This window comes from Abramis brama (genome assembly GCF_963993115.1).
Source record: "Abramis brama genome assembly, chromosome: 16".
In the NCBI taxonomy this organism is placed as follows: domain Eukaryota; kingdom Metazoa; phylum Chordata; class Actinopteri; order Cypriniformes; family Leuciscidae; genus Abramis; species Abramis brama.
The window spans coordinates 22538185-22600944 of NC_139978.1; the positions used below are offsets into that span (position 1 = coordinate 22538185).

The 62760-nt window shown below is 39.4% G+C and overlaps 1 protein-coding gene across 1 annotated transcript; it reads left to right on the plus strand.

The window, feature by feature from the left end:
* Positions 1–17872: 17872 nt before the first annotated feature.
* On the plus strand, positions 17873–60691 carry sema3b (sema domain, immunoglobulin domain (Ig), short basic domain, secreted, (semaphorin) 3B). Its single transcript, XM_084087331.1, has 18 exons — positions 17873–18384; positions 37871–38163; positions 38255–38412; positions 39668–39730; positions 44042–44161; positions 44287–44380; positions 44472–44591; positions 45027–45169; positions 45264–45378; positions 45480–45549; positions 45859–46003; positions 46614–46833; positions 46935–47023; positions 56117–56158; positions 56277–56434; positions 56604–56659; positions 57521–57660; positions 57884–60691. The coding sequence occupies exons 2-18, from the start codon at positions 38043–38045 to the stop codon at positions 58361–58363; spliced, it is 2334 nt and encodes a 777-aa protein (XP_083943457.1). The 5' UTR covers positions 17873–18384; positions 37871–38042; the 3' UTR covers positions 58364–60691.
* Positions 60692–62760: the final 2069 nt, after the last annotated feature.

Below are 62760 nucleotides of genomic sequence, written 5' to 3' on the forward strand. Positions count from 1 at the left end.
GTGCCAGACACTGGCCTCCAGCTGGGAGAGGAGGTCCTTCCTGGGGGGAAGCTTCTATGGATTTCCTGTCAGAAGTCTCAGCAACAAAGGAAACCATGGTCTGGCTGGCCACCGTGGTGCCACAAGTAACACTCTGTGCTTGCGCAGGGAGATCCTGTGCAACGTCTCCCATAACAGAGGGATAGGTGGAAACGCATATAGCAGGCAGTTCGGCCATTCGTGAGACAACGCATCCTGGCCCAGGGGGCTGGACACTTCTGTCCTTGCGAACCATAATCGGCAGTGGGTGGTCATCTCTGAAGCAAAAAGATCCACCTCTGCTCTTCCAAATCGTAGCCAGATCTCCTGCGCTACATCTGGATGAAGCCTCCATTCCCCTGGATGTACCTGATCCCTGGAAAGAGCATCCGCTGTCTGGTTGCACGGTCCTGGAATATGAGCTGCCCTCAGTGAAGCGAGTTGTGGCTGACACCATGTCAGGATCTCGTGAGTCAGCCGTAGAGACCTGCGGGATCTCGTGCCGCCCTGGTGGTTCAGATGGAACACTGTTGAGGTATTGTCGGACCGAACAAGAACATGGCGGCCTGCCAGAACCGGCATGAAGTACTTTAGAGCCAAGAACACTGCTCTTAGTTCCAGCAGGTTGATATGTTCTGTGGCCTGGATCGGTGTCCAGCGCCCGTAAATACCCCTCCGATTCCACGTTGCCCCCCATCCTGTGAGGGAAGCGTCTGTTGTGACCAACTCCCGACGAGAGGGAACAACACCCAGAGGCACTCCTGCCTTCAGAAACCCTAACTGTCTCCACCGCCTCAACGCACATATGCAACGGTGAGAAATTATAACCAGTCGATGGCGATGCCTGGTGGGATCTAGCCGCAAACTGTTGTTCCATAACTGGAGTGGTCTGAGGTGGAGTAAACCCAGGGGGATCACCACTGTAGCCGCTGTTAACATCCCTATCAGTCGTAGGACCACCTCGTACTGCAAAGACACCCCCGGGCGAAAGCGAGCCAAAAGTTGCAGAATGTTCGTCACACGTTCCTGAGACAGGGAGGCAGACATTAAACAGGAATTCAGGGTCATTCCTATGAACGTAGTGGTCTGTGATGGAATCAGACGGCTCTTTTTCTCGTTCACAGAAAACCCCAGCTTCTGCACATATCTCAAAAGCAGTCTGGAGTCTTGTACAGCCTGCTGCTCTGTTGGGGCACAGAGAAGCCAGTCGTCCAAATAAGGAAGAATACGCATACCTCTCATCCAAAGAGGAGACAGAGCTGCGCTCACACACCTTGTGAAGACGCGAGGAGCAAGGGAAAGGCCGAAGGGTAGCACTTTGAACTGGAAAGCTTGATTCAGGAAACTGAAATGCAGAAACTTTCTGTGATGTACAGCAATTGGGACGTGAAAGTATGCATCTTTCAGGTCGACACTTACAAACCAATTGTCTGCAGTCACAGACCGAAGAACATCGGCTGTGCGCAGCATTCGAAAAGGAAGGACCTTCAGGAACAAATTCAGAAGCCTCAAATCGAGAATTGGGCGGAAACCACCGTCCTTCTTCGGAACAAGAAAATATGTTGAATAGAACCCGTCTCCCTGAACGAGGGGATGAACTTTTTCTATGGCTCCCTTCTCCTAACAGTGAACAAATTTCCAGAGAGAGAGCCACTGTGCGAACCGTGTCTCTGACAATCGTAGGAACAATTCTTGAAAATCTGGGAGGCCGGCGTCGAAACTGTAGAGTATATCCCCTGCTCAGAGTCGCCAACACCCAGGGGTCCGCTGTGTTGGATCTCCAGTACTCCAGCTGTTCTATTGAAAAACGATCGACCGCCGGCCTGACTATCTCAGGCTTTATGTGTGCGATTTTTAGTGTTCGCGGGGGGATGCTGACGGGGTCCTCCTGGAAACTGTCGATGAGGTTGGCGAAAAACTCTCGCATCTTCAGGAACACGAGGTCTTTGAGGGGGCTGTGACTGAGGTGTAGCGTGCCGGCGGAAACGTTGCTCCGATGTAGCATAGTGATGTCGGGCCTGAACCGCTGGCATCCTAAAGGTAGGGTTGCGCTGCACCTGTGTCAGTTGACGAGTGGCTTCAGACAGCTTTACCCTCTTTTCCAATAGTTCTGGAACATTTGGACCAAAAAGATGCCCGGGAACAAATGGAAGATCTCTCAAGGTTTTCTTACAGTTCTCCGGTAGTCGTACATAGTTACATAGTGTTCTCCTCTCATCCACCTCACGCGAACACTGATCTGTAGTGCACGCGAGTCCGTTGGAAAACAGCGTCTAGTTTAAATGTAACCCAAGAACAACGCGCGTATCTGAGGAACAGCCAGTCACAGGATTTTTGACTGTTTGTGAGGTAAAATGTTTTCAGTTTTGTTTGAATTCGTTTATATCACATCTGTGACCCCCACTGGAGCTACCGCTGGGCTGCGGATCTGACATATCACGATACTGTTTGAATAGACTTTGCTGCACGCCGGAGTGTTTTTGTGTGTAACACAATGTAGCGTCAGGTTAGAAAGCAAATGCGAATGGTCATTTACTGTGTCTGTCAGATGCTTTACTTCTGAGTGGCTTGTCTTACGGTGCTGGGTGGAGCAGAGCGAACTGTGTATTCAGTTAATTCACGCTCGCTCTGTTCGCATCAGTGGAAAAAAGCACTAATGCACAGTCACAAACGGTTTTGAAATATATCGGCCAAACGGAAAGATTTATCGGCCGATGCCGATATCTAAAAAATTCCAAATATCGGCCGATATATCGGCCTCGGCGATATATCGGTCGACCACTAGTGCTGAGCTACTGTAGCCTATAAACCTCCAGGGCTCAGCATACGTCACGCCATGTGACTTTGTTGGTATATTCTCTCGACCTATCTAGCTGGCGCTGTGATAATCCATAGTGTTTACACTGCCTCTGGCGGTCAGTAAGAATGAAACAGAACCACTGATACGATTTTGGAAACATTATTTTAAGGTAAAAAATGTTCCTTAGTGTTGCTTTAACAGTGGTTTGTGAACGTAGATGTTTTAATAACAAACAGTTTATCAGGAGCGTTTATGCTGGGATGTGTAGGTTGTGCAGTGACACGTAACTTGCAACAATTTCAAGGAAATCTATTTAAATGTGTTTTTAAAGGTGAGGCGCATACCCTTGAGTTGGTTCACCCTCCGCCTATGTATGTTACCCAAAGAATTAACCATAATCTCCTCTCTAAAATCAGCGGAAAAGGGTCCCGAGCGCATTCAAAACAGTCTGGAACGCGAGCTTCCAGTCGCAAAATGACGCATGTGCTAGAGCTCAAATATTAGATATTATATTATATTATTTTATATTATATTCAGTGTGACATCCTGTCACCATGCCATCCAGTCAAGCGTTTTTAAGCTTTCTTGGTTTCAGAATCAGAACAGAGTTAATTGTGAATCAAATGAATCTGATTCATAGTCATTCAGTTCAAAGGCAGGTTAAATGGACAATCCATCATTGTGAACTACCCCAGAGTCTCTCAACACTCCCTTTCTTCTTCTCCTTTTCTTTCAGTGGCTCTTTCTCTCCAGTGACTCAGTCTGTCCCTTTGTGTTAACTCCTGGAGACACAACATGAGTGTGTGTGGCCAAGGACAGTTCAGATGGAGCTCTTTGTTTTCGTCTGTGTGGCCACTTGGTCCTTGCACACCTCATTAGCTGTAACCACTGCTGGTTGCCACAGAAAATGTGTGTCAGTGTGTAAGCGTTGTTCCATTCCCTGATCCTCTGAAATGAGCAGTTTTTGAGGGACCAAGAAAGGGAGGTTAAAAAATAGAGGCCAAGAAACTCTTCAAGAGCTCTATGCCATTCACTTCAAGTTCAAACCACAAAATAAAATTGTCATGCACACACAAGCACACTGTAGATATTTGGCAGTGTGTGTGTGTGTGTGTGTGTGTGTGTGTGTGTGTGTGTGTAAGAGCAGTTCCTTGAGGCCTTACCAATTCTTTAGCCACATGGCATTCAGGGAAATTTAATATCCTGATGGTGCCTGATGCTGATGTGTCCTGAATTCTGCAATGTGCAGTTGCTTAAGCTTTCATTAAAATATGAACTTGAGTGTGTGTAACTTTGTAATCATACACTATGAATGACATATCTTGTAAAATATGTATTTACAATATGAATTACATAGTGTGAATGCAGATAAAAATACATTTATTTAGAAATGTCTTTAAAAATTCATTAAATACACTCTATATTTAACAAGAATAAAACGCAATAGTAAATATTCATATTTTTATAATGTAAGCTTATAATTTAAGTAGACACTGATGTGATATCGAAAACATTTTGTCTTTTTGCTGTGGACTTTTTATGGCATCTGAATAAAGACTTTTGAAGATTTTTTTTTTCTCTAAGGGCATTGTGTGTGTGCTTTTTATGTAGGTTTGCAATAATGCTGTAATGTGGGATATATCAGTCAGTCCATGATTTTGATCCTGTGGGGTCTTTTCTGACCTTTTTGCAACCAAAGACCTCTTGGTGGATCAAGAGATGATGCTCCGTTAAATATTACATACAAGTTTTGTATGTATGGCCTCTAAAAACATGTACCATATTAAAGTATTATATACTTTGTTACTTATTAAATTTTTATACTATTTATTATATTTTTGTTTAATGCATAGTTTTTTCCATAAACAAATTGCCTGTAGCACCGCTGTAGAACACCCCTAATCTAACCGATCTCATACCCAATTATTTTTACACAGACCTGTTAATATTCAACCTTCCTTCACCTGCAGTCTGTATTTTTGGCACCATTCCATTACCCAGAGTTCATTGCTGTCCCACATGTTTAATATTAAATGCTAAGTCATTTTAGTTTCCTCATTCTCTCTCTCACACACACACACACACACACACACACACACACACACACACACACACACACACACACACACACACACACACACACACACACACACACGCAGCAGCTCATACTAATGGAAGAGCCAGACAAACATCTGCTTTAACAATGAGCAGGATGAAAGATAGGGAAAGAAAGAAAAGCGAGAGAAAAAGAATAAGGTAATAAAGTGAATTCGGTGTCAGTGGGCAAACGGTTCGGAAAAGAAACACGTTTCACCATTTAACACACAGTGAGGGATTTGTATCTGTAAAAGGAAAAAATGTAACTAACTTACCTTCAATTGAGGGAGTGTGTGCGTGTAGGACTACACCGAAGAGCGGTTGGTATCTGTCTAATGGGCAGCTTTTGATATCTTTGTGTGTGTGTGTGTGTCTTTAATAATTATTGTGTGCTTACACTTCATTTTTATAAATGATATGGCACAGCACATCAAAGGGTTTGGGAACAGATCAAACAAAAGCGAAAGAGTTGTTTCTGAGCGAGTTGAAAAATGAGATGAATGATGAAAGAGAACTTTCTTTTCTCGGTCACTTAATTTCTACATAGTTTTAGAGGCTTTTTAAAACAAGGTTTTGGTCATTTTTGATCACTGTTCACCAAACCAATGGCATAATTTCCTAAACAGTGTTTTTTTTTGTATTCTGATGGTTTCATGCTCTCAGCATGCTGATAATTCACTGCACAAAACAAATGATGGTCGGCAAGTGTATTTATCCACATTGCAAATGGAACCTTGGTCATATTTTCTTTTTTCATTGTTTTGAGAATATTGTGCTTCCAAAATAAAAAATAAAAAATTATCAGATACATGACCAATGATGTCATAACCTAAATAAACTTGTTTATGTTTGCTGTCCTTGTTAACCGGTTGATTGGTCACTGACCTCATACTGTTCCTCATTTTTGAACGTATCACCGCTGACGCTTACTGTGAGCTCCAGCTTTACTGGTTGCCAGTGTTTCATGAAGCTTTTTGATAGTGACAACATAACTATTCACAACTTTTAAAATTATTTTTTGTATTTCACAAAAATGTAAATTGTCTGAAATTTTGTATTTTGTTATATTTTTTTTATGCAGCTCATTAACTTAAAATCTGGCAAGTGACACTTTAAAAAATAAATAACTTGATCAGTATTGGTAAATGCAGTTAAATTAGGCCTATTGGTGACCTGTAAAGGCCTCAACATTCTTGTGCACCAATGATTTTATTATTTACCCACCAGTCAAGATCTACCTCTTTAGAAGATATGGCAAGAGAAAAGAGAGAAAGAGAAGGCACTTTGAGCTATAAAAAGCAGAAATGGTAAATTTGCAGATGGCAGGATGAAAGGGAAAAAACTGATTGAGAACAGATTGGGCTGATTGAATGGAATTCTTTTCAGAGCTTTGAATGAACTGTGTTTGTTCATTGCATTAATGTAACTGATGTGATATATATGCATGTGTGGTAATAGAACAATTACCAATTCATTCGATGACAATGTATGATGATGTCACGGTGATGTAAAAGGTCAGACAGTGGTAGTCGCACACACATACAGTGATGTCCGTGAAATATCACACTCAGATTCCCACTCCTCCACTGTGTCCTCATTTGATAAAGTGAATTCCCCTTTCTTTCTCGTTCTTCCTTTTTTCAGCTCATTTCTTATAAACATTAATATTCCCTTGCTTTTAGCAGATATACAAATTACAAATTTAAAGTCTTTCATAGAGTTTAGCAATTACCAAGTTCCTCACACGTGGCTCAAGCATCTGTGTATGAGTCAGTGTGTGTGTGTGTCAGGGAAAAGCCCGAATGCTTTAAAGTCTCTCAATTACAGTGTCTGAAAAGCAGAGGGAAGTCCCGATCTTTGTGCAAACTTCTGTAAAACAGCTAATGTGTGTGTGCGTCTTTATAACTGGCATAAAGTCGGAGTACAAATCCGGACAGACTGTCAGACTGTAGATCGCCAGACTACAGATGGACTGTATCTGTACAATTATGTTGCATGAATATGAAACAATTTCCTGAAAATTAGTTTCTCGTTCTGTTTCATCCTTACTTGACTAGCATCTCTGTCCTCATTTCACATCTCGCATCTCACCATTTTCTCTTCAACTAGCCTTTTTGCTAGCATGGATTGTGTGTTTTATATGGTTTCCCAGTTTTTCTGTCTCCCTTTTAAGGACTAACACACATCTGTTACAGGAAATAGCTCTGTGGCTTAAAACAGACAATTAAGGGCATAAACCACTGGGTAGTGTTAATGTGATTAGTAAATTAAGAAATAGGCTTCAAACCCACTGAAAACACATACATTTGCAAACTTGGAACTGAATAACGTAACTCAATTTGATTAAATGTATTTTAATTGGCACTTCACATTAATTAACTAAAACACTCCACTTTTACCCAATAAATAATTTAGTTTTCATGTTTTTGTGCAAATGGCACAATTAATGTTTAAAATTTGCATTTTTGCATTACAGCATTTGTGTTGTATTAATCTCACACTGATGGCAAGCCTTTCTAAAAAAAAAATTCTCAAAAAAATGAAAATTTCATTTCTCAGCATTTTTTTAAATGAACAGTAGGCTCATATAGGCCAATTTGTGAAGCAAATCCAAATGGGTTCTGTGCTACACTGATGCTATTACTGTATAACCTGTCCAGGTATGGCACACAAACAAATCAAAAAGTGTAAATTATGTATATATTATAATTTTTTGTTTTTAAATACACTACTGTTAAATTTTTTTGTTGTTTGTAAGATTTTTTTGTAAGAAAGAAATCTATTATACTCACCAAGGCTTCATTTATTTGATCAAACATAGAACAAAAACAGTAATATTGTGAAATATTACAATTTAAATATCTGTTTTCTATTTTATTATATTTTAAAATGCAATTTATTCCTGTAATGCCTGGAGCCATTACTCCAGTCTTCAGTGTCACATGATCCTTCAGATTAGGGGTGTGCGATATGGCAAAAATATCATATCTCGATATCATGTCCGATGTCCGTGCTAGTGTGTCCGTGCCGGTGTGTCCGTGCCAGTGTCCGGGCCGGTGTCCATACCGGTGTGTCCGTGCCAGTGTGTCCGTGCCGGTGTGTCCGTGCCAGTGTCCGTGCCGCTGTCCATATCGGTGTGTCCGTGCCGGTGTGTCCGTGCCGATGTCCATGCCGGTGTGTCCGTGATGGTGTCCGTGCCGGTGTCCATTCCGGTGTGCGTGTGGGTGCCGATATCCATGCTGGTGTCCGTGCCAATGTCCATGCCGGTGTGTCCGTGCTGGTGTCCGTGCCGGTGTGTCCGTGCCAGTGTCCATACCGGTGTGTCCGTGCCAGTGTGTCCGTGCCGGTGTGCCCATGCCGTTGTCCGTGCCGGTGTGTCCGTGATGGTGTCCGTGCCAATGTCCATGCCGGTGTGTCCGTGCCGGTGTGTCCGTGCCAGTGTCCATACCGGTGTGTCCGTGCCGGTGTGTCCGTGCCGGTGCATGCCGGTGTTCGTTCAAGTGTGTCCGTGATGGTGTCCGTGCCGGTGTCTGTTCCGGTGTGCGTGCGGGTGCTGATGTCCGTGCCGGTGTCCGCGCCGATGTGTGTCTGTGCCGAATGTCCGTGCTGGTCTGTCTGTTCTCGTGCCCGTTCCGGTGTCCGTGCCGTTGCCGATGTCTTTACCGATGTCCGTGGTGGTGTCCGGCTTAGTCGAAGGATAACTTAGCCCAGTAACCAGGCACTGTTTGACAGGCTTTTAAGTGCATGTGCGCTTCGGCAGTATGCACTTAGCATGTTAGGACAGCGCATCAGCACGCAAATGAAATGTTTAAACGCCAAGGCTTTAAAGCACATGCAAATAATGAACTTTTGTGAATTGCAGTATCCCGTGAGTGTAACTTGACCTCTGCGTTAACATGTGTATGTCGCATTGTACAGTATGTTGAGATGGAGGCACCAGAACTGCAACTGATAGAATACACTGTAGCACGATACTGCAATATTTCTTCAAAAGCAGATTATGGAGACATTTTAATCGTCCACGATCAAAAATCGTGATATCGCACTTCAGATATCATTCTTGGGGCTCAAATTAATTTTCTTATTATCAGTAATGAAAATATTTGTGCTGCTTATTATTTTTTGTGGAAACTATGATACTTTTCAGGATTCTTTGATGAAAGTTCAAAGGAACAGCTTTTATTTGAAGTAGAAATAGTAACATTATAAATTAGTTTACTGTCACTTTTGATCGATTTAATGCCTCCTTGTAGAATAAAAGTATTGTGTTCTTTAAAAAAAAGAAGAAAAGAAAATCTTGCTGACCCCAAACTTTTCAACATTAGTGTACCTGACTATTCAATTGCTTGAACATTACAGTTTAATAGTTAACACATGTTTTTTGGAGTCTAATTCTTCTGTTCTTTCAAACTATTTGTTGTGGTGACAGTGGTTGTGGATGGTGACTTTAAGGCCTGAGCTCATGGCATGATAAATAACAACAGACTTGTACGCTAGAGCTGAGTGATGCATACACACGCTCATAGATACTCTGTATCCAAAACACACGCACATAGTCAAGCATGCTACAGCGGAACCCTCTTTTGCCAGAAACCGCTATGTCCCTCTTCAACTGTTTCTTCACATTCTGATCCCATCCTCTTTTCTTCCATCACAATCTTCTGTCTCTCTCTCTCGTCCTAACTGAGCCAGTAGTGATTGATAAACTGTTTTCAAGGTCTTGGCCACTCTGATAGCAAATGTGCCACAATGCTTGCAAAGACCTTGAGTCGTGTATGTGTGTATATAGCTGGTGAACACATTCATCAACCTGCCATCATGTCACGAGTATTGTACGTTGTTGGCAGGTGACAAGTCATTGTTGTCTGACATCAACACACACCTAACTTTGCAAGTGCCCCGAGACTGTAGGGTCAGAACAGGCGGAGATACATGTCAAAGGTCATCCCGGCAGGAACAATACTGACCAGACAGTCGGCAGTAAAATAATACACACACAATATAATAATGCATTCAGTATCTGAGGGGAGAGGGGGCTCAGCTCTGCATTTTGAAACAACATCAGAATTCCAGTGCGCTTTGTGTGTGTGCGAAAGACTTTGGCCGGATTGCCTGAATTCCACTCAGTCCATCAGGAATGCTGGCTGAAGCGAATAACAGGAGGAAGACAGAGGGATCAAGCAGGGAACATTTTGATTTGAATCAGCTCTCTGACCAGAGAACGGGTATTAAGTGTTGTTAATCATCATCAACATCATGTGTTCGGCAGAATTCCAGTTATATACAGTATCTCTGGTGGGCTATACTATGGCTCCCTTTTCCCCACTTCAGCTATAGTTGAGTTGTTGTTGTTTACGTTTTAAATCATACTATTGGATAAGACAAGGAAATAGTTGTTCTCTGATTTCTTATGATTTAGATTCAACAGTAAAATCTATTACAACTCTAAGCTATTTAATACTTAATCATTAGAGTCTTGAAGTGAATTACGATGCCATTGGATGGACTGTGATTTGTGCTAGAACATGGCATTTTTCCACATTAGTTTTTCTTCAAATAACATTCACAGCTGAATAAATTACAGTAGCAAGACTGTATAAACTTATGTTGTATAAGAGATCGGTGACATAAAGGACAGACTTTGAAGCCATCCATTATGAGCAAACTTACCCTATACCCTACCAAATATCTGAGCAGAAAAGCCTTCACATGACACTGAAAAGTCTTATTTAAAAAAAAAAATAATTAAATACATGTTATCTATTTTTTCCCCTTAATGCATCAATGCAGATTGTTGTGGAAACAATACTATAATGAGATGTCACAAATTACAGCAGCATTTGTTTTGAATGTGACGTATATTATTTATGGATGTAGGAAACATTTTAATTTAATGAAATCAATTACCAACATGGTTTAGTTGAGAAAGAAGGAACATCATAAATTAATATTATTATTGCATGTGGTTACAGTAGGAAATGTATACCACATGGTTGTATTGTGTAAATGTAATTAAAATGTGTAAATGAAAAAGGAAATTATTCATGGTATTATTCATTTATAAAAATCAAAGCTAGCATTAACATGGAAAGTGTTCAAATTAAAAATGGAAGTGGCTGAGGGTGAGGGCAAACAAAGTCCCTTTAAAGAAAGTCAGTTCTTTTTGCAACCATCTTTGTAACACATCCATCTTTTTTTCCGTTTCTTTTTTACGTAGACTACTTGAAAAGGAAAAGACGGAAATCCCCAAAACTATTTGTCAAGATCACAATGCGATCATAAATGTTGCTTTTTTCCCCCTCAAACTGTGCTATAGTCTTTTCAGGCTAGTCAAGCTAATGTGCAGATGCATTCAAGAATAGGTGATGAAAAGCAATACCTCTATTGGCTCTTAACTAAAAGATAGGACTGCTATACATTACTTCAGCTGACATTTTGAGCATTATGATTCCTCGCATTCATTTTTCGTCTCCTCCTTATACTGTCTCTGAGGTTAGAATAAGATGAGGAGTAATGGCTGTGCGGAGTTACAGCGCTGATGTGGTAACAGAGGTCACAGGTTTAATCTCCGGTTGGGGCAGCCCGTGAAATGAACGGTTACCAAGTTGCCCATCATGTTCTGTCACCGCCGTGCCCTTGAGCGAGCCTCTTAACTCATGGTTGTACAGGAATACTCCTGTAATTACAGGAACCTGTCCTTATTTTAGGCCTTCTGTAAGATAAAAGGAAGCAATCTTGACTTGGGAATTTAATGCAAGGTTGTATGTCTCAGATATGAGCCAGGTTAAATGAATACATATTTTGTGATTTGTGTAATTTCATGTGTTAGTTCATTTAGGGTGGTCTTGGCCTTAATGGCTCTCACAGCACCAGTCCCATTTCTTGATTTGTTTCTCCACCTGGACCATTCACTATTATCTGTGCATGTGTATATCAAGCACTAATTTTAATGATTTTGTGTTTGCAGGCAGATTGCTCCTGCTGCTTTGCCTTGCCTAAATAAAGTGTATTGATAGTTTTGTCTTTCTTTATATTTTCTTTTCTTTTTTTTATTTGGTTATTATGCCGTGGCCTCCTTCTAGTGCCCCCGTCCGACGGATGTAGTATTGGCTGTTCCAGTAGCTTACATAGTCCTGCTAAGATTTTGCCCAGCTGTATACTCTATCCATTCTGCTAGTGATAATGACCTTCTCATCCTTGTCCTCGTTCTCCAGAGTACTAGAGCAGCTGTCCACAGGAGAGGTTCCTGGGTCCGTCTTCGCGCACTGTATCGCGTATTGTAGTGCTAAACTGCACCTCACAATATTGATTGAATCACTTGCTTGTAGTGGTTGTGCCTATGTGTGTGCGTGGTGTGTGTGTGGATGCACTGTAGGCACCAGAGTTCAGAGCACGGTTGGTGAACTTCACGCTTATCCCGGACAGGTAACCTACCTTGACAGTGAATCAGTATTGTCCTGTTACATTGCTAATTATATTGTCCCTGGTAGCAGCCAATACCAGTCCTGGTCTCTCCCTTTAGGCCAATCCTTTTCGTTTGCACCTACGGTGCCTCTATCATGACGGTGTGGCTCTTTTAATTATACTATTGACTAATAAAGTATTGTTATTTTTCTACTGACAGCACGTCTCTGTCTAGTTCATCTTTGGTGTATTTCTATGAACCTGCTTGCCTTAGATTAGGTATTCAACAGTTAATGTGCAAAGTATATCTTGGTTTGAGAGGCACCAGGTGGTGTAGTCAAGAACCTTTAAGCCTAGATCTGGTCAAAGTTTCACAAGGTCACATATATATTTGGTTATAGATTTACATCAAAAAAACATTCTAATTTAGAAGTAATAAGCCCTCTGTTTCGAACATGTCTCAGTTTTTTCTGTTTCTTCATGTAATACCAGATGGACTCGATGATGGTAAGATCAGATCTCCGTGTGTATCATACTGGCTATTGTCAGACTCCATGTGCATACAAAAATCTCACTGGATTATTACAATTAATGGCAAAAGGAATGTTTGGAAATGTAAACAGATATTTCCAACTTACACTACAGCAAAATAAATAAAAACTGGCTAAAAAACTTTTTTTTTTCTGGTGAAGATACTAACGTGCTTAATACTTTTGCACAGTACTGTATATTATTTGTTCATAATATATTTTTTTGTTATTAATGTTCAGCTTTTCTTTTTAATAGTCAACTTATTTTTAGCAGTCAACAAGCTTGTAAACACTGGTCACAGACACAAAGATGTATCTTTAATTTCCCCAAGCTGATTGTTCAACAAAAACCCAAGCATGCCGCACAAGCCCTGAAAAGTGAAGCCAAAATGTCTCGATCGCCCCCCGGTGACTGGTCCTAGTATAGGTCATAAGCCCTGCCTCCCCGTGTTATTCAACGGGATGTGAGACCAACTAAACAATTAAAAACACTTCAAATATCTTTTTTTCCAAAGGTGGTTTCTTTCATTTGCTGTCGTTTTTATCACGCTGATGTAAGTTCAAGTGTCTGTTTCAAAAATAAGTTGGTTTTTAGTTCGTTACGTGATGCGGTGGTGTAACGTCATGATTGACAGCTGTGATTGACAGGTTCTCTGAGCGAAGTAGTCACTGAAGCACCAACGGACATTTTTTTCGGGATCTTCGGAGGACTGAGGAGATTGTATTTACTTTATTTTGACAAGCCTCTTGTCGTACTGCAATAAAAAAATTAAAAAGTGTGCAGAATGCACTCTCCCTGAGTGCATTCTGCGAGAGTGAGGGCGGAGCGTTGATTTCGCAGCTTTACTTCCTGCTCACTACTGCGCAGGTCTGGTCCCGAGATCGCTACTGCGCAGACTCAAGTTCCAATATGTCAGCGCCATATCGGGACACTGGCGGCTTCAGTTCTCATCAATGGAAGAGAGCGGAGGGGCGTCGTCCATCTTTTTTTACAGTCTATGTAAAAACCCAGTCATCATGTTTTCAGGCCATTTCAAGTTTGATTTTGACGTGACGTAAAGATGTGGTGATATTAGATTCCGTATTAATTATAAGGTATTGCTACTGACTTATAAAGCCCTAAACGGCTTAGCTCCAGTCTATTTAACGGATCTTCTATCGCCCTATAATCCATCGCGCTCTTTAAGATCAATAAATTCGAGGCTTTTGGTCATACCTAGGATATCCAGATCAACCAAAGGAGGGAGAGCATTTTCACATTTGGCTCCGAAACTCTGGAATAGTCTTCCTGATACTGTTCGTTGCTCGGACTCGCTCTCCCAGTTTAAAACTAGATTAAAGACGCATCTTTTCGGCCAGGCATTCATATAATATTTTTAATCTTACAGTTCAAACTACAATCCGGCCTCTAGTTCATAAATGCCAGAGGAGAACTGGCCCCGACTGAGCCTGGGTTCTCCCAAGGTTTTTTTTTCTCCATTAGGTCACCTGATGGAGTTTTAGGACACCATTAGGTCACTTGATGGAGTTTTAGGACACCATTAGGTCACTTGATGGAGTTTTTTCGGTTCCTTGCCACTGTTGCCTTTGGCTTGCTCAGTTGGGGATATTTTGGGGATATTTAATTTTATTTTATCAATAAATAAATTCCACTAGAAACAAACCTTGTTGTATTATTTTAATTTAATACTGTGAAGCTGCTTTGATACAATCTGTATTGTGAAAAGCGCTATACAAATATACTTGATTTTATTTGATTAGTCTTCCCAATAACGCCATCATTGTCTTCATTCAGGCCAATCCGTGAATGCGCACGAAAACAAGAGGCAGGATTTATCGCACAAACCAATCAACCTATCATATCCAATCATAGCGCGATGGAGACATTGCCTCCTCTCACGTGACTTTCCCCCATTTATTTTCAGTTACCCCCCACTAAACTCTCTGCATGCTTTAGGTGGTCTGTTTTAAATCAATGGGGACAGAGGAGGCACATCTCCCGAGTTACTTTATAAAAACAAGTGACTTTTACACAAAAAACCTCATCCAGTTTTTTTGAGGAGGCACTGCCTCCCTTGCCTCCTCGGAGGAAACGCACCCAACAACAATGTGAAACATTTATGCGTATTACATATGCTTTATATTTCTTGGTTGTGACAAATAAAGTTTAAGTAGGCTACTGAGTTACCACAGTTATAGTTGTCATGATAACTTTGTTTTGTGTAAATGGAATTATGAATGAATGCACCATCATTTGTCGCACTGTCCTTCTTTTAGCCTATCCTTTTCATTAGAGTGATAAATTGTAATTTGCAGTGTAGTGTTTTAAATGAAACTGAAGCTTTTATTCAGGATTATAGCGAATGGCGCTATAAAACAACATTATCTACGTGCTTTCTTCCGGATCCGGAAATCCCCGTGTTAAACCCTTAAATGTCGAAGCAAAGGAAAGAACAGAAAATCTCAGCTATTCACAGTCTGACTGCGGCGCTACAGTATAAATACTCAAAAAATAAATAATGAAAACTCAAAAAATAGATAAACATATCAAACAATCTGTAACAGACAAAGCAATAGTGACACATGGTAAAAACATTGTTACTCACACTTGTGTGTTGCGACATTGCTGTTGAATCCAATATAGTTGGCACTGCATCATCTTTTATTTTCAGTCTCTTGGAAATGCCTGCACTGAACATTATCTTGTTTAAAAACGAATTTGCGGGAAAATTAAGCCAACAAACGAATCCGTGTCTCACTGACGTGATCTGGAACTTCATTTAAAATAAGGTTCGCTTCTTCGCAAAACATATTGTAATCCTCAGAGGCATCTTTATTGTTTTGTTGCTGAAGTAATCCTGTGTTTGCGTCTCGTATTTACTACTATATGACATGCGCGAATCGATGGGCGGGGTTAAAGAGGCAATGATGTCTTTCGCCACACTATTACATCATAATGTGACAAAATCCAAAATATTTGGGCAGCTTGGTGTCAATGAAAGCTGTTTTTGGACTAATGAGGAAGTTTTGTGTTCTGAAACTTACATGATATTTTTATAATAACCTACGACTTACTGTATATGTCAAAAGATCAAGGAAAATTTGATTTCTCAATTCATGGCCCTTTTAATAGTGTATGTAGGGACGTAGTATCCATTGTCATCCCACTATTCTACATGAAATCAGAATTGACACTAGTTACTTTCTTGATGTCTTATCCTGTACCTCTTATTGTGAACGAAATGCGAACCATATGAAAAAAAAAATGGTAATATTTCATCAATATGTATACAAAGTGCACTTTCGACTTTCAGATGACTTTCTTTCTTTCCTTTTTTTCCCTATGTCGCTTTTTACCGTATGGGCTAATGAACAAAGTAAGCCAAGCCAAGTGGCTGTTTAAACATTGTTTCAGCAAACTCGCATCCAGTCCCGTCTGGCTTTATCTCCTCATTTTTTATCTCATAAACAATATCCTGTTTCAATCTGAAATATGTCATGTTCTGGAAGTTTAATAGGTTGCAAATGGGGATTCACTTTGAATTTCTGTGCTACTTTTCTTAATTGCTTGTCATTGTTTTCTTGCTTAAAATATCTAATGATATTTTAAATCACTCTTACACCTGTGCATGTGTGTTATTGTCTGTTTCTATGTGTGTGTGAAGCTAATGGAAAACAAAGGTTTACATTATATGCTGCTGACGACATCAGGTCTCCATGACAGCTTATGGTAAGTATCATATAACATGGGCCAGCTCTCCCTCTTTCTATCTCACTTCCTCTTTCTCTCTTCCTCTCACACTGCAACTTGCTACAGTCGTGTATCTCTGATTATTGTGATTTCAGGTGGCAAAGACCTAGAAATTAAGGTGTGTGTTTGGGGGAGGAAAATAGAATAAAAATAAGGAGATCGAGGGAAAATGTAAATGTGTTTGAGAGCTTGATGGAATCATATTTGCTGACTGTTGCCCTCTAGAGGGTCTCATTGGTGCCATAATGACGCCACTCAGTCGAAAGTGTGTAGTGCAGCTCACACTGACCTGTGTTTGTAATGATTGCAGATCTCAACTGTTAGACGGATATATGTTCATGAGAAACTGTTTTAGATATAGAGTTAAAGGGATAGTTCACCCCAAAAATGTTGTGATCATTTAATCACTTGATTATTGTTCCAAACCCATATAAATGTATTCCTTTTTCTTTCTGGAACAAAAAAAGTAGAGACTGTGGGGGGGAAAGTGTCTTTTTCCTGCAGTTAATAAATGGTGACTGGACTTTCAAGCTTCAAAAAAGGATGAAAAAGCAACATAAAACATCATAAAAGTGATTCATACGACGCATGCACTGTATTTCATGTCATCTGAAGTCCTACAATATCTTTTTGTGACCAACCACGATTTGAATTTTTATTCACTGACTTCCCACCAGTGAGCTGTTAACCACTGCGACCGGATCATTGAATCTGAGAACCGTATCAGTCCAATTTGTGGACAAATCATTTACAGTAGGTTGGTTTTGTGAACTGGATCAACTGAATCATTGAAAATATCTGACTCAAGAATGATTCGTTCATGAATCAGACATTGCTAATTTCTTATGACCTCTGATGAAAGATGTTCAGTGGATAATGATTCTGAGTTCCTCACACAATCTTATCATATGGCTTCAGAAGACTTGAAAAACTAGAATATTCTTTACAAAAAAATCATAGTCATTTTGAGTTCTTAAGTTCCTAAGTTGACATTAGGGTTAACAAAATTTTGGGGTAAACTATCCCTTTAATAATTTACCTCATTACACTCCTAAGTTGAACTAAAGTTGCGCTGCAGTTTACAGGAACTCATCCAGAACTAATTAAAACATTCCAACGTAACAAAACACACATCTGATAGTGTACATCCCTGTATTCACAAGAGAAAGAGAGACTTTTACCTCTGACCAGTCTCCACCCATAATAGCCTGCCATCCAGGAGGGAGTGGCTGACCGAGGGAGGGGAAAGAGAGAGAGAGAGAGAGAGAGAGAGAGAGAGGGAAAGCTGGAGAGCTCTGCGGTAGCAGTCAGCGCAAGAACCAAAGCAGAGAAAGACTGAAAGAGAGAGAGAGAGGGGGGAAAAAGAAGGTAGACTGAGAAAGAAACTGTGGAATTAGCCACTAAGAAATAAAATTAAGGAGAAAAAGGAAAGAAGGAAGTCTGGAAAATAACTTCAGACCAGGACAGAAGAGACAGAGAGAGAGAGAGAGAGGGGGGAAAAAGACAGACACATGAATTAAAAGAAGTCTTGGACTTCACATTGGAGACACATGTTCATGCGTGGACTGTTTCTGCTGCTGTGATCTGTCATTATTCCTCACAGCGTGTGTGTGTGTGTGTTCTTGAGAGGCTGAGGAGAGTGTGTGTGTGTGTGTGTGTGAGCCTGTCGTTCCTCTGGAGTCTACGGGACCATGGCACCTGTCAGGAACGGATGAACTTGAGGCTTAAAAAACTCGTGGAAGAAAGAGATTAAAGCAGAAAGAACAAATCTGAAAGAGTAATAGGTAAGTTTCTTTTCTAGCAATGCTGTGTGTGCATGTAGGAGTGTGTGTGGATGGTTCTGCCTCTTTCATTTGTGATTATCTGAGATGTATCTATATTAACCTGTATTTAATATTTTTGATATTTGTAATACTTTGAATAAAAGCTGTACACAGTTTAAAAAGTGAGAATGTGTGTATTGGGTAAGGAGCCCTCCAATGCGACAAGCTGTTCGACCTCTTTGTGCATGTGCATGAATGATGGCTTGGTATTGTATTTTTAGATATGAATACTGTAGTTTAGTCTGAGATGTTGTGTAATGTATGGATAAATTATGGGTTGATGTGTTGTTACGGGTATAAACACTTGTTTAGATTGGGTGTCTCTCTCTGTGTGTAGACTGATCTAACTGTGTTTTCTTAATATAGGGTGATATTAAAAGATTAAATGGTCTGTGAATAAGCAAGGGAGATAGAGACAGATAAAGAATGGAAGAGTGATAGGGAAAGACAAGTTCGTTCTGTAAGTGTGTTTCTGCTGAAATATTTACCCTGGTGCAACTCTGACGGTTCCTGTGGTGCTCATGGGATGATGTTCTTTGGTTCACACAAAGAGCAAAAGACTGTTATCATCACTTCATCATCAACATTTTATGATTTTTATATTTTCAACCCCAAAACATCAGAGATTAATGGAAAGATGACAAGATAAGAGTGTACATTCACCCATAAACACATATGTTTAGCTTTTTTTTTCCTGAGTGGAAATGTTCCATAGACATTTTTTATATATATATATATATATATATATATATATATATATATATGTGTGTATGTGTGTGTGTGTGTGTGTGTATGTATATATGTATATATATGTATGTGTATATATATGTATGTATATATATATATATATATATAATATTGCTCAATATATATATATATATATATATATATATATATATATATATATATATATTGCTCAATTACGATACATTTATTTTATAAATCAATCAATTAATCAATCAGTTTTTTAAACTACAAACATCCTGGCCATCCCAAAAGAGTGTTTGTGTCAGATTTTGGCCCCAAACTATAGCAAAGTATGTATACAAACTAAAACACACATAATCCATACCATACACTACCCAAAATAGTAATTAGACACACAAACACTCACATACCTACCCTCTCTCTCACACACACACACACACACACACACACACACACACTCTCTCATTCACATGCATTCACACAGAAACACCATGTGCTGTGTTTTTGGTCAGCTGTGTTTTCGGTGAGGGGAAGAATGTCGTGTTGTTTTAGTGGCGACTCTAAGAGAACATTGTGTGTGCATGTGCTTGATGAAATTACACGCAACGACTCGCGCAGCACACAACCGAGCGGTCCCAGACTTTCCTTCAGTGTGCATCACCAAGTGACTTTCTTTATTTTTCTCTGGCTCCTTGATTCTTGCTCTCAGGATTGGGGGGTGGGTAGAGAGACAGAGAGTGAGAGAGAGAGTAAGTAAGAGAGATTGAGAGTGAGATGGCTTTTAGCCCGGTGCCTCAGCCGGTGTGGATCGTTAATTGAGCTGCTCCCATAGGGGGGTATCAGACCCCAGATTAATTTGGCTCCCCCTCCTCACACAAGTGCACACACACTCATGCTTTCACCCTCACACAAACTCACACTCTCTTTTAGGGCCCTTTATATCCATCTATTAGACCACAGTTGTCAGATGTCTTGTCACTGCTGGAGATTCTGTTCTGATTGGAGATTGCGGGTGGGTGTGGGCGAGTGTCTCTATGGTGGGGTTATTGATTGGTTTGTGGAGTGTAGTACTATTTAACTGCGGTGGGACCTGTAGGCCTGGACACATTAGGTTGTCTTGTAACAAAGAAATCATTCTGTACATCACTGTGAATGTTTCTGAGTTCAAAGCCATGGAAAATATATCGGGAATCTTAGAAGTGTGCTCTCCAGGCATAATATACTTCACTTTAAAACATTTCATCAGCTAGACATTGCTTTTGTGTTAAACTTGATAACAAGCCATAGTGATGTCCTTTTGAGTCAGTTCTTTTCAATTAATCAGTTGAATCAGTTCACTGAATGATTCATTATTGAATCAGTCGAAATCAAAATGATTTTTTAAATCATACACACCTGAAAAGGTCATGGAAAAGTGATATGTCACTTATGTTTGCACAGACTTTGGAATATTTTGGGTCGATAAAGCAACCTCATAAATTTTAAACTTCCTTTAAATACTGTTGTTACATAATCAATTCTCCATTGTTGCTCTATTATGAAAGTTACAGGCAAATGAAGACATTAAAATACTCTGCGGTATTTTTATTGTTTTATTTTTTTGTGGTTGAGAAAACTCGATTAGGGCCTACAGCAATGTCTCTTGAACAGCAGTGTGACTCAGTGGTTGCATCCAAAATCCTACCTCACATGTTCAGATACTGTAGAATGAAGCTATTAGGATGAACAGCTGTGTCTTGTGGCCCAAAACTAGATAAAAGCGATCATGTAAAGTGGCACATGGTGTAGTGTAGGGATAGAGGAGCGATTTAACGGCTTGTGTTTTTGAGATGTGCGGGATTATGTGGAAAAACATCATGTGGGATAACTGTAGCAGCTTTCCCGAACTATGTTCAAAACATATAAATCTAACATGAGCACCCTTTGCTCTTCCTAGGCTTGGTGAGCTTGGAGATTTCAGATTCTGACATGCCATTCTGGCATCCATTGGAAAGTTGTTCCACAACAACATCAAGTTGACTGTTCTGGTTTTATGTTATTTGCCTATTAACTCTTTCCATCCATGTTTTTACTGTAATACTATTACGCATCTTCTGAAAGAGTACAGAATCTCTGGATCAAAACACAGGAGAAGAAGCAGAAACAAGCGATAGAAGCATTGCTTACGCACATGTAAGATAACGCAATCATCCAACATTAAACGGCAAATAAACCAAAACTACCTAACGAACCCATGAAGAGGTATAGGACTGTGATGCTTTGGGAGTTTTGATGGACGTGATTTAATTCTTCTGAATCCGATCTGGACGAAGTCTTAGACAAAAATGTGAATTTCACATTTTTTGTTCAAAATGTTGCTTTTTTAATTACCAAGTTTTGATTTAAAAAAAGGAATGCATGAAGCTTACATAGTTTTTTTTTTTCTCTCTCTTTTGATATATTGTATATTCAGACATGTTCGGTAGTCACACACAACACCACCCTAACACCCATACAAGAGGTTTTGTAATCTTTTACAATCTCTTTAAGTCTAAATTAAACTTTCATTGTAGCTTGAGCAAGACCAAAGTGCTGGTTTGGTATAAAGCTTGCAGAAAGTTAATAATTTAACAATAACAGAGCTGTCTATAAAACGTTTTATCTCTTCCTGTTTTGATTGTTCAGATATTGAGTTTGTTTATGTCGAGTGTCTTTCTTGAGAATGTCTGCCGAGAGTTTTTAGATGAACAGGACCGAGTCAACGGGTGTAGAAACGTTGAACAGGTCAGTTTACTGAAGGTGGGACAACACACTTACTCTGGTGGGAGAGGAGAAGATGAAAAGATAAGAAAGAATGATAGATCAGGAAGGATTAGAGAGCAGTGCAGGAGAGTGTTGATTTTTGTAATGATACTGTAGCAAATGCACATCATGAATGTTTGTGTGTTCACTCAGTGGTGTGTGTGCGAGTGGTGTACAAGTTGTTTTATGACGTAAGTGTGTGTGCATGTGCTGATTAAGGTCATTGTGATGGTCTTTTGTGTTGCTGTTGCCACATTTCACTTCTCACTTACGCACACTTTCACTATACACACGCATACACAGTTTCACTAGACAGGCACTACCGTTCAAATTTTTAGGGGCAGTACGATTTTTTTCTATTATGCTGACCAAGGCTACATGTATTTGATCAAAAATAATTTAAATATTTTAATCATTTGAAATAACTTTTTTTATTTTATATTTTTTAAATTTTCAGCCATTACTTCAGTTGTTCAGTGTCACAGGATCCTTCAGAAATCATTCTAATATGCACAAGAAACATTTCTTATTATTATGTTGAAAACAGTTGTGATGGAACTCATGATGATACATTTTTTTCAGGATTCTTTGATAAATAGAAAGTTCAAAAGAACAGCATTTGTTTGAATGCATGTGTTTTTGACTGAAGTATTTTCCATCACTACATGTTTATTTTTTAAGTAAAGCCTAGAGGTATGATGTCATTAGACAGTGCCCACAGTAGTGTGTGTGTGTGTGTGTGTGTGTGTGTGAGCTTTCATATGGGTCTGGAAGATGACAAAACATTGCTGCTTGATTAAAAAGAGGGAGGCATTCCTGAACGCATGCTTTTTAAAACAGGGAGTGTGTTTGTTTGTGTAGTGCATGTAAGTGTGTACGTCTGTTGTTGTGTGGCTATGATTAAAGAGGCAACAGATAAATCATGACGACCTGCAAGTTGTAGGTTGGTTTGGAAAGACACATTATGAGTTTTGTCAGTGGTATTTTATAAAAAATGATTTAAATGAATGAAATATGTGACCACTTTGTTTAATTTAGTATTTAAGTAATTCCAGCATTTGGTAACTACAGAGCCCCTAAAGCAGGGGTGGGCAAACTACGGCCCGCGGGCCACATACTGTTAGGCTGTTTAATCCGGCCCGTCGAGTATTTAAAAAATTGTCTTAAGATCGCTTTCATTTTGCCTTTTTCTTGCAATACTTTGCGTTATATATACAGTGAGGAAAATAAGTATTTGAACACCCTGCTATTTTGGAAGTTCTCCCACTTAGAAATCATGGAGGGGTCTGAAATTGTCATCGTAGGTGCATGTCCACTGTGAGAGACATAATCTAAAAAAAAAAATCCAGAAATCACAATGTATGATTTTTTAACTATTTATTTGTATGATACAGCTGCAAATAAGTATTTGAACACCTGAGAAAATCAATGTTAATATTTGGTACAGTAGCCTTTGTTTGCAATTACAGAGGTCAAACGTTTCCTGTAGTTTTTCACCAGGTTTGCACACACTGCAGGAGGGATTTTGGCCCACTCCTCCACACAGATCTTCTCTAGATCAGTCAGGTTTCTGGGCTGTCGCTGAGAAACACGGAGTTTGAGCTCCCTCCAAAGATTCTCTATTGGGTTTAGGTCTGGAGACTGGCTAGGCCACGCCAGAACCTTGATATGCTTCTTACAGAGCCACTCCTTGGTTATCCTGGCTGTGTGCTTCGGGTCATTGTCATGTTGGAAGACCCAGCCTCGACCCATCTTCAATGCTCTAACTGAGGGAAGGAGGTTGTTCCCCAAAATCTCACAATACATGGCCCCGGTCATCCTCTCCTTAATACAGTGCAGTCGCCCTGTCCCATGTGCAGAAAAACACCCCCAAAGCATGATGCTACCACCCCCATGCTTCACAGTAGGGATGGTGTTCTTGGGATGGTACTCATCATTCTTCTTCCTCCAAACACGTTTAGTGGAATTATGACCAAAAAGTTCTATTTTGGTCTCATCTGACCACATGACTTTCTCCCATGACTCCTCTGGATCATCCAAATGGTCATTGGCAAACTTAAGACGGGCCTTGACATGTGCTGATTTAAGCAGGGGAACCTTCCGTGCCATGCATGATTTCAAACCATGACGTCTTAGTGTATTACCAACAGTAACCTTGGAAACGGTGGTCCCAGCTCTTTTCAGGTCATTGACCAGCTCCTCCCGTGTAGTTCTGGGCTGATTTCTCACCTTTCTTAGGATCATTGAGACCCCACGAGGTGAGATCTTGCATGGAGCCCCAGTCCGAGGGAGATTGACAGTCATGTTTAGCTTCTTCCATTTTCTAATGATTGCTCCAACAGTGGACCTTTTTTCACCAAGCTGCTTGGCAATTTCCCCGTAGCCCTTCCCAGCCTTGTTGAGGTGTACAATTTTGTCTCTAGTGTCTTTGGACAGCTCTTTGGTCTTGGCCATGTTATTAGTTGGATTCTTACTGATTGTATGGGGTGGACAGGTGTCTTTATGCAGCTAACGACCTCAAACAGGTGCATCTAATTTAGGATAATAAATGGAGTGGAGGTGGACATTTTAAAGGCAGACTAACAGGTCTTTGAGGGTCAGAATTCTAGCTGATAGACAGGTGTTCAAATACTTATTTGCAGCTGTATCATACAAATAAATAGTTAGAAAATCATATATTGTGATTTCTGGATTTTTTTTTTAGATTATGTCTCTCACAGTGGACATGCACCTACGATGACAATTTCAGACCTCTCCATGATTTCCAAGTGGGAGAACTTGCAAAATAGCAGGGTATTCAAATACTTATTTTCCTCACTGTGTGTATATATATATATATATATATATATATATATATTGCGTTGCATATATTTGACAATTGGAATATCAGATATTTCATGCCATAGCTAACAAATGTAAAAAAGGAAAAATGACATAAAAGCAGATCATCATTCATTCAGCGCTGTTGTGGCTGCGGTGTGTCACGTAACAAGCAATGACGCGTCACCATGGAAACCAAACAGACAGCGACTTAAGCGCATAGACTTGTTGCACGTTAACGTTTTTTTCCTTTTTTGGAAACTCACAGAGAAAAAAATGTTTGGTAACCGCTTGCACACCTGTTTAGTTTTTCCTTTGATTTGTCTGCCATTTAGTTTCTTTGCTCCTCTGGATTTGTGGATGTATCCATTCCTGACTGATTCCGTTTACTGACCTTTATCGCCCGGCTTTCGACTACGCTCCCCTGACGTCTGCCATGTAAAGAACCCGGTTTTGTTCATTAAATGGTCTGATCTGCCTTTGCTTTTTGTTTTATTTTATTATTCTTAAAATAAATTTGTATATTCGTTTATTTCGTTTTTTCCCCACAAATGTATGACTTTTGGAAGTGCAAATTGATTGCCATATGCAGTTTTAATAAGTTGAATTAACGTAACCTTCTGTCATTTTTACTCTTCTAAGTGTACACTTGCAGGTGTTTTGTTTCTAATTTACTGTTAGGCCCATTAAATAATAATAAGGATAAACAATATTTAAAAAGTATAGGCTATAATTATCTAACATCTGACTAATTAAAAATTAACCTCAAAACATAACATGCTAAATGGGGGATATTTAGCATAAAAAATGTATTGTCAGAATGTCGTCTCTCAGTTGTTGAATTTCGCGCAGACGTTGTCACAACGTAAATGTGTTTGCTCAGCCCGATCTCATGAAAGTGCGAATACCACGAATTGTATTTGTAGTGCTCATGATACGCAGTTTTCGTGTGCATATGATACGCACTTTATGGCGTGTAATAGGCACGCACTCTGCACCCCTAATCCTAACCAAGGGGTTTAGGCTACAGTGCGTAGCATATGCACGCAAAAAACATTTTTGGCGTATAAATGGCACGAGAAATTAAATTCGTGGTATAGATACGCACTTGAGATCGTGTTTCATAATCTGCTACTGGGCCGGCCCTCTGTCAAATTTTAAAACCCAGTGTGGCCCTTGAGCCAAAAAGTTTGCCCACCCCTGCCCTAAACGGACATGGTGATAGAAAAAATATGAGATGATACTGATGAAAAATTATACTGTATTTCAATGCTTTTGTGTTCGCTTGCAAAAGTTTTGCATTTCCCGTGAAACTTTTTTATTATTTGTGCTAGAACGCAAAGTTTCTTGGTGGAACGCAATTCATTTGGGAGAGAACTCAAAAGCATTGACATATAATTTTTCCTCCCATCTCACTTTTTTCTTCACCATGTCCCTTTAGGTAACTGGAATTGCATTTCAGTTATCCAAATAGTTCTTCCTCAAATTCAAATTCATTCCATTAATGAATTGTTAATGGAAGCTTTAAGGAACAGGAATTGTTAAGAGGCATTGAAACAACTGTAAATAAAGAACATTCCTCTGTCTCCCTCTCTACTTCCTTCCCAACCCGTTTGTCATTCACCTTCGGCCTCACTAGAGCTCTAGGAACTGGTTGTAATAGGGGATGGAATACAGCGTGACACCTCTGTAGAAGGTGCAAATGACTGTGTGACACTGATAGATTTCTCCTTTAATAGAACCGGACTGAGTGTGACTGGACACACACACAGGTTCAAATCCATCGGCTAAAGATGCCACTACATAGAAAGAGAGAGAGAGAGACAGAGTGAAAAAGTAAGAACGATACATTAAAAAGGCATTAAGGATTATGGGTAATGGAGCAGGCCCGTCAGTGTGGATTAGCTAATGCTCATCAAGGAGTAGAAGTGTGTGTGTGTGCACGGCGCGCATGAAAAGGGGGAGAATGTGTCCCTACATACACCCCTCAATAGTATGCTGCTCATGTCTGTGTGTGTGTGGTTATGTTGCATCCTAGCTCATTATTCCGTAGTGGTCGACTAAAGTGTGTGTTCAGCAGCAGCTTTTAAATAATGAAAGAAGATAGAAGATATTGGATGTGCACAGATAGCAGTGTGTGTGTGTGTGTGTGTGTGTGTGTGTGTGTGTGTGTGTGTGTGTGTGTGTGTGTGTGTGTGTGTGTGTGTGTGTGTGTTTTTGAAAAATGGAGTCCCAGGATAAAGAGAGATTGGGGGTGGTTGCAGTTTCTGATTTGATGCCCACAAACCCCTAACAAGCTACCTGAGAGAGAGAGAGAAAATAATCCTCTCTTAGCAAACTTATTTGATTTCTTAACCTTCATCTACAGTGGATATATTTACATACTGCAGAAGCGCCACTGCAGAAACGAATGATCAAGTGAAATATAATAACTGTGTGTGTGTGTGTGTGTGTGTGTGTAGTGTTGAATGTCCATTCCCTTTGAGATTCTACCCACTAGCACTCTCAACCATAGTAAATCAATACCTGTCAATCACACACACACACACACACACACACACACACACACACACACACACCTGGCTGCTGTACACACCCTCAATGGTTATTTGCCCTGGGGCACCTCAGAGCAGATAGTGGGGCAGTTTTGGCTGTGTATGTGTGTAGAGATGAGAAAAGTGTAATTCTGTGGTTTCCTTATTACTGTGTGGATTGTTTCTTTAACTAATCAACTCAAGTAGTGATTAGCACTTGCAATTCCCACATTTCCATTAGCACGGATACTTTCTGTACTAGATGTCAGCTGGTATTGACCTTTCCTGAACATACAATATACTGTCTGTGTGTGTGTGTGTGTGTGTGTGTGTGTGTGCTCAGTGGAGACAATGATGAGAATTCCTGCTTGCATTCCTTTGGAAACTACTCACACACCGTACTTTAGGATTGAACAGCATAAAATGTGTTTTATTTGAACTTTTCATTAAAACTTACCTTGGTCAATCCATAACAATTAATAAAAAAAAAAAAATAAAAAAAAAAAATATATATATATATATATATATATATATATATATATATATATGTTACCTCATTGAATTAATAGTAATGGAGGAGAATTAAAATAGGTGTTTGATATAGAGAAACAGAGGGGATTCTATGTCATTGTAATCACATCGTATGAATAAATGTATTCATTTTGCATTCATCTTGGACATTCTGCGAGTAACCTCCATGTGTGTTTGATGCAGGATAGAAATCCATACGCATGTGGAAAGACATGAGGGTTAGTAAATGGTGACAGAATTAAAAAAAAATTAAGTGAATTATACAGTCTGGGTCCATATATATTTCCTATTGGCCTTGTACTGCATTACTTTTATATTTTTTGTATATTTAATATATTTGTTTTTATGACAATGTAAAATGGAATTATTTAGCTGTTTTTGTATGTACATTTTTGTCACACTGTGTTTCACAGCATCATAAAGTATATGAGTTGAGCCAGTCTGTGTGAAACTGCACCAGTTTTTTTCATTTTCATTTTGGTATGGCTTTATATCTGGAATATTTCACATGCATCACCACCTGGAATTCTGGAAGAAAAAACAAAAAAACAACTGAAAGATAAACCTCTGATAGTACATTTTGATAGTACAAAAAACACTTTATTTAATCTCTAAAGCCGCTCTTTCTTCATCAGTATATATAGGCCGTTTGTTCTGTGTGAAATTACATTTGTTCAGTTCTGCAGCTGTGCTCATTACTGGATTAAATTAAACATTCACCCAACTAAACACAGTCTTGAGTGTGCACACACACACAAGGCTGGCGTCTGCCGTCCACTCCCTGTGTAGATCTGCTTATCCACGTTTAGTTACTTGACATTTGTCATGCCACATATCGTTAAAACCCGCTGTTCAGTGTTCATTGTGTTTGCGCTTCTATGATCTATTATGTGTGCGTGTTACTCAATTGTGTGTGGGTGCACAAGGTAAAGATGGAGTATATAAGTGCATATCTCTGGTTAATGATGTAAAATAATTTAATACTCTAGTTTTGCTGTGGATTCTGCATCTGTGAATCTAATAAATTCTTTATAGAACATTTTTATTGTTTGCAGGCCATTACATAATTTGTTCCACTACCATATAACCAATTCAGGTTTCTTAGGCTTCATTTACAGATGCATTTAGAAGTTTTGTCTCTGTCTCAGTCTGTCTGTCTGACTTATAATAGATGGGTTTTGGATTTTTTGGCTTTAGATGAGGAGAAAAGTGTGTTTTTGTTTAATCAAAAGTGAATTGCAGAGGACTAGATGTTTTTTTATGATGTGTGTGTGTGATTTTTCCCTTGACCTTTTAAGTACACCTTGCTCTGTTTCTTTCTGAGGGTGATTTCCCAGCTGGGTGGTTCCTTGGAAACCATAAATGGCCCACCTGCATGGTCCAATCACACTTTTAACTGACACCTGAGAAACAAGGTGTGTGTGTGTAAAACCCATCTATCTCTCTTTACTGCTGCCCCTGCCTTTCAATTACACTCTAATAGAGGGGATTTCTGCCTCTTTTGAGACAGCTCATCCAGAGGTGTGTGTGTGTGTGTGTGTGTGTGTGTGTGTGTGTGTGTGTGTGTGTGTGTGTGTGTGTGTGTGTGTGTGTGTGTGTGTGTGTGTGTGTGTGTGTGTGTGTGTGTGTGTGTGTGTGTGTGTGTGTGTGTGTGCAACAGAAAGAAAGACCCAGAGTCAGTCAAATTTAGCAAAACTGCAATAGAACTGACAAGGGATTAAATGTAAGGTGATAAAAGTATTATACAGTGCAGCGAAGACCGTGTGTGTGTGTGTGTGTGTGTGTTTGAGATGCTCTGAAGGTCTCATTGGGTTTGCGTGGAACTGAAACCCAGAGACTTGTGGGTCGAAGGCTCAAACTCCCGCAGTGATCCGCCACTCTCTTCCCATCACGTTCCCGGCATAATCAGTCAAGCCACTGATAATCTCTCACCATCCCTATGAATAATGTTACTGCTGTGTGTGTATGATCATTAGTATTATACCAGAGGCCTTGACAGCTTCCTGACGGTATGCTGTGACACACTCACACACACTGTCTCTTTATCCAGTCACCAGAATCTCTTCTGACAGCTCTTACTGGGAGCAGATCTTCAGCCGCTCCAGGGAGTCAGGCGCTGTGTGTGAAGGCAGGGACAGGAACGGGAAGGAGAGCAGAAAACTTGTCAAAGCGTTTTCCAAATCTACTTCCACTTCCATCCAAATAAATGTGACCTTCACTTCTACTAGACAAAATAGAGAGTGAGGGAAAAAAGAAGAACAGAGAACAAGAATAAAAGGTTGAAGTCATATTAATCAGTGTCATTTTATTTATAAAGCACCTGTCAATCATCTATAATCCTACCAGGGGGTGGGGCCAGTGATTGACCCTGTCAGCGTGTGAGTGTGTGTGGTTTGTGTTGGATTTCCCAATGGTTCCACTCTGATGCTGTTTTAGGTCACAGAAAATGGCCCGATGGAAGTGGCCTGGGACTAGAGCTAAATCGGTCTCATGAGAAAATGCTTTGTGTGTGGTGCAAAAGAGCTGAAACAGATATGTGCAGCACTCTGATGATGGTTTGATAGTTTTTAGATGGTCTCTGTTCTAAAAGTAGGCGTGCATGGATGTACTTAGCTACTTTAATCAGGGGTCTTTGAACCTTTTTCAGGCCAGGACCCCTTAGTGGATAAAGAAACAGAGCAGAGACCCACTTTACATATTTTATCAAAAAAAAAAAGACTTGCATTTTAGGCCTGGCATTATAATAACATGAATTTAGTACCATATTAATGTATGTTTCTATGAGCTTAAATAATCCATTAAAATAATATATATTTTTTACGTACAAATTCATATAAATTACATAGTAATTTTATTTTACTGTGGAAGGGATTGTTAAACATTATTTTTAGCTTCTTTAGCTTTAATTGAATTTAACTTAATATTGTTTTAACATATTTTCTGTTTTGAAAACAGTTTTTTTCCTTTTTCACAAAAATTAGCTGGAGATAATTGACAGTTCAGGTGAAGTTAATTGACTGACCCTTGCAAGACCACCTCAGACCCCCTTTTGAAGATTAAAAAGAAAAGGAAATTTTGGACACATCCAGGAATGTCCTTCAATGGAAGAACAGTTCATAAATAATATATTATTATGTTCTAGAAGTGCAAATAAGTCTATGATATGTCCTCATTTAGATAACTAAGTAACTCTCTCTCTCTCTGTGTGTGTGTGTGTGTGTGTGTGTGTGTGTGTGTGTGTGTGTGTGTGTGTGTGTGTGTGTGTGTGTCCACTTCAAAGACACAGAGGATTATGGGTGAAAGGGCTTAACTTCATGATGGTTTGACCCTGGGGGACAGATAAAGGGGGGGGGGGGGTGAGAAAAAGTGTGAGAGTGAAATAGACTATAGATAATATTCAGTTTGAGAAGCATGTGGAATGTGTGCAGACCCTAATCACAGGTTCAGAGGGGACGTTTTGTGAATGTCAGAGGAGAGTGTGTGAAAAAAACAGGACCATGAGAAGCAAAACTCTTAAACCAGGGCTGAAATGAGGAGTGTGTAATTTTCACCTTCTAAATGCTGGTGTGCTTTTAGCCTTAATTAGCACATTTAACTGTCAGCTGGGTGAGTTATGACATCCTCAGTCCCAAAACGTTAAGTCAATTGCGGTGGTTCACGCCTACTGGCCAATCAGATTTGAATATTATGGCCGGACCCGAGTGGATGACACTGCGATGTCGCCGTAGTGATAATCACCCTCTTAGTTCTGGAATTTGTTTAATGTCATGTTGCCGAGTCAACCACGGTCATGGTGATTAGCTACGGGTCTTACAACTCAAGCAACAATGACCCAGAATCCAACACGGGCTGAGATGGACTGATGTCCCTGTGTAAGACACACAGACACACTCATACACTGTGCCATCCCGAGTTCACACAGACGGGACAGCTATCATTCTAGTGATGGTCTTTGTGCAACACACACACTATTTATAGGTGTTTCTTCGAATTTGGGGTCTGATTTATTTTATTTATTCATTTATTTTTGAAACTTACAGATTTTAACTATTTGGTTTAATATGAGGATCACATAAAAATAGTCTGGAGCCTTTTTTATTATGCCTTCATCATTTTATATATATATATATATATATATATATATGCTACATTTCAAATGTGTTTTTTGTGTAGGGGTGAATTCAGGTTGATCAGGACACTTTTTCCAAGTCATCTCAATGGCAAAAAGTGTCCCAATCACCCATGAATTCACCCTTGTTTTTGTAATTTTTTCCTCCGAGCTGGACTTTAAAACTCAAACTATAAAAACCTAAACAAATAGTGAAAAAAATCTATTTTTATTGTGTGAGAACATATTTAGATACAATTTTCCACCACACCAACACTTTTGCCCCAGTAAAGTTTCTTTGTAAAGTTAGTACTATTTTTGAAAGGAGAGAACAGTCTCAGTAAAGAGCTTGAAATATGTTAAGATGAAAGTGAAGAAAAAATAAAAATCATGAATGGTTTATTTTTATTGTGTCATTTTCTAAAATTATTACAAAAAAAATATTTAATTGTGTGTATTTAGGATTATAAATTGCTAGCTGTGAAATTAACCTTAGTAAGACAAGAGTTTGTAATTTTATTCCAAAAATATTATAAATGTCATCACTGTCATTTACATCACAAAATTCTGTTTAACACGATACATCATTTGAGATGTGATGAAAATGAGCGCTTTAATGATTTTCAGAGAAAAAATAACTGAATTTTCCAGTGATGCATGTATATATCATACACAGTTAGACATGTTTGGTAGACAATATTAAATGAACTATAGTGAGAATGTGAAAAGTGTGTTTTAAGAGTCCATTGTGTCCACTGTGCCTGTAGTACATTGTAGCTGAAATGACGTTACCTTCTGCATTGCATAATATACTTTTAAAAGTACTCTCAGAAAGAACTAGTCCCTTAACAAGAAGTGAATCTCTTATGTGAATGTGTAAGTGTGATGAATCAGCTGTTATTGACGTCAGCTGCTTATGCTGACGTAATGCTCATTTAAGTCGTGGGATGTTGTGGTGTCGGACAAGAGTTTATTACCTTCTGAACTCCAGAGTGTGTGTGTTTGTGTATCTGTGTCCTCTATTCAAACTTTATAAGTGAAACACCCTTCATTTATTGTAACACATATTGAAATGACATCTTCTTAAAGCTCACCACTCTATCGGCTCTTTTACACAGCTGACCCTACAAACTCTCTACACCAGAAACAATACATTAACAGGACATTGTGCGTACACACACACACACTCTTGAACTCAAGGGGTTTAAAGTGTTTAATATACTTTAAAGATTATACAGCAGCACACCCGTCAAATACCCAACGTTACCATGGTAATCAGAAAACCAGACTGGGGTTAAGGAGCACTATTATCTGGGACAGAGAGAGAGAGAAAAAGAGTTTTGTCCTATAAGTCCTTAACCCTCCAGAAGTGTTTGCACCGAGCCCCGCAACCATGGATCCTTGCCATACACACACACACACACATACACATTATACATTACAGATATCCTTATGTGTGAAGCTCTACATAATGTTAATAATAGTAATCCTGAAAAGGTTTTTACATTTTGTGTTTCTAGGGGGTTGCTAGGGCAATTCTTGGTGGTTACTAGTATGATGATGGTTGGCAGGGCATTGCTATCGCTATGCAGTTACTAAAAGGTTTTGTAGTGTGTTGTTAGGGCAAATGTTGTGGGTGGTTGCAAAGGTGTTTCTAGGTAGTTGCTAGTGTGTTGTAGCTGATTGCCATTTCGTTGTAATGAAGTTACAAGGGAGAGTTTATGTGGTTGCTAAGGCAATTGTCAGTGGTTGCCAGGGCATCACTGTGCAATTAATAAAGTTTTCTGAGTGGGTTTGTAGTGTTGCTATGCAAATACAAGTTTTTTTTTCTAGATCAGAATGTTGTGGGTGGTTGCCAGGGTGTTGCTAAGGTGCTTTTCAAAGGGGCTTTAGTGTGACTTTATGCAGCTGCAAGGGTGTTTTGCATGGTTTCTATGGTTTTGTGGGTGGTTGCCAGGGCGTTGCTATGCGGTTACAAGTGAGTTTCTAGGTGGTTGCTAGGGCAATTATAGATGTTTGCTAGAGTGTTTTTGGAGGTTGCCAGGGTCTTGCTATACAGTTTCTAAGGTGCTCTCAGTGGGGCTTTAGTGTAACTATGCAGTTGCCAAGGGTGTTCTGCGTGGATGCAAGGGCTTTTCTAGGTGGTTACTATAAGGCAAAGCTACTTGCTGAAATCTAATACTTATGGTTACTGGTTTGTTCAGATCACTAACTAAATATAATTAAGTATAATCAATAGTAATAGTGGAGCTTGTCGTACACACACACAGACTTACACAATCACCCCGAAGAAGAGCTCTGAGTCTTTTAGACCATCTGAACCCCTTTCTTTCCTTAAATCTCTTTCTGTATCTCTCTCCCCTCCTTTTTCTTCTAATTTAAAGTTCATTCTATCTATCATTCTGACAGTGCCTGTGTGAGAGAGCTTTGTACTTGTGTGTATTATTTTAAATGGACTGAGGGCTTGTGGCTGACCTGGGAGATCGCTGCAGTCACACACACACACACACACACACACACACACTTGCCGAAACTTGCTGTTTGCTTCTGACAGGGCTAAGATCTGCCAAATTCATTCTCTGGACCCCATTTGAAGGGATTTGTGTCTGTCTTTGTTATGTGTATACATAGTTTTATCTCAGAGAATGTAGTTGGTCTAAAGTAAGAGGGTTTTGAGTGGTTTTATGTTCACATCTATGTGCCTGAGAGAGCGAGTCACAAGTGAGAGACTAAGGAGGGAAAAATAACTCATGTTAGTGTGCCAGCGTGCCCTTGTTGGACCTACAAAGACTGAAACACAAAAGTCAGCAAGGTTGGTTGTTTCTTTCCAGTACAAAGACTACCTGCATTTGCTTAAAGGGATAGTTTTCCCCAAAACAAAAAGTCTGTCATCTTTTACTCACACTGTCATTTCAAATCGCATGTCTTTTTTTCTTTCTTAAAACAAAGCAGAAAATGTGAATAATGTGCTGGATGCTTTTTTTCCCCAAGCAATTACAATTCTGGAGCTTTTAAGCTTTGAAAAGGGCTGAATGAAAGTAGTTCATACAACTTGTACACTATATTCCAAGTCTTTTGAGGCCGTACAGTAATTTAACAAGAGAACAGACTTTCTCAAATTTAAGTCATAAATTCACTGATAATCTGAACAAATCAACCATTTACACTAGTTCTGCACACAGAATCAACTGATTCATTGAAAATATCTGATTCAAAAGAACCGTTCATTTATGAATCGGACTTTTCTCATGAACTCTCATGCGGTCGTGCAGGTTTTGAACAGCATGGGATAGTAATGGCAGAATTTTCTCTTTTTTGTGTGTGAGAACTATTCCTTTATTTCACCCTGCATGTGAGCAAAGCCTTTCCTCACACGTTTTGATCTTTCCTTTCTCTTTCGCTCCCTTGCTGAATGTTCTGACAGTTGGTCGCAGTCCAGAGGAGCCGTTCAGCAGAACAATTGACTCCTTTCTCCTCTTCTCTTTCACTCTCTCTCGCTCTTTCTCTCTCTTCAGGGTCTCGCTTGCACTGAGCGTCATGAACCGAGAGGCTTATGACACAGTTACCTCCTTCTCTCTTCTCTCTCTCTCTCTCATTTGGTCTGTTTTGTCTGGTGTTGTCATTGTGGCATTGAGGTCTTAAGGTTAATTATTGTTTGTTTATTTTGGATTTAGCAGCATTTAGTCTGGTTTTAAGCCCTGGTTCCTGTGGAAGAGTCTTCCTCTCTCTGTGTGTGTGTGTGTGTGTGTGTGTGTGTGTGTGTGTGTGTGTGTGTGTGTGTGTGTGTGTGTGTGTGTGTGTGTGTGTGTGTGTGTGTGTGTGTGTGTGCGTGCGAGCGTGTCCTGCTACAGCCTTGGCTGTAATGATGATATATGATTTGCTGCGTTGGCACAGCCTCTTTGCTTAAAGAGATGTGAAGGGCGCTGGGATGCACTTTTCTGCTCTACTCTTGTATAAATCTCCCAGGACGGGGGGTGTGAATCTTGCTGGATGTACTCGAATGCGGGCCTGCAGTAGCTCATATTAACTGTGTGTTTATAGTAAATTAGCACAGCTAATCAGTGTGACAGCGCTACAGACAGAGGGACTGTGTGTGTGTGTGTTTTATTATGAGACTTCTGCTGTCTGCCAGTGTGAATAGTTCCATTATTCACAGCGATAGAAACAGAAAGAGAGGAAGAAAAACAAAGCACTTTTATATTTGGTTTGGGATGCTGCTGTATTTGTTCCTCTGTTTAAAATACATTTTTAAAAAGTTCACACGCTGGAGGATAGTCTTGTTTTTCAGGATTCTGTACATTTTAGCTGTGCAGTAAAACTGTGTGTGTAAGTGTATGTGTGTGTGGGGCGGGGAGTAAAATCTATATTCAGTGGAGTCAGTAGGTCTCCTCTCATCTTACTGGTGATGCTCACTAACACTTATTAAAATTCAACACTGCAGCGCGTGTGTGTGTGTGTGTGTGTGTGTGTGTGTGTGTGTGTGTGTGTGTGTGTTGCTAACAGGGTTTTGGAGATGTAACAGATTTTTTAAAATTGTAGTTTATCACTCTCTGTATTATACTCTTATAACACGTATCATTTATCTCTGTCTTCATTTCAACACACAGATCATAGTGGGACGTTTTCATATAACTTTGTTTTTATACTGAGCTAAATATATATTTCTATCATCTAACTCTAAGCCTAAAACTCACACATGTATTCAGTTGTGATCAAACTTTTACATACCCCTGTGGAATCTTCAAAATGTTCATATTGTTTAAGAAAATTGATAGGGAACTTAAAAATGTAGTACTGAATAAGCTATTTTACATAACAGATGTTTACTTATGGTCCACAAGCTAAAATAATAACTTAATTTACACAAATGAAACAATTCAAAGTTCATGAGTGCTTAATACTGTGTATTGTTACCTGGACTTTATATAAACATCTTCTATGTGAAATAGCTTATAAAGGGCAGTGTTAGATAAAAACAAAATGCAATTTTTATGATCACTCTTATTTTTTAACATGTTGCAGATTCTGCAAAGGTTGTAATCTTATGACCACAACTGTTTGTACTTAAATACAGCAATAATGTGTCTTTTACTAGCACCTGAACACCAGAAAGAGATGAAGAAAGAAATTTAAAGATGCTCCCTATTTTATTTTGGCATGCATTAGACAAAGTTTAATTAGACAGGTTTGAGGGCTGTCAATAGTATAACAAAAAGGGACAAAAATAGTATAAAATGACCATACGGTTTCCTCTTAAAGTCTTAAATACTGAACTCATATCCACACACACACACACACACACATTAAACCCAAAATATGAGATAAAGTGAGAACATTAAAATCAAGAAGTGTGTAAATACGTCAGTGTGTTCAATTATCTGACTGTTTTGACTAAGAGGCTCCTGTTTTAGCTTGAGGATTTTTGCAGTTTATCTGAATGATATGCTTCAAAATGATACTGTATAGAGTCAGACCGCTCCTCTTCTGTTCTCTCCTCTAATTCATTATTTCTTTACCCTCCGCATGCTGAATATGACCTAGTGCAGTAAGCAAGCACACACACACACGGCAGCAATTAGATGTTGTTGGTCTGAAATGAGAGCTGGACGGTGTTCTGACCGAGTGGATATTGGCTTTCAGTTTGTGCGTTCAGTGAATCTGGACCAGAACCATAAAAAGACCAAAATGAACGGCTCAACAAGACCAAATGCTTCTTATGTGTGTGTGTGTATGTGATATGAGATCAGATTTCTCCCTCCTCATCTTAGACAGGACAGTAGTTTTACACCATCTGCTACTGAAATAAAGCATGTGTGAGTGTGTGCGTCTGCATATCTGAAATATCATGGCTATTATCGGACTAGTGTTGGAGCAGGTGAAAAAGGGGTCAGGAAGTACTGAAAACTAGCTATGGAAGGGAAATGAAAAGTCTTAAACACTTTTTTTTGTTTTTTCTGGTGTCCAGCTTTCGGTGTAGAGAGGAAACTCCACATCCACAGCATCACTTTCACAACAAGCAGGACGACTGAGATCCGCCACGGCAACAGCTGCCACGACAACCAGCATCCCAGTCAACCATCTGTGTGGCAGCTGTCTGCTGTTTATAACTGATAAGAAGTTCTGGTCCTCCTCAGAAGATGATGACTATGATGATGATGATGATATGCAGCTCGCTGGTCCTGCTCGGGCTGATCGACATCAGTGCTTCATCTAGCAGAAGTTCACCTTCCTCACCCCGGATGAAGCTGGCTTATAAAGGTGATGAAACTGGCTTGTATCTCATGTACATATTTCTGTCTGCATGCATGTGTTTGGATTTACATTTGAGTTTTTTTTGTGTGTTCTCCAGATCTTCAGCAGTTTAACGGCGTTAAGCGGTTTGACTTAGAGCGTTCTTGTTGTTTCGGAGCTCTCCTATTGGACGAGGAGAGGGGGCGGCTGTTTGTTGGAGCTCGTAACTTTCTTTTATCCCTCAGCCTCGACAACATCAGCAAACAGGAACAGAAGGTAGAGCACATTCCTCACTCTCTTTCTTTCCATCTTCTTCTTCAATCCCTTCATTCATAATGTAAGAGTGAAAGGAAACATCTTCCATTCTGTTTGTATATTATATTATATTATATTATATTATATTATATTATATTATATTATATTATATTATATTATATTATAATGTACATGTATAATATTAATATCATAGTAAGATTTTTATTAATAATATTATATATTGTGTTATGTATATTATATATTTTCTATACTAAAATATTATATATCACAACAATATTGTGGTAATAATATCTGTTGTTGTAATGCTTAATATTTAAAAACAATACAATAAATTCATTAAACATCTTTCCTTTTGAGATTTATCCTAAATTTTGAGGTTATATACAAGGCGAATCTGATTTCACCAAGTACAACATGTTCCTGGATCAACATTCCAATCAACCAATCAGATTTGAGGGACAGGTTTACAGTTTACGTCAAGTTTATGCTTACAGCCATGTTTAGGTGTTTCTATAGTAGTGTTATTCTCCCATCATCCCCTCTGATTTTAGGGAGAAGTTATGGGTAGGGATAGGGTTAGGACTAGGACTAGATTTCGGACAGGAATGTTGTTCCAGGATCAACAAACTTGTGTTTGAGATGTTCAACAAACTTTGTTCTTAGGTATGTTTTGTGAATCTGCTGCCAGCTTTTTTCACTCCTGTGCTCTCTCTAATATCTCTGTCATACATTTATTTTAATGAAGTAGTCCAGGGTCATAACTTGGCCCTACTTATATTAACAAATGAAGTGATTGGATGTTTAAAAGCCTGTTTACACTTGTATTTTGTGCCGCCCACATGTGATTAAATTGTGTGTGTGTTTGTGCTAGAGAATCAGTGAAGAAGCTAGCTTTAGCATTTATTTTGTGTAAAGTTAATCAGCCTTTAAAGTCACACCAGATGATTTATGGTGGTCCAGGCCAATGTGCCGATGACAGAATGATGGATTTTTATTTCTTTAGGAAGGAAAGAGAAGGAATGATTAGTTGTCGGTCACTGTGTGCTATAGCTCTAGACTCACACAGGTGTAGTTACGGGAGGATATGTCCAGATGTATGTGCATGTGTGCATCGCCCCTGGACGTGTTTTAACTGTGTCTCTGATGGGGTTCAGAGAGAATGTCCCTCAAGCTACTAAACACGTCTAACCCTGCAAACTAAGATCCTAACCTTAAGCCAAAACTCTTCCTCACCTCTGAACTCTCTCTTTGTCAGATCTACTGGCCAGCGCCTGTTGATTGGAGAGAAGAGTGCAACTGGGCCGGGAAAGATATCAATGTGAGTCTCTGCCATAATCAGATCTTGTGGTCATTAACATATCTGGTTCACACACTTATCGGTACCATCTCTCCTATGAGCTGTTTACACACAAACACACACAAGGCAATTAGCACTGCTATCACACAAACGGCTCCATCATTTACAGACATCAATGTAGAAATCAATGTAGAGCCAAAGTTTTCTATCAGGGGTCTGTGGGGTCCATGAACATACTTCATGGGGCCCACATAGAAGATTTATAACATATTGAATGTTCTCAAAATATTAATGAATATTTGCTTATCTGATACGCATCATATATTGTAATAATGCTAGTTTTAGTTAGTTTTTTGATTCATTTTATTATAAAGTGTTACTGATAAAATGTAATGTTTTTATTTTGTACACGAGTCACAAATCACACAAAAAAGACATTTATAATGTTACAAAAGATTTCTATTTCAAATAAATGCTGTTCTTTTAAACTATTCATCAAAGAAAAAACTACCACAGTTTACAAAATATATATGTAGCAGCACAACTGTTTTCAACATTGATAATAATAACAAATGTTTCTTGAGCTCTAAATCAGCATATTAGAATGATTTCTGAAGGATCATGTGACACTGAAGACTGGAGTAATTATGCTGAAAATTCAGCTTTGCCATCACAGGAATAAATTACATTTTAAAAATATATTAAAACTCTTTTAAAAAAAAGAGTGTATTGTACATTTTTACTGTTATTGATCAAATAATTGCAACATTGGTGAGCATAACATGTTGCCGACCTCAAACTTACATAGAGTATATCCAAAATGCATGATTGAAAACAAAATAGTATTGTCATACTATTGTCTAATTCTATTACCATGGTACTTTTATGGTTATCTCAGTATGTCTGTGATACTTATGTTGTAAAATGTTGAGCATGTTTGTCAGAAGGTCATAGTTCATATATGTTGTAGCTTGTGTGTGTTTTATCTGGTGTGTTAAGCGGATGTGTGTGGGATGTTTTTGGACACTGTGTCTGTCTGAATGTTCTCTTTATTTTAAAGGGCGTGGAAGGTTGTGTAACTTCAAAATGTGTGTGTGTGTCGGGGTTCATTCTACAGTGGGACTGAGGTCAGCTGACAATGAGATCTGCCACACACACACAGACTTTGTTCAGTGCGCTGACCTGTGAGTTGACCCTCATTACATGTAGGTGTGTACAGGACGGCAGGGACAGAACCAGACCTCCATGAATAAAGACTTAAGATTTTCCCTAAGACTCTCCCCCTGACCTTTCACTTTCTCATGCTATCTCTCTTTTGTTCAGTCTCAGTCGGAACTCTGATTTCTCACTCAATATTTCTTTCAATTTACTCAGTTCCCTTAATCTCGGGTCTCTGTCTTTCAATCTCTTTATGTCCTACTTCTTTCTCACTCCCTTTCTTTCAGTCTCTGTCATACAACATCTTCTGAAGCCAAACAGCAGCTTCATATAATGAGACTGAAATTGAAATGAACTCTTCTCTCGAGAAACTCTGCAATTTGAGTTGATCTGGAGAACCAAATCAGTCCAATTTGTGAACAAATCATTTGCCTTGATTTTGTGAATCGGATCAACAGGATCAACATGAATCATACTACTTTGATTTTCAAGTTCAACTCAATGATCCCACGGCAGTTAGTCAAAGTCAACAACTTTAAAGAGAAGAAGATTATTTGTGAATAATGACTTAAATTTTAATCAAATTATTTTTGAATTAATTCCTTTTATTATTAAATTTACTGTAATTTTAACAATGTCTCACAAACTCACAATGCTGTATTCATAAATTGTTGATAGTAGATGACCACATGTGGACAATCACACAGGGATCCAGTGATCAGGCTAATAAGGTCAAAGTTGAAAGTTCACCGCACGCGTCTCAGCAGGAAATTCACACACACATACGGTTTATTCCTCCTGAGAGACATTGTTCATTTTAAAGCTCTTTTTCTTTTGTTCTGCACTCTGTCTCTTTCTCTCTCTCAGTCTTTCTTTCTTTTTTCTGTCTTTTTTCTTTGTCTCGTGGGCTCACTTCAAAGAGCCCATCAGCACGCACACACACACACATGCTCACACACACCCCTAACACGTCCTTCCCTTATTGAGGGCTGTAAAGCTCTCGAAACAGAAGCACCAGTGTGTGTGTACAAGAGGTAGAGAGAAAGGGAGAGACCCCTTCCTGTATAAACACAGTTTGTCAGCAACTTAATTGGTCTTCTATGATTCTATTCCGCCACCCCCTCCGTACAGCGTGCACACACACACACACACACTTCACAGGGTGCGTTAAGCTCAAAGAGAGGTCTTTGTTCTCCACAAGCTCTGTATGTGTGTGTATGTGTGAGTTTGTGTGCAGGGTTTAAGCATGGCAGGAGGGCACATGTCAATCACATCTTTCTGTAGAGGTAGCAGAGAGGTTACACACAAAACACACACACACACCTTTTAAGCTGGAATGATTATGCTGCCTACTAAGATACCTTGTTTTTGCCATTTTCTAGCATCCCAGAATGCATTGTGATGAGTAAAATCTAATATGGTGGAGGAAATGCAGATTATAAATATATTTAATTAAATAGATTATTATAGATACACAATCAAGTTATTTTTTTTTAAACTTATTTGCTTTGGGACAGTCCTTCATGGGACAGTGGGTCAGTGTCACATTGTCCTCTGGAACTTAAAGGAGAAGTGCCTAATATCTGAAATTATTGTGTGTGTGTGTGTGTGTGTGTGTGTGTGTGTGTTTCTTGAGCACATTTTAACAGATGTTCAGTTCAGGGTTCATTCTGCTGCTGAAAGCCCACTGTTAGTCAGAGAGAGAGAAGATGGAGTGAGGCATAATTACAGTCCAAACAGCAGGAACATATGAAACTGGAGAGTCCTCTCTCCTCTCCTCTCCTCTCCTCTCCTCTCCTCTCCTCTCCTCTCCTCTCCTCTCCTCTCCTCTCCTCTCCTCTCCTCTCCTCTCCTCTCCTCTCCTCTCCTCTCCTCTCCTCTCCTCTCCTCTCCTCTCCTCTGTTCCTCTTTAAGGTTATCTCATCTCATCTCTGCTCTCTCTTCTCTTTTTGTCTCATGTTGTCTCTTCTCCTGGTTTTTCTGGACATATTTTCTTTGGTTAACCCTTGTTGTATTTTCTTTTCTTGAATCATCTTCTCTAGTCGTCTTATCTTTGGTCTTCTCTTCTCGTTTAGTCTCCTCTTGTCTCGTGTCTTCTCTTTTTCATCTTGTCCCTTTCATTGGCATTCTTGTCTAGTCTATTCTCTTGCTGTCTGTGGTTATCTTGCCTCTGATTGTCAGTTGCTGTCTTTTCTCGTCTCTTCTCATCTCGTCTCATCTATTTTCTTCTCAAATCTTCTTGTCTCTTGTTAACACTTGTTGTGTGTTCTTGTCTCTTCTTATCTTGAATCTTCTCTAGTCACCTCATCTTTGGTCTTTCACGTCTCTTGTCTAGTACCTCTGGTCTTCTAGTACATCTACTTTTTCATCTTGTCTTGTTTCTACTCTTTTCTAGTCATCTCAACTTTGGTCTTCACCACTCATACAGTATTTTCTCTTCTCGTCTCGGGTCATCTCATCTTGTCTCTCCTCTTCTCCGGTTATCTCGTCTAGTCTTTTCTGTTGTTGTTTTTGGTCATCTTAGCTCTAGTTGTATCTTCTTGACTTAAATCTTCTCTGGTCTCGTCTTTGGTCTTCTGTTGTTGTTTCATTTTGTCTCATCTCAATCTTCTCTCATCTCCTCCTCGTCCCATGTCGTCTTTTTACGTCTCATGTCATCCTTCTTGTCTCATGTTGTCTCTTCTCTTTCACATTCCTCTCTTTCGGGCCATGCTTCATCCCTGCATCCTCTCCCGCTACCCTGGAATCCGGATGTTCCCGCTCGCTAATGTTGTCGTAGTGATTCCAGGCACTCTGGGAAATGTGGCATGCTCCAGCGAGCACATTCACAAAGGAAAAGAGAAACAGAGAGGCTATATGTGTCCATGTATGTCAGTTGAACAGTCGATGTGTCTTTGTTTTTATGTGTGAAAGAGAGAGCATGAGAGATTACAGACCGGGATCACAGCGAGCAGGAAAAGGTCAGCGCTCATGTCAGACTGTCGTCAGGGATATACGTAATACAATGACGTTTAATTTATGATCCGCCCCATACGAGGTCCCTTAAGAGATAAACCGAAAATGTTTTCGTCTGCCTGTGGCTCTGCGCTACTGATAGTCAATCCAGATGGTGGCAGTCTCACAGATGAACTGGTGAAAGTATGTAAAATATGTCCTCCATAAAATGTGTTGCAGACGGACTGTGTAAACTATGTGAAAGTGCTTCACCACTATAATCGGACTCACCTGTACGCCTGTGGGACGGGGGCTTTCCACCCCACTTGTGCTTTTGTGGAAGTGGGACAGAAGATAGAGGTAAGTGTGTGTTTGTTTGGATGCATATGAATAAGTTTGTGTGATAAATGGCCCCTGATAAAGATAAATTTGTCTTTCTGATGATCAATTGCACAGCTACAGTATATTTTGCTTTGTCTCTATAGGATCATGTGTTTAGAATTGATCCCTCTCTGGTAGAAGATGGGAAAGGAAGGAGTCCGTATGACCCACGCCACACATCAGCATCTGTTCTGATTGGTTAGCTGCCACTGTTCATCTTTCTATCTCCCATCTAAAAGATACTGTTACATCATGACCAGTCAGTAACCATATCTACTTCTTCACATAGGTGATGAGCTTTATGCCGGCGTTGCCACTGATTTGATGGGTCGGGACTTTACAATATTTCGCAGCATGGGACAAAGGCCTTCCATACGAACGGAACAGCATGATTCTCGCTGGCTCAATGGTGCGTTTGTGTATGATTTATTCACACGTACAGTGACTTAAATAGACATCCTCTGTGATAAGCATGTTTTGAATTTCTGAATACTGAATTTTTTTTCGAGGGCATAAAGTCAAAAAAGTCTCATTTAAAAAGATGAAATTCTTAAAAGAAAAAAATATTTATTATCAGTTTTTTTTTTTTTGCAATAGTATAAATATTTAAAAGCCAAATCACAGTCATGTGGTTTAACCAACATGCAGGGAATTTATTTTATTATATCACAGAAAGGATTTGCATATGCAGTATGCATTTAAACTATATATTTTATTATATATATATTTTTTTTTTCCTGTTTTTTATCTTGCGTACTCTTATGTGTTATTGACCCATGTGTTTATGTGCATCTCTGTTTTTGTATAATGGCAATGTGCCCTATGATGATGCTGTGTGTTTCAGAGCCCAAGTTTATAGCGGCATTTGGTGTTCCCGAGAGTGAGAATCCTGACGATGATAAAGTCTTCTTCTTCTTCAGAGAAACTGCTGTAGAAGCTCAGGGATTCGGGAAGGTTACATATTCCCGGATTGGCCAGCTTTGCAGGGTTAGAAGCCAATAATTTATCACTAAGCCTAATGGCTATTGGCTGCTGTTTATCATCTTGATTTAAATTAACATGCATGTTTTTTTGGTTACAGAATGATATGGGAGGACAGCGCAGTCTAGTAAACAAGTGGACGACATTTCTAAAGGCTCGTCTTGTGTGTTCGGTACCAGGCAATGATGGCACCGAAACGCATTTTGATGAACTTAGTAAGAACGCTCAAAAACACACACAGACACTAGGGTTAAATTATGCTGATATAACTGACAATTGCATTTCATTGCCTGCTGACCTTTGTCTGCACCTTTAGGGGATGTGTTTCTGCTGCAGACCCGTGACAGAAAGAACCCGCTGATCTACACCGTCTTTACCACCTCCAGGTCAGAGTTCATCTTAGGGTGTGGTTTAAAGGGTTAGCTCACCCAAGAAGCTAAATGTATTGAAATTGGTTACTAACCTTCGTGTAATTCCATACCTGTATGACTCTTTTGTGGAACACAAAATACTTTTTTTTTTCTTTTTTTTTTGTATAGGAAGTATTTATATTCACAGTATGACATCAATCTATTCAAGTATTGGTCATTTCAATGAGAAAAAGTAAACCCAAATACCTGAATTCAGCATCAACTATTTTTATCTCCTTGTACTGTAACGTGTTAACGGTCTGTGTGTGTGTTTGTGTCTTACAGCAGTGTATTTCAAGGTTCTGCAGTGTGTCTCTACACCATGAATGACATTCGGCGGGCATTTTTAGGGCCTTTTGCCCATAAAGAAGGACCCAATTATCAGTGGGTTCCTTTCCAGGGTAAAGTACCATACCCACGGCCAGGCATGGTGAGAACAGATTCATACGCCTCACATCATACACTATCATTCATAAGTTTGGGGTTGTCATTTTTTTTATGGTTTTGAAAGAAGTTTCTTATGCTCTCCAAGGCATCATCTAAAATACACAAAAAAAAACTGTTATACTGTGAAATAATATTACTATTTCAAATGAATGTTTTCTATTTTAATATATTTTAAAATATAATGCATTCCTGTGATAGCAAAGCTGAATTTTCAGCAGCCATTACTCCAGTCTTCAGTGTTACATTTGCTTTTTCATGATTCTTTGATGAATAGAAAGTAAATAAATAAAAAAACATAATTTATTTGAAATATATATATTTTTTTTACAATGTAAGTCTTTGCTGTCACATCTGATTAATTTAATGCATTCTTACTGAATAAAAGAATTAATAAAAATCGTATAGACCTCTAACTTTGAACTGTAGGGTAAGTATAGTGTAGTGTGAATGTTAGAAAAGTAAATATAGATTTAGATTTGTCAATAACTGGTTATAGTTTTGGACTTGCTGACCTATGTAGACTGTTGATATCATGTGAATGGGTTTTGCTTCCGGATTCTACAGATATCTCTTTCTCTCTCTCTCTTCCTCAGTGTCCCAGTAAGACCTTCGGCAGTTTTGAGTCAACTAAAGGTTTCCCTGATAACGTAATCCAGTTTGCAAGGCACCATCCGTTAATGTTTAATCCAGTAACTCCACTGGGGGGTCGGCCAGTGTTCCTGCGTACCGGAATACCATACAGCTTCACTCAGATTACCGTGGACCGTGTCAATGCAGCCGATGGACACTACGATGTAATGTTCATCGGCACAGGTAGAATACTGACTGAATATTGACAGAAGAATCTAGAGTCTAGACTAAACTGTCTTTACTGGTTACGGCCCTGGTTAAAGCCCCTCTGTTTTTCTCTGCAGATGTCGGCTCTGTGCTGAAGGTGATCTCTGTGCCCAAGGGAAGCTGGAGTAACACTGATCTTCTGCTGGAGGAGCTTCAGGTCTTTAAGGTGAGAGAAGGAATGTGGGAATTTTGCAACTGTTAGTGAGCTAAAGCAGTCAAAACATCTATTTATTAATGTCCTCATATGGAAAAAATAAATAAAAATTCTTGTTTAAATATAGGTTCATTCTAAAAATGATTAAAGCTTTCTTTTCTGGTTAAGGTTCTATTTGTTAACATTAGTTAGCTACAATAGTTTTTTTTTATATATATATACTTTGTTTATTGAGATACAACAACTTATGCCAGTATATTACAACAATATCGTACATTAAAAAGTTGGATCTCTTTTACATAATAATAATAAAAAAATAATACAAATAAAAAAAAAATAATATAAATTAAATAAATTAAAAAGGGAGAAAAACAAGAAAAAAAAATAAAATATTTTTTTTAAATATATATAAAAAAAAAACAGGCACAGGTCAATTAGGATAGCTACACATTAAGAAGAGTTGGAAGTAATCATGCATACAAGAGAAGCAAATCATGATATGAGAGAGGGTAATTTAGGAAAAATAGTAAATGACTAATGATTTACTAGTAATAACATGCAAGTGAAAATAGGTTGAAATAAAGGATATAAAGGGTTTCCAAATAGTCTTAAAAAAAGACAATTTACCTTTCAAAATGTATGTAATCTTTTCCATCGACAAACAAAAGGACATATTATTGATCCACTGTACAATAGGTGGCTTTTCCACTTTCTTCAAATACATAGTCATTAAAGGACAACTCCGGTGAAAAATGAACCTGGGGTTAATTAACACATGGTTACTGAGTCGATTGTTCCCTGGGATGTGTTTTCATGATTATAGAATGTAAAGAGTTTTATCTTTAAAAACAGATTAGCTTATAACGCTAGTATATGGGGCACAGAGTAAGTAAAAGTAAATCGCTAGTTAATACCACTAACAAGGCTCAAAATAGCCTCACACTAACACGGTAGCATAATGAGGGTCCTTACATGCAAACCGAAGCATTGAGAACTTTGTAAGTATACAGACAGTTTAATAAGAAGATACTTTATAAAGACAGTACATTACGCGTTTACAGACAGGATCCATCTTGGAAAACAGTCTCGACTAATCGAGCCACGAACGCCGTGCTACGTTAGATTTCACAAACGTAATTCCTATCGACCAGCTCACTTAGCACGGCGTTCGTGACTCGATTAGTCCTTAGAAAACCACGATCCTTAGAAATCTAAGGATATGTTCATTTTTAACTCTTCTCTCCATAAGAACAGTTTGGATTCTGAAGATTCTTTAGAGTATGACTCTAACAATTTATAAAACATCGATATTAAACCTTTAGATTGGGAAGGTTAGCTACTGTGAGTGCAACAAGCTGACTCACTAGCTTAGGACTTCAAAGTTCTTTTGTACTCAAACACGAAACGTCAAATAAAAGTCTTGAATCCAGAGTTCTTCGTTTGACTGTTTAATTATGAATCTCAAAAACATAAAAAATTAAAACTTAGGATATTTACTTTTCTTACAAATTAAATGTACAGTTACGTGTAGGTCAAAAGACTGTGTTGCTCCAAAGTCCAGTGGCTTCTGACTGTTTCGCGGGTAATATTTCTTTCATACTAAATCTAACAGCCAATCAAATTACATTATACTAAATCACTGGTTAACTGTTTACATTCCAATTTCTATGTTTTATTTGCAACACAGGTTTTCTCAGGTTTTACAAAATAAACTAAAATATTTTTACTTCCATAGAAATGGCTTCAACATATCCCGGTCCCTAATTGACTAGGCCTTAACATATCAATTATCAACTTAAACTTAAACTGAAGTCATTTATACTCTTACATTCAACTCTTTCTTTAATTCCTTTCAGCAAGAATCTTCTTTTCTTCATAGGCAAGTATTTAAGGTAAACGTTAACTGGTAAGTATTAACATACTTGACAACTAAATACTTTTCATAGACTATTCAAACTATTCAAATGGTAATTTGTACTCTATTCAAGTCCTTCTCTTCTATCTTCAGTCTTCTCCCTGCAACAAACAAAGTTTAGTTATTGGTCTTTGAATGATGCTGGTCTTCGTCCGAACCTCAGCACTTCTGACAACGCCTTTGGAGTCAGGCATCACTCTCATGACTCTGCCTAACATCCAGGAGTTTCTTGGCAGAAACGAATCTGCGACGAGAACGACATCTCCAACCTTGAAACTTCTACTTAAGCCGAGCCATTTTTGCCGTTCTTGCAGAAGCGGTAAGTATTCGTGAGTCCACCTTCGCCAGAACAGATCCACCATATATTGTATTTGTCTCCAGCGTCGGCGGGCGTAGACATCATCCTTAGTGAACACACCAGGTGGAAAACTAGGCTGTGTTTTCAACGCAAGCAGATGATTGGGCGTCAACGGCTCAAGATCATTTGGGTGATCTGTGTTCGTGGTTAAGGGTCTCCCATTGATGATGCTCTCAACTTCACATAGGAGAGTGTGTAGTCCTTCATCTTCTAAGAGCTGTTGCTTCACAACAGAGCTCAGCACTTTTCTCACGGTGCGAATTTGACGCTCCCAGATACCGCCGTGGTGAGACGCAGCAGGCGGGTTGAAAATCCATTGCACACCCTTTTTCATCATTACTTCATTGATACGAGACTGATCCAGCTCTGCCAATGCCTCACGCAGCTCTCGTTCAGCGCCGACAAAGTTCGTGCCATTGTCAGAGCGAATAATTGACACTTGACCTCTTCTGGCTTGAAAACGCCGTATGGCATTAATACATGAATCGGTGTCAAGAGAATGGGCTACTTCTATATGCGCTGCCCTGACAGTTAAACATGTAAAAAGCACTCCATAACGCTTAACCTTTGCACGTCCTCTTCTGACCTCGAAAGGTCCAAAATAATCCACACCCGTGTTGGTGAAGGGTGGTTTGTCAGGGAGCAGACGGTCTTGTGGCAGATCCGCCATTTTCTGCTCTCCTGCCTTTGCATGCAGTCTTCTGCAGAGGTTGCACTCTGAAATCACTTTTCTTGCTGCTGCATTGGCTCTTGGTATCCAATACCGTTGTCGCAATATGGCTAAGACATGGTTCCTACCTCCATGTCCACACTCTTGATGGATGTGGTGGAGAATGAGGTGAGCTATTCTGTGCTGTTTATGCAGAATGGCAGGATGCTTGGCCTCCTCAGGCATCGCCGATCTGTTCAAACGTCCTCCTACTCTCAACACACCATCTTGCAAATATGGATCCAGTTTGAAGATAGAACTGTTCTTTTTCACACGGGAGCCTGCCAACTGCAAGGCTTGTATCTCCTCCGTGTAAGCTTGTTTCTGACTGTATTTAACCAGTTCAATTTCAGCTCTGGATAGATCTTCCACGGTGAGTTTTCTTTTTTCCAGGCTCTTCTTGCACATCACCATTTGCTGTTCAACTATAGATCTACATTTCTCTGGATCATTCTCATTTTGCTGTATGTTCTGTTCAAACTCTTTTCTTTTCTCGCTCAGGTGTCGTAACATCCTTCTCAAGAGCAAAATCCAGGCTGCCGCCTTTTTCAGCTTATGCCAACTGGAGTAATACTCAACAAGCTGGTTCAGTGGATCTGTGCACTCGTTTAAGTTTGCGCATGACACTGCAGCGGATGTCTTCACCTCAACATCATCTTCAATCAGGTAAGGACACTGTTCAGGTTGTTCCGGCCATTCAACATCCTTTTGCAGGAAACTAGGACCCTGAAACCAGCTCTTACTTTCTATGAAGCTCTGGATCTTCAAACCTCTTGAAGCCTGATCTGCTGGATTTTGTGAGGTATTGACATACTTCCACTGAGAAGATGTAGTCGCTTCTCTAATGAAAGAGACACGGTTTGCCACAAACGTCTTGAAACGAAGGGCATCGTTTTTGATGTACTTCAGTACTGTTGTACTATCCGTCCAGAAGACTGACTCCATCAGGGGAACTTCAAGTTCTTCTTTCAACATCTGATCGAGCTTGACTGCAACAGTCGCTGCTGTCAACTCCATTCTCGGGATCGTAATCTGTTTGAGTGGAGCGACTCTGGACTTTCCCATCAAGAATGATACATGTTTCTCACCCCGGTCATTTGTCAACAAGAGATACGACACAACGCCATACCCATCTTGACTAGCGTCTGAGAAATTGTGGATTTGAGCAGTGTTTGTGGGCCCAAATGCAGAGGGTTTGAAACATCTGTTCAGACTGAGTTCTGAAAGTTTGTCTAAGTCTGTCAGCCACTTCATCCATGTCCGGCATGATTTTTCATTGATCTCTTCATCCCAACCTTTCTTCTCTTGGCAGAGATCTCTTAAAATGAGCTTGATAGGTAGTAGGAGTGGTGCCAAAAAACCCATTGGGTCATACACTGAACTGACTACAGATAAAATGCCCCGTCTTGTGCATGGCTTGTCCGGCAGATGTATTTTGAACCTGAAGCTGTCAGAACTTGTGCACCACTGTACGCCTAATGCCCGTTCCACTGGCAACTCATCATACTCCAAATCGAGATCTTTGACTTCAGCCGCTCGTTCGTGGTCAGGAATAGATCCCAACAGGGCTCTGCTGTTGCTGACCCACTTAGTCAAATGGAAACCACCACTGGCACACAACGTCATCAGCTCTCTCGCAAGAGCAACGGCTTTGTCTTCTGTGGCTACTGACTTCAAACAGTCATCCACATAGAAGTTCTTGAGGACTGTCTGTGTGGCTTCTGGGGTACTCTTTGATACTGCATCTTCCGCTGTTCTTCTTAATGCATATGACGCACAACTAGGGGATGATGTAGCACCGAACAGATGCACACACATTCTGTACTCTTCTGCTTTCACATTCAGATTACCATCTGGCCACCAGAGAAAGCGTAGCATATCTGTGTCCATGTCTGGAATCCGCACCTGGTAAAACATGGACTCGATATCTGCCATCATGGCGACATGCTCCTGTCTGAATCTCAGCAACACTCCGATGAGGGTGTTAGTTAGGTCAGGCCCTTGCAACAACTGGTCATTTAGCGATACACCTTGGTAAGTTGCTGCACAGTCAAAGACGACTCTGAGTTTCTTCTTTTTTGGATGGTACACCCCATGGTGTGGAATGAACCATACTCTTCCATCACTGCGAATCAACTGTTCTTCTGGAATCCTTACTGCATAGCCTTTTTCCAGTATGTTGTCCATAAAAGCCTTGTACTCTTGAAAGAAATCTGTATTCCTATTGAACTTCCTTTTCAAAGAGTTAAGCCTCTGTTCAGCAATACCACGGTTGCACGGCATCTTCACCTTGTCATCCTTCAAAGGCAACTTGATGCGGAAGTGACCATTCACGAGCTGAGCTGATGTTGTCACTGTATGCATGAACTTCTTATCATGTTGCGACTGTTCTCGTCTGTCGTCACATCTTCTTTCTGGAAAATCTGCATTGTAGTGCTTTATCAGCATGTCATCCACGCTAATCAAAGAAATACGGTTGACAAGGAAACTTTGTCTTTTGCCATTATCTGATTCCTTCTCTTGGCATCTGCTGATTGGCCCATTGACAACCCAGCCAAGAGCTGTCTTCACAGCATATGGTCCGTCGTTCTGGCTATTAATGATCTCCCATGGCTCCATGGCTTTGTACGCGTTGACACCGATGAGCAGACCAACTTCTGCTTCAAGTTTTGGGAGATGGACTCGACTCAGGTAAGACCACTTCTCCAAATCTTTCTTCTGTGGGATGTTGGCCTTTTTTGCAGGTATATCTGGCTGAGTATACACATTGGGAAGCTGAATATAATCTTGCTCCTCTAAGCCACACACCTCCAAATCAGTAAGTTCATAGCTATTCACTTTCTGTTCTTGCGCTATAGTACGAAGCAGGAACTCTGTCTTTCTGCCTCGCATATTCAACTTCTTTGCCAATTCTTCAGTGCAGAAAGTCGCTGTACTTCCTTGATCCAGGAAAGCATAGGTCTTGATTATCTTTGTGTCTTTCTTGTGTTTTATCTGCACAGGTACGATGGGAAGAATACACTCACTACTCCCAGCCCCAGTATGATCACCTCTTCTGCACCCTGCAGACACGAGAGCACTTGTGACTTCACTTGTACTTTGTGAGCTGTCATCTGCACTGTTGTTCTTTGATGAAGCATCTTCTTTAACAATGTGCAAGATAGCTGGGTGTTTGAATGAACAATCTGGACAAGAGGCTCTTTTTTTACAGTCCTTGGACATATGACCTGCCGTCAGACACCCAAAACAAAGACCGTTCGTTTTCAAGAACTGAATTCTTTCTTTCAATGGCTGTTCTCGAATCTTGTTGCACACATTTAGTGCATGGTTCTTCTGGCAGTAAAGACAGGGACTTTGAAAGACACTTGCTGACTTGACTGCAAAAGGTTTCTTTTCAGGTTGGCTTTTACTGACATTATTTTCAGTAGCAGACACATTCACAGCAAAGCTGCTTCTTTTAGACTCACTTTTTCTAATGCTTGGTTGCTTTTTTGAGTTGTTCTGATTACTTGAAGTGGAGTCCAGGATGTCTCCAAACAGCGGGTCATTGGCAACCTTTGCTTGACGGTACACATATTCCACTAAATCAGGAAATCTGGCTCTTTTTCTTGTTCTTTCTTGAATGTCATAAGCGTAACTTCTCCATCTTTCTTTCAGTTTGAATGGAAGTTTGGATAAAATGGACTTCATGTTGGTAGGATTGTTCATTTCGTCCATATAGTCCACATCATTCACTGTGTTACAACATCCTACCAAGAACAAAGCAAAAGCATTCAATCCTTTTCTATCTTCTGGCCTTATCTGAGGCCATTCCATAGCTTTCTTGATATAAGCTGTAGCGATGGCCATTTCATCTCCATAGTGACGATCAAGCAGTTCTCTGGCTTCTTTATAAGCTCTGTCAGGTTTCATGTGCTCACAGCTCCGAATGAGATCAAGTGGCTCTCCACTCGTGAACTGTTCAAGATAGTACAGTCGGTCTTGATGACTGTCTGTTTTACTGTCAATAGCATGCTCGAATGCCCTTATGAAAGATCTGTAAGTCAGAGGATCTCCTGTAAATGTAGGTATGTCTCTTTGAGGCAGTTGAGACAAACTCTGTTGTTTAATGAGCATCTTGGTGACTTCATTTTGACGCTGTAGCACTTCGTACAGGCTATCTGTAGAAGAATCAGTGTGATCATGAGGATTAAGATGTGGCGTGCTGCTGACAGCATCAAACCTTGACAACGACTTTCTTCTCTCTGAAGCACCAACTTGAGTGGCTGGCTTTGGATTGAAGGGTCTACGCATCATGGGTTCAAATCTGGATCCTGAAGGTGGCTCTAATAAATCATATTTAGATTCCTGAGCATCTTCAAAATCTTCGTACACCTTTAGTTTGGCATCTGAAGCAGCAAGCTCAGTTTCAAGTTCTAATTCCTCTTTTCTAATTCTCAACCGAATTTCTTCCTGCTCTATTGCTTCTCTCTTTTTCATTGCTGCAGCTCTTGCCAACAGTGCTTCACGTTCAGCTTTAATTCTCAGCATTGCAGAATTAGTACTGGAAGTGCGGCTTACTACGGAGTTAGCTCTAGACACACTATCATGTGGCTTAATAGCATCTTCTTCATCTTTTAAGACATCTGCAATCCATTTGTTTGTGTTTTCTATTAACTGCTGAAATTCCGAATATCTGTTCTTGAAAGCATCTTGATCCGCTTTCTTATCATCTTCATCTATTAACTCACACAATTCTTCATTAATTCGTTCATACTCTCTTACGCATCTTTCAAAACTTAACAATGCTTCATCTTTAATGAGATTAACATTGTGTTCATTTTCCTTCAATTTGGCTAAATCATTCTTCTGTTTGGTTATTTGTGCCAACTTTCCCTTGCGTTCTCCTTTCAGCCTTTGTAGTTTCTCCTCTACAGCCTTTAATGTGGCCTTTGGCGCCCTCTTTTGGTCAACACATGCAGCTGCGCTTTCATCTGCCATGTCATGTCACTTTAAAATCTTCACACAGAAAACTGTCACAATTCCTATTGTACAGCTTCTAATCTTCTTATAAACACTCGTTTAAAAGAGTCACTGATGTGCAGGATTTCTTTATGTAAAGCTCTATGACTTTCAGAACGAAATATCCAGAGAGCATTTAGCCTACTGTCACTTTTAGACGATGAAGAAAATATCAGACCTGTTCCAGGGAAAGTTTCATTCAACCGACTCACACTGCAGGTAGGCTACCTCTGGCTTTCTTTCTGTCTTTTTTGAGCTGCGATGTAGTTTTCGTCCATATTGGTATGTTATCTTTATCATCCGCTAGCGAGTTTCCCTCAGATCAGCCAGAGAAAGTCAGCCCCATCCCCATCGTTTAGCTCGCCGTCATTACGAGCGAGCGCGTCTTTCTTTAGCGATCTTCTCACGCGGCTCGTCTTTCGGATTCGTCGAGCAATCTTCTTTCACTTGATATTTTGACTATGTCGATCAGTCTTTTGACTTTGATGTGAGTGCAACAAGCTGACTCACTAGCTTAGGACTTCAAAGTTCTTTTGTACTCAAACACGAAACGTCAAATAAAAGTCTTGAATCCAGAGTTCTTCGTTTGACTGTTTAATTATGAATCTCAAAAACATAAAAAATTAAAACTTAGGATATTTACTTTTCTTACAAATTAAATGTACAGTTACGTGTAGGTCAAAAGACTGTGTTGCTCCAAAGTCCAGTGGCTTCTGACTGTTTCGCGGGTAATATTTCTTTCATACTAAATCTAACAGCCAATCAAATTACATTATACTAAATCACTGGTTAACTGTTTACATTCCAATTTCTATGTTTTATTTGCAACACAGGTTTTCTCAGGTTTTACAAAATAAACTAAAATATTTTTACTTCCATAGAAATGGCTTCAACAGCTACAATAGTTAACATGAACTAACAAAAAGCATTTATTAATCTCAGTTAATTATTAAAATCAAAGTTGTCTTTGTTAATGACATGAATAATTGTATTTGTATTATCTAACATTAACAAAGATGAATAAATACTATAACAAATGTATTGCTTATTGTTAAGTAGTTAATGACGGGGCTTTATTGTAAAGTGTTACCAACAGACTCTTGTACTGCCTTCTTATTGCAGGATTCTTCATCTATTACCAGTATGCAGATTTCCTCTAAACGGGTGAGAATGAGTCTTGGTTTTTATAAAATATCAGCTATTTTTAAACAGGAGTATTAAAGAATCACATGAAAGCAGTATATTAATAAATCATGTGATGATTTTCTCTCTCTTTCTACAGCAACAGCTGTACATTGGCTCAGATACAGGTGTTGTCCAGGTTCCTCTGCACCGCTGCAGTATGTACGGTAAAGCCTGTGCCGAGTGCTGCCTGGCTCGAGATCCATACTGTGCCTGGGACGGACACACCTGCACACGCTACCTGCCAAACACAAAACGGTAAAACCTTCATTAATGGCTTTATTCAAACCTGTTGTTTTGAATTTTAGACCTCGTAGAAATCTGATTCAAATTGAAAAATAGATGCATTTAGAGACAGTCAAACCTATGAAGTATTTTTTGTTAAGGTTTTTTATATATATATTTTTGTGTGTATTGATGTGTGTAGAAGGTTCCGGCGTCAGGATGTGAGGAATGGGGATCCCAATGCTCTCTGCTCAGGAGGTAAGACTACAGTACCTCTGTCAGCCTCTAGGAGGAGTCATTTCTCTGTTCTCACTACTGTTATTCATTCACATTGTGAATTAAAGCAATAGTTCTCAACTGGTGGGTCACAAGTCTGCTCACATGTATCAGAGATAAAATACACGACTACTCAAAAGTTTGGGGTCAGTAAGAGTTTTAAAAACAAAAATTAATATTTTTATTCAGCAAGAAAGACTTTTATTTTGTTACAAAAGATTTCTATTTCAAATATATGCAGTTCTTTTCAACTTTCTATTCTATTAAAAAAAAAATGTATCTTGGTTTCTACAAAAATATTAATCAGCACAACTGTTTTCAACATTGTTAATAATTAGAAATGTTTCTTGAGCAGCAAATCAGCATATTATAATTATTTCTGAAGGATCATGTGACACTAAAGACAGGAGTAATGATGCTGAAAATGTTAAAAATGTTAATCTCAAAATTATTATCCATTTTCATACTGTACATCTACTGATTTTAATTTTTAAATTGTATAGAATAGTTGCATAGAATTTTTATATTGCCTATTTATCAGTTATCTGCCATAACATTTAAATAATAATTGTGTTATTGCTGTTGACCAGAATTTTAATATCAGTGCATTTCTTTTTTACACATTCTTGAGCCTGTGCAGCCTGTTACTTTTTTGTTTACTTTTTGGTAACATTTTTGTATGATACACAATTTGTTACTGTGTTGTGTGTGTCGCTTCTTGATATACAGTGTAAAATCGAAAGTAAAATGATTTAAAATGATTTCTAATATGAGTAACTAGAATGACCATGGGTGAGAAGTGACAATGCAAGTATAACAGTGTGTTGCGTGTGTGTCCTGCAGACCATCAGAAGCAGCGTGTCCTGGAGAAGAGGCTGTACGCTGTGGATGGAAGCAGCTCCTTCCTGGAATGTATCCCAAAATCACTACAGGCCCAGATTACATGGACCTATCAGAAGCATCCGGAAAACCCACGGGAGGAGGTGAGAGAGAGCAGAGAGTGGCAGGCTGGGGAAGATATGTCAGGTTATTAGAGAAAGAGATTATAGAGGTTATTATAGAGAAAGACGGATGCAGACAGCATTGATAAGAGATGATAAATGTGTGTCTTTGTTTAAATTAATGACTTTCATTCTCTCTCGCCTATCAGTGTAATCACTACTGATGCTTGATGCATTCATTGTGTATGTGTGTGTGTGTTCACAGGTTCGTCTAGATGACCGTATTTTGCAGACCGAGCGAGGCCTGTTGGTGAGACGAGCCGTGCGTAGAGATGGCGGCGTGTATCAGTGCCACGCGATGGAACATGGATTCACCCAGACCCTCCTTGCGATCACGCTGGAGATTTTGCCTTTGGCTGGCCCCGCCCCCTCCGCTCTTAACCCTCGCAGCCCTGCACACACCAATCACGGGCAGTCCACCAATCAAAAGCTGTGGTACAGGGACTTCATGCAGTTGGTGGATCACCCAAACCTAAACACAGTCGACCAGATCTGTGAGCAAGTTTGGTCACGCAAGCACAGCCTATCAGGGAAGACCGCGCCAGGTCCAGCCAATGAGGCGCCGGCTCACGATCCGCTGCACTCTAAAAAGTGGAAGCACCTGAAGGAAGTGAGGAAAGGACGAAATCGCAGAACGCATGACGGTAGACCCGCACCCAGAGCGCCGCGGAGCGCGGGAGAGTAGCGAGGGGTGAGAGGCCGAGTTGAAAGAGAGACTGAGAGACAGAAAGGAAGAGCAAAATAACCACTGGAGGTGGACAGATTCTCACACAGCATCTCATTCATTGACTGCTTATTGCCTGTTCAGCTTTTTATTACCCCTGTGACGACACTCCACTGCCTGTTATTAGTCTCTATATACTCTATTGGCCTCATCTCCAGTCTGAAGACTCAATCTAGTGCCCCCACGACCCCAATCCCGCTCCCGTCAGCATCTTTTACTCCTAACCTTCCAACTCCTGATGACTATCCAGAAACCCACACTCCATCCAGTTCATCTAAAATACTAACACAAACTCAAGGTCCTGAAGTCCAAAAAATCCCTTTGAGTTGTAACCGGAAAATCTTCGAGACGCAAAGACATGCATGTGCTGCGTAAATCAGTAAACACAGGCTCTTGTGGACACGCATTGAGTAAATCATGTATACTCTTCTATGTTTTCATGGGTGTTTGTGCTACATGTGTTCTGTAGATTAGATTATCCTCTCACTTTGGCCCTGACTCACCAGCACCAGATGAACATCATCACTCTTCTTCTTCTTCCTTCACTGCTTGAAGACTTAAAACACAACATTTCAAGCAAACAAAAGACAAAAAAGGAGGAAAAAACTGTACATTTGTGATCTGGTAAGGCTGTAGCTACTATGAGTGTAAGTGCTTAAGTAAATGTTTTTTTTCATTTGACAGTAATTCTATACCTTGAAAGCGGTCAGCGAAATTTACATTTCTGGCACGTCTACAAAGTAACAAAGGTGAATTACTATTTTGAGATACTAAGTTATGTGTCAGGTGTTCTGATTATGTGTTGTATGAGACTGAGATGGACAGGGGCATTATGGGTAATGTGGTCTGGGACCAGTTAAGGAAATCTACAGAGAAACCTTTTTAGATACTTTTTAGGTCTAATCTCTGAACTAACCTGTTGAAACTGAATAAGGCAGAATAGTTATGTATATTTGAATGTGTCTGTGTAAGATTTTGAGAGTGAGATTTTCCCGCTTTTTTTACAGCTCTACCATATTCACTGTTTAAATGAGCATCAATATTCTGTAACCGCACAGCTAATGTCTTATGTATGCTAGTACATAATGGGTTAAATGAGAAAACACGGATCCAAGGCCATCTCTCAAGACAAGAAACAAGAAAAAAAAGTGCCCAAGAAAAATGTTCTTAGCTCTGACTCTGACAATTCAGATGAATATTTAAAATAACACATTTAAGAGTCTAGCCAATTGTCCATTTATTTTTTATGAACTCTTTCTGTCTCTTGGGAAAAGGAGTGTTGAATTACTCAGTAAATGCATGTTTACAGACGCTTGAAGCCAAATTTCTTTTTTAATGCATTGCATACAGCGATGTGGGAGCGAATCATACAGATTCCAAAAGTCAAATTCTACAAATGTACCATGGAGCGTCCTGGGGAGAAAAATATAATTAAGTATAGTCGCTACTTTTACAAGGTAAATGAGTGGTGCTCGCGCAGGAGTTATAGTGGACCCGATGGCCTCGCGCTGTGTTGTTATGGCGCTCTCTTCTGGTGTTTGTGGTTTCTGCTGTGTCGGATGAGAGAAACTCGACATTAAATTAATCAATTACGAATCCGATTCATTTGTAAACGGATGTAAGAATGTTTTGAGTAGAACTGGTGGGTTATCATGTGGTAGTATTTATATCAGTTGTCTAAAAGTTATAGCTACTTAACGGTAATTTTTTGCATGACTTTAAACGTCTTGAGAGTTTTTGTTTGTTTTACAATGAAAAAAAGACCATGTTTTAAAACTGTTCTGCGAGATTATCTGATATGTTCATCGTATATTTATGGCTCGATAAGCTAATGTGTTGTTGTGGTTTGTGAAAAAACTGACCTATGTGTAATGAGGAGAATATGAGAACATCTTTGTGTGTATATTTTGAAATTCTTTCCCTTCTTTTGAATACATAACCTAACACGACACACTCTAAAATCACATTATTGGTAATTTAAAAGACTATCCAAACAGCATTTCCAACTAATCCGGTTCTCTTTCTGCTTTGTGACGCTTCTCAGCTTTTGAGATAGAGAGAGTGAGAGAGAGTGTGTCTGTGTCAATGTGAGAGAGGCTCTGTGTGTTTGTGCTGTTAAATATTAGAATTTCTGTACATTGGGGAAAAGTGTGAGTTTCATTTTGTGGACAAGTCAAAGGTCAAAGGCCAAAGTTGACATGAACACTGTATTACTCCCTGGGTATTTTCTCTGTGGATTGTTGCATCAGACTGTAAACGATTAACACAATAAAACATACAGTTAATTCAAAATAACTCCTCTGTTTTATTTTTGATAGAGCGAGTGTGAGTTAAGAGAAAGAATGAAAATTGCGACAAAACTTTTTGTCAAAGATTGCATTAGCGCAATCTCACCACTCGAGTGCGCTGCTGTGCACGCTGTGTTTCACGCTAGTTGTCACACTTTAATTCCATAGAAGGTCTTTTAAATTCGGTTTCCGTACAAAAAAATTACGAAACATAAATATTTATGAAACATAAAATGATTCTTTGAAACAGCAATAAGATAAACTTTTTTTAATTGCAAACAATATGCAAAACATGCACAACATAAAACGCAACAACTTGCCACACATTTTCCGTTCTGTCTGCTAATTGGTTAGTAATGTCTCTCATTTTCTGTGTCTGTGACAGCTGTAATGATTAATGATGCTAATTAGGCCTAATTAACCCTTCATTATACTCCTTAACCTCTCAGCCTCTCATTAGAGGTGTTGATTTAAGAAAGCATGGTCTCAGTGTCGACAGACTATAGATTCTTGCACTCATATTTTCTTTTCTGTCTTTCGCTCTGTCTCACATACGTCAGATCAGACCGAGGAAAGAGTGTCAGAGGCTGAAAAAACAAACCATGACATCGGAAGAGAAGATACAAGATGAGCAGAGAAAGATGTTTGTACAAGTGGCGTAGAAAAACACAACCTGCCCAAACAATGAAAATCAGTTAATTGAGAGTTAATAATGCTTTAGAAAATATTATTTGTGGATCTAATTACAAGGGATGTGGGAAACCGGACAGAAAAAGAGAGAAAGAATGAATATGTGGTCCTTAACCTGCGCTAAACTACCTGTAATGAAGCAGTGATTGAGCAATGGTGTTTCCATTCATACTTTGGCAGTGTGCAACTTTCTGTAAGGTGATTGGATATGTCTAGATACAGCTGTGCTGCTCAGTAAAAATCCATTGTAAACAGGTATGTCCGATTGGACCATGAGGGTGTTTATTCATGTTTCTAAACAGGAAGTGGGTCAGTACGTGTGCGTCAATGATGACAGTTCCTGCAGCTGCTATATTTCACTGTTTAGAGCAATTACTTACACACACTTCCGCAGCCTTCACTTAATGACTAAGTGTTTGTGTTTGCTAAGCTCGAGTTAGAGCACTTCAGATAAATGTGAGGTTGTGGTGGAACAGGGTATAGTCAGGCAGACTTGGGAGGAGGTGACTAAATTAAAAGGTTTTTGTAGTAAAAAAAAGAAAATACATTTTATAAGAGTTTTATTTGAGTGGTGCTTGCTCGAAAAAGTTAGTCCTACAACATTCCCAAGTACAGTATGTTTCTAAAGTGTGTCTATACTGTAGGTATTTTTAGTGGCCTCGTTTCTTCCGGTAAGCAACCAAGTTGTCTTCCGCTGCTTTGTAAAATCTGCAACTTCGATTTAAGGTATCATTATTGTCTGTAGCACAAAGATATGTGCCAAAGTTTGGTAGGCTACAAATAGCCTACTTAGGTTTAGGGCTTTGAGCAAGTTACTAACCCTGAATATGAACAATAGCTAAATAGTTATGCTACTATGGTTTAAGATCAAACTCTGATTCTTTCTGTGACCTTTCACACAAAGACAAATAAAACACAAGATTTTGGCAAAGAATTAAATGATAGGAAATGCACCGTATCCATTTACATACTGTAGACACTATATGCAGTTCAGTGCCTTTCTCACTTTCATGCACTTTTTGATCTGTTACATCCACAATGCTATTTAACTTTGAAAGAGGCATAAAGAGGTAATGTTTGACTCCCTTCCCTCCCAAAGTTGAAAGAACCCTGAAAGGTTATTGTATCTAAACTGTTTCAAACACATGAAGAAATACATTTTATGCTTTCACTTTATGCTACTGCCAAAGTGAAATGATTTCCATGCACCCATACAAGTGAATCCACTTAAAATAAAGCCGAAAGTGATGGTAAAAAACAAGCAACATAAACTAAGAGTAGGCTACGTTTGCAATGCAATGATGTGCTAAAAACAGATAGCCTAGTTGACAACATTGTCAAAACTATCCCGTTCACACGGATTTGCGAAAACTACTAAAA

What these genes read in the sequence shown, in the direction of transcription:
- sema3b (XM_084087331.1), top strand. Translation starts at nt 38,043, where the DNA reads ATGATGACTATGATGATGATGATGATATGCAGCTCGCTGGTCCTGCTC. An exon ending in TCAGCAAACAGGAACAGAAG is followed by an intron (nt 38,413 to 39,667) that starts GTAGAGCACATT and finishes TCTCTTTGTCAG; the next exon opens with ATCTACTGGCCAGCGCCTGT. An exon ending in GGGCCGGGAAAGATATCAAT is followed by an intron (nt 39,731 to 44,041) that starts GTGAGTCTCTGC and finishes AATGTGTTGCAG; the next exon opens with ACGGACTGTGTAAACTATGT.